We start from the raw sequence: 68,214 nt of genomic DNA, 5'->3' as shown, positions 1-68,214 counted from the left end.
GGCAAAGGCACTAAAGAGCAGAAAAACTCGAGTTCAAACATAGCAACCTAGGGGAAGAATTCCACGGTGAAAGAAAAGGAGAAGAAAGAATCCAATCGCATTCTCGGAGAGCCCTGACCTGAATCAACTCATCCGAGGGAGCAGCACAAGCCGGTAATTGCTCGACGGGCAAAACCCTAATTTTGGCGCCAGTCTCCTTCCTGATCCTTGCAACGACCTTTCCGCCCTTGCCCATGACCCCGCCAACCTGGCCCGTAGACGCGAGCAGTCGGCAGGTCACCGTCGACCCGGTCCCGCCGGCAGCCGGTTTCTCATCTTCGACCTTCAAAACCCTATCGAAAACCCTGACGAGGGCATCCTGAGCAACGGAGACTTCCCCCTCTCCCTCGGCGGCATTGCTCTCCTTCTTCTTCGTGGCAGCGACGACGAGGATGACGCGCTCGTCACAGCCGGGGACCGCCTCCTCGACGCGGATAAGGGCGCCGGTCTCCTGGCGGAAGAGCTGGATAACACTGCCGGACTTGCCGATAACGCCACCGACGAGGGCGGAAGGGCAGAGAAGCCGGAAGGCGGTTTGCCCGGGGAGCATGACGACGGGGGGAGGCGGGGGGCGGTGGCGCTTGGCGGAGGGAGCGGACTGGCCGTTGGATTGGAGGAGGAAGGCGGAGTTGGTGGCGGCGAGGGAAGTAGAGGAGATGAGGAGTGAGGATCGCTTGCTTCCTATTGTCGCGGGAAACGAAGCTTCCATAGCTCGGCGGGAAGCCGAGAGAACGGAAAGAAGGGAAGAGATGAGAGGGAAAGTCCCTGTCACCACACCCCGCCTGTTCCCGCTCTCGCTCTCCTTCGCCGGCCCTTCTTTGCGAGTGGAGGTCACCTGCCCCAACGTGCCGATCGGTGGTGGCGAACTAAAGTATGCAACCGTCAAGCCCATTAGAATCTTCAAAAGCCCTCCATTTAATTGATTTCCACTTTGGTGGACCCCGACACGTGGCTGCCGTCCCTTCCTTCTCACTGTTCGGTCAATTTTTTAAAATTTAATAATAATTTAAATAGTGTAAATTAATTTTGAAAATAAAGATCTCAAAAGTAAAAAATATTGCTCATATTGTTTTATGAGGAGGAAGGAGAAAGAAAATGAAAGAAAACTGTAGGATCTGTCGTCGAAACTGAAGAATCTTGTTCGCCGTAGTTCTTACTCGAGTTACAATTTCTTCCTTGGGGAGAACCATCTAAGCAGGTCGAACAGGTTCCCCTTGGCTTCATTCAAGCTCGGATCAATGTTGCAGAACTTGAATTTGGATGGTTTCCGTCTCTTTCTTAACATGTCATATTAGAGGTACATCAGATCCATGAATTTCAAATGCTGAGTAATCAAACGCACCTTTGGGTTATCAATATTTAAGTTTGGTGAAATAGATAAAATAACTAAAACATCTTTAGTATAAAAAATTTTTGTGTTGATAGTTTGTACTAACCTCTTTAATATTGATGCAAAATAAATATTATTTATTTACGTTAAAAAAGACCAATTAACTAAAATTGAGAATATAAGAATGAATATGCACATGCATTTTTAAAACAGTAATATTTTATTACCTTACAAATTGACGTGACAAAAATAAAACTCATGCACGGATGTTTTTAGTTAACCACAAAAAGCTTAGTATATCATCAGCAATACAAATGAACGTCCTCTATTATTTAATTCTGTTTCAAAAAGTTTTCATAAAAGCAAAAGGGTACCACTGACGACAAATTTAAGTTCAACGGCTGATATTAAGCATCCCAATTGTTTGATTGGTCAAATTGGATATCTAGATATAAGTGTGAATATTCGGGCATTGCTTACTTAGATATTAGTATGAATGTAAGTTGTATATAAAACAGATCCGCATGTAATGCTGGTTATATGCACAAGTCTATGTACCTTTGCATTGTGCATAGGTTCTTGTTTTGTACATGTCATTGTGCACAGGTTCTTGTACATAACACGTATGTGTCAAAACCCAATAAAAGTAGTCAAAAAGAAGGTATCACAGGTTGTGCGTCAACTCCAGACCTATTATTGTCTTTCAGCTAAAATTTTCTGGCTCTATCACTATTGTGCGCGTTGAAATGACCCCTACATGTTTCTCACCTAGTTTTCCCTCAAGGGTTCCTCCTTGAACAAAATCAAGTTGGCTTCAATAGTTTCGTATAACATAACATATTCGACACTTGCTTAACTACGACTGCATGAACGAGAGTCCGTGAAAGAGGTTTTTGAGAATTGTTTCCAACCCTTGATCACCTTAGATGTAAATTTTAAAAGTTTGAGCTCATTGTTTAAATGCACGCCAACTTTTTGCAATTTTGTGTTATATATGTTGAGTGTAGCCTCAACTTGTTATATTATTGAAAGACAGCACTACGTGGCATGCAGATTGTTGATTGTTGGCTAGCTTTACTTTATTGATACTAAAAGAAGTTAAGAAGGTTTCAAAATCATGCGTGAGCATTTGACGATAATAAAAGTTGTTTTGTTGTTTGTAGCGCACCAATTGCTTATTATCAATTGTGGGCGACTCACATGATCCACGGCTTGGGGATTGAACGTCGTTCAATGACAGTGCACCAATTGCTAATTATCAATTGTGGGCGGCCGCCATTTTTTTTTGTAAGCTGTATTTGATGAACTCGAAAGCTTCGCTTGTTCAACTGCATACCCTCCCATGTCCCAACCACTCAACGCCGGCGCCGCCATGGAGGAGAGCAGAGGATGCCATGTCGTTGTTCTCCCATGGCTGGCCTTCGGTCACTTGCTCCCTTTCCTCGAGCTCTCCAAGTCCTTGGCAGCCAGAGGGATCAAAGTCTCCTTTATCTCCACGCCAAGGAACTTACAGAGACTACCAGTGATACCCCCACACCTGGCCTCCCAGATCGATCTCGTCAACTTCCCGCTCCCCTTCGTTGATGGTCTGCCGGAGAACGCCGAGGCCACCGTCGACCTCGAGCTGGGGGACGTTCAGTACTTGAAGAAGGCCTACGATGGGCTCGAGGCGCCTTTCAGTGGGTTCGTAGCAGCAACTTCGCCGGACTGGATCATTTACGACTGCGTCACTTTTTGGGCGCCTCGAGTGGCGATGAGGTTCGGCGTCCCAAGTGCGTTCTTCAGCGTATACAGTGCCGCAACGGCATCATTCATGGGCCCACCCAGGTCATTAGCCGGCGACCGTGGCCGGTCAAAGCCCGAGGACTTCACGGTGGTGCCCAAATGGATCGACTTCCCGTCCACCGTCAAATTCCGTCACTATGAAGCTGTCTCCTGGTCCAGCGACCTCGGGGAAAACGTTTCCGGCGTGCCGGATCCTGTACGGTTTGTCACTGTCATTGAAGGTTGCCAGACAGTACTGATAAGAAGCTGCATGGAGTACGAGGGAGCCTATCTCAACGTGGTGAAGGAGATGAACGGAAAGCCAGTCAAACCGGTGGGCCTGCTCCCCCCAGCTCAAGACCTTTGGGACTCAACCCCGGTAGGCTCAGAGTGGGGTAGCCGGTTCCGGTGGCTAGATGAGCAAGCCCCCAGATCTGTTGCGCTTGTGGGGTTCGGAAGTGAGTTCAAGCTGAGCGTAGAGCAAATGCATGAGCTAGCCTTCGGGCTGGAGACCTCAAACCTGCCCTTCATATGGCTGCTAAGGAACCCACTCGGCGTGCCGGAAGAAGTGGACGTGCTGCCGGAGGGCTTTCGAGCCCGAGTGGCTCCACGGGGGCTCGTCTGCGTGGGGTGGGCTCCCCAGATCAAGATCATGGCTCACCCATCCATTGGAGGGTACTTGTTCCACTCAGGGTGGGGCTCTATAGTAGAGGCCCTCCAGTTTGGGCTCCCACTCATCCTTGCACCAATGATACTCGACCAAGGTTTGAATGCAAGGCTAGCAGCGGAGAAGAAGATTGGAATAGAGATAGAGAGGGATGAGAAGGATGGAAGGTTCACAAGGGTGGAAGTTGCCAAGGCACTCAGACTAGTGATGGTTGAAGCTGAAGGGGAGCCACTTAGGGCCAAGGCGAGGGAGATGATGCCAATTTTCGCTAACAAGAGTCTCCATGAAACCTATATGGATGAGGTGGCTGAATATTTAGTTGGGTACCAAAAGCAGAGGTGCATGAGTTAACATATGTTACTTTTGGTGAGAGAAAGTTGTGTTGCAATTTGGAGTGTAAACAAACGAGCCAAGTTTGGCTCGAGCCACATATTGCTCGGCTGGAGCTCGAGTCAAGCTTTATGAGGTGAGCTCAAGCTCCCCTTGGTAAATTGAGTCGAGCTTTACTCATTTAAACTCGTATCACTTGATATCTGTTTTTGTTCTTAGCTGTTGTTTCACCCATCGTTGGTAGGTTTTGTTGATATTCTTTCCTTTCCATCGGTTTGTTGTCAGTCTTCATCAGCTGGCAAGCACAAGTATTTATAGGGAAACAACAAAATAAATGGAATACACGATCACCTAAGCAACTTGTTTATGTCAATAACTGTACTAAATATTGAAGTAGGGTCATGTAACAATAGCTATAGTGCCAAATAAACCTGTCCCAATATTTATTGTATAGTCATGGGGCACTCACAAGGTATCTTTGCTGCCAGACCACCTCATAAATGCATTTTCCTCTTGTATGAATGACTAATTTCTTGTGAAAGATGACAACAATTTAGCATTGCCAATTGATCACGAAGCGATTAAGACTTTTTTATGTGTGAAGGTTGAGCAATTTTTCGTCCTAATTTATCAGGATTCATTAATATTGGCCAAGAAATTGCCGAGGACAAGTTTAGCTACCAATAATATTGGCATTACCCTAACAAGGAAGGAATGAAAAAAACCTATGATGACCTAGCTATCTAGGACATGCGCATATGGAATCAAAATTTTCCTTTAATTGGGCAGCAGTCACTGGGTGGAGCAAGTGATTATGCAGACACTTAAGTTTAAGAGTAGATAACGGACCTCCCTCCAAACCAGGATTGGAGCACAGTTTACATGCATAAATATTTCGGGCAAGCAACAAGTTCATCCCTACTATAGGCCCCTCATTTTCCCTGCTTATGGGGTTCTGAGCTGTATTCGGTTGGATGTAGTATGATTTCAAAAACTAAATTTTTGTATGTGCTTTTATTTCAAATGCCAGCATGTTCATAACCTTACACATACATTTGTAAATCAGTTTTCATTGAGATATATAAACTGAACAAGTTGTAAAGTTTTAGTAAGTTTAGATCATTGGTCTCACAATATCTCGTTTATGCATTTAAATTAACAGATCCAAATGTGGGTTTCGAAGTTTGGGTTTTCATTTCAAGGAAAACAAACTCAAAAACTAAATCGATAGTGAATTTCCAACTACTTTTGAACTAAAGAAATCACACACCCTTTGGTTACGTTTCTGGAAGAAGGAAACTTGAAAGTTTAAAGATCACGTTGCAGCGGGTCCCTTCTTCCTTCCAAAATGCTCGGTCATGGGAAGATGGCCTGTCATTAGACTTGCACGTTATGGCAACGGATTGAAACGTAAGTCACCTTGCAATTCTCATGTGAAATTATATAAATTCTTATGCCTATAGAAAAGCGAGTACAACATCTACATCCATGGCCAGCGTACTTCATATAGTGCTTCTACCATGGTCAGCCTTCGGCCACTTGCTTCCGTTTTTCGAGCTCTCCAAATGCTTAGCTCTCAAGGGCCTAAAAGTATCATATGTTTCCACCCCCGGAAACCTGAAAAGGCTGCCGCCAGTTCCTTCAAACTTAGAAAAACTGATAAATCTTGTGCAACTTCCTTTACTCTCAGAAGGGAAACTTCCCGAGAATGCAGAGGCCACCATTGACATGCCATTGGAGAAAGTCCAATATCTGAAGAAAGCATATGATGGCCTTAAGGACCTCTTCGAGAAAGTCGTCGTTCATGGCTCCCCAGATTGGATAGTCCACGATTTCGTTCCCTCTTGGGTACTAGAAATTGCAGACAAATACAGAGTGCCAACTGTGTTCTTTAGTGTGTTTTCTGCTGCCACTCTTGCCTTTCTAGGTCCTCCTGAGCATCTGCAGTCCAGAACATCCCCAAAAGACTTTGCATACGCCCCCCAATGGTTTACCTTCCCCACATCCATCAAGTACACCAACCATGAAGCAGTTTCCTTATGCAGTTCTCTCAATCAGATTGATGCTTCTGGTAGGAGTAGCGCAGAGCGCCTTCAGGCGGCAATCAGAGGTTGCAAGTTTGTTGCCATAAGAACTTGCAGAGAGTTTGAATGTAGATATGTAGATCTCCTTAACCAACTCTACAAGAAACCAGTAGTCCCGGTTGGCATACTTCCAACATTGGTAGAAAGAAGAACTAATAGTAGTACTGAAGACACTCTGGTGAATAGAACTTTTAGGTGGTTGGACAAGCAAAGACCAGGAACAGTTCTGTTTGTTGGATTTGGAAGTGAATATAGAATGACTAGAGAAGAGATTCAAGAGTTAGCTTACGGGCTAGAGCTTTCTGGGCTGCACTTCATTTGGGTTTTAAGGAAACCGCCATATGTGAACGATGAGAATGGTGTGCTGCCAAATGGGTTCGAGGAAAGGACCAGGAGCCATGGGGTAATTTGCATTAACGGCTGGGTGCCACAGGTGGAGATTCTGGCACATAAAGCCATTGGGGGGTGCCTGTTTCACTCTGGATGGGGAACCATAATAGAGTCCCTGCAGTTTGGGCATGCAATGATACTGCTGCCCATGATGGCAGATCAAGGACTGAATGCGAGATTGCTGGTTGAGAAGGGAATTGGAGTTGAAGTGGAAAGAAAGGAAGATGGGACTTTTACTAGAGAGGGAATGGCCAAAGCCGTGAGATACGTAATGGTGGAGGACGAGGGAAAAGTCTTCAGAGTTAGAGCAAGGCAGATGAAAGCAATTTTTTCCAACCAGCGGCTCCACGATGACTACCAACACAATTTCGTCTGCAACCTTTACAATTATGCGCATGATCATACCAATGTCTGAGACATACGTTCTTTCTTGACCAAAAAATGGTGGATGACATCTCAACACATCCTCCACCAGACCATGCTAAAAAAGGAGATTTTCTTGTTTCAAATATTACTGGGTGGCGTATCTGCACCACCGAGTGTAGGAGAGAGCGAGCTAGTGTAAGAATTTTATGTTTGGAGAGAGGGAGTCAGTGTACGAACTTCCTGTTTGGACGATATGTCATTTGCTTTTGCTTGAACGCTTAGCAAACTGCTTCATCACCATTTTCCTCTTGTTTGCAAACCAAACACCTCAACAATTTGCTTGAGTCTATGATATAAAACATACATAAAATGATTAATCATGACTTATCCGCTTAGGAACACGTCTGATTTCATGACTTATCCGCTGAGGAACACGTCTGATTTCAGTTCTACATTCATACGTGTCAATCACATTAAATCACTGGCCGAAAGAAGACAAAGATAGACAGTGAAGATACTGCTTGAAGCTCAATAATTAGTAATTGCTGTCACAGCCTGCATTTGTGCACAGGTATCATCTGCAACATACCGTGTCAGGCTGTCAGCCTGACTATACTACTTTTAAGCGCACAATCTGCACCACAACCGAGTCATAGGGTAGAGCACAGACCTCCTGCTAGATTAAGCCTGCAGATGGCAGAGTCCATTCAAAAAGCTGCGGAAGCGTACAACCGTTAAGTAGACAGAAGCATACTCAGAGGCATCAGTGGATTCTAATCACGACCAAATTCTTGCATTTTTGTGGAAACTCAAAATGGTATAACCAAATAATCAGAGGAACCACTAGTCCATTGGTAGAATTCTCTGGCAGAACGTTGAGATTAAAAGAGAAGCGGATGCTTGGAATGGTATAGTCCCAGCAGAAGTAGAATGGTGTTGGAATCATCTAAAAAGAGAGTATCTTGACCATGAATTACACACTTGGGGGTATGATAATACACCCGGAATCATAAACTGCGAGACACGAATTCGAGAAGGAAGAAAGCTTGGAATCAAGGTACAGATCCTCAATCAACTGCTCTGGATTACTCTTGAACAGTTCTAACTTTGCAGTCCTCAGTAGAACCAAAACAGGAAAGTGGAAACCAAAGAGAAGTTACTAGCATTTGGTTACTGAATGGTAAATTGAAAGCCGATTTTCTACTGAAAGCACACAAAATTTACACCGAAAAAGCGCAGCATGTGCGCACACTTCGCCTCAGCATTCATGAACAGATCATTTTCACAAAAAAGTAGTGATGAAACAGGACAATTTGTTTGAACTTTTGAAGCTCCATATTGTTCCTCTTGCATTAGGCGTTTTTGGGAGGCAGCAGCATGTGACTCCCTTCTTACCCACTCCATGCAACAATAAGAAAAAGTACGCAACATCAATGCTTTTGCTGACTCGGTAGCATGCTTTCTGCTTTCACATTGCAAGCTCTGAACCTGGCAAAACAAGCTTTGTCAGCAATATGGGCGGCTAAAGAAGGCCAGTTTCTAAGGCACGCATGGGCCAGAGCACCCGCCCTGCAGCGTCAATAGCAGAACCAAACCACAGACGTGAAGTAGCAATTAAATGAATGGTCTTGCCACCTTAAATATCGTCGCTCCCTTGCTTTGTTTTGCCCTTGCTAACCAGGGGTCGGAAGCACAAACAGGATGGCTCCTTTCTTCTTCTTCTTCTCCTCTGGCGACGTTTCAGCTGGTAAGGGCAGCACCTCCAGGTCTATTGGACGTGAGGATTGGCCACCGGAAGGAAAAGAGTCGGCGGGATGAAAAGGGCAGTGGAGAAGCGCCGGTGCTGGCCCAGGGTGGGAGCTCTTTGTTTCAGTCGAGCAGTGACGCCTTGCTTAGTAGTTAGTTGCTTGGCGTCCATGTTGAACGCATCGCATAGTTGCTTGGTGTCCATGAAAGTCTCTTTTCGTTGTTCTAATGGAAATATTCCATACTGGATTTTGTTTGTTTATGTGCTGCGATAGTGCGATATGCTTTCTTTTCTTTTTTTTCCTTTTCTTTTGCTTTTTTTTTTTAGTTGCCCTGCAGGGGTATGGCTACCTCAGAGGAATCAACACAAGAAACTACACCCACGGAGAGCAAGAAAATGACCCAGAAGGAAACGATCAAAGAACAACTAATGCACTTGGATCCCTGATTCAACATAACTCTCTCTCTCTCTCATACACACACACACAAACACACACACACACACGCACACACACAGACAGAGCTGTAGGTAAAGGGGATCGCTTAGACCAGTTTGATGGCATCTTGCTGCAACAGATGGTTCCGGACGCCTTTTGCCTGCTCGTGCTTAGGTTACGTATTAGTGAGTGAAAAAACAAGCATTTGTATCACGCGCAAGATCCAAACATATACCTACCTGCATAGGAGGAGGTTAGAGAGATCATTTCTGAGGGGGCGAGTTGACAACAGACTGAGTGGGAAAGGGAGGAGAACGCTGGAATTTCATGGATCTGATGAAGTCTTGCCATGCTATGCTACACAGAAACGGAATTGTTTTTTATAAGGGTCGAAAGCCAAGCACCATGCCTTCAAAACCAATCGTGGTTCTTAAGCTTCTGTTTTCGTATTTAGTTTCTTTTCAAATATTCTGATATGTCAAAAGCGTTTGGCAGATACTGTAATAAAATAGAGGATGCTTCATCACGATTTATGTATGACGAAGAGAAGCTAGATTTTAACAAAATTTGAAAAAAGTAAAGCGATTGATTGAAATGCACCCTTTTTGATATCAAAAAAAGTTTATTGAAGTGTTCATTTTTATTAACCATTCGAGAAAGAAACGTTTTTCCTATCCAAGAATTTCCAGATCAGAATCTACTTGTTCGCTTGCTTCTTGGTTCATGCTTCTTGCGCAGCTTCTCCCACACTCCGTTCCATCCTAGCAGACACCTTGTCGGTAAATATGAAATTCGTAGTTACAACTCATCAGCAGAAACAAGCCGCCCATTAAGAAAGAAAAACAAAGCTTCTGCAGTTCTAATTTCCAACTACAACATGCGAACATGTAAGTGCTACACTATAACTCGGGATGGACAAGCTCAAAAGGATCTTCTAATAAAGGAATATCTTCCCCCAAGGCTATCGCAATACATTATTTTCTCCACCACTGAAGAAAAGCTCGATTTTTTATATTTTAATACTGAAGAATAACGTAAAAATTTTCGAAATACTAATGAAAAATCTCCCACAAATGCAGCACGTTCGAAACAGTAAAAAATAATCAAAATAAGCATATTCTGATTGTATTGCAATATATAAACTTTTCTGCAACAAACCTCATTTTTCATAATTTCTTCGCTTAAAAATTTAACATAAATGTTCCAACCTCTCATAACAGTATTACTCATAAAATGCAGGACGTGCAATCGCTATCCGCATATGTCACCACATAATGTGAGGCATCACCAAGGATGTTTTACAGGGCTGCAAGAGACATCAGCCCAAAGATCTTTTACAGGTTCTGCAAGAGACATCTTGAAGGCCTCAGCATCCTAGTGCAAATGTCCTTTCTGCAAAAATACCTTACAAAAATAGCTTTCACTGTCATTTGAGGAGAAAAAGTAGAACAATCATCTTTATCAAAAGAGATTTCTTGACCACCCACTAATTTACAGCAATAATTCTACACACATGCAGTTATGCGACTAACAGACACTTAGAGAAAAGCATAAGAAGGATCTATCACATTGACTGACGGCATAAAAGTACCAAAACTATGTCCATCCAAATTTGGTTATCTACTAGTAGCTCATTCACCTAATGTTCATCTCCAATTCCATCCTAATTTTCAGAATAGTCATTCCTATGATGGTCAAGTTAACAACAGTCAACACAAATATTCGAATGAGGGTCCTGTTCTGGTGTATGATGCACCACAACTTCACAAATGCAACTTTCTGAGAAAAATATTTGATAAATGGAAAAACAACATAGACCATATAGAAACATTTACCTGCACAGTTTCCTCATAGGTAAATGATTGATTGTTCTTCATTTTTGTTTCCAGAAAGTCAACTTCTTCATTTTCTTTTCAGAAAGTCAACTGCTTCCTGCTCTTTCAACCGAGCACTTGTTGCCTGCAAATATACAAACATAAGTGAATACATGCACAAATATTCTGCACCTTTTAGGAACAAAAAGACAACAAAACAACCTGAAAAATCATGTGCACACTTGATCATTGAAAAAGAAATTAAAAAATGTAGACCACAATTTCACATTTCACATGTTGAGACAAATCCAATGTACATACTGTCTCTGAGTTAAACGAGTTCAATTTTATGTGCCTCTTGGATGTTATGGTTACTGTTCCTCCCCTTCCACCCCCCTTCACCACATAAATTATATATGAACAAAATAATAGATGAGAATAAACAGTCAAAATAATAGATGAGAATAAACAATGAAATGAAGATTCACATTTACACACTATGACCAAAATAGTGTCCAGCAGGATCACATTTGAAGAGTTGAGGCACTAATTCTTCATCAATACCCAGGACCATCAACTTCAAAAACGAATGAGAAAGAAATAAGGAATAATGAAGTGTTAAGCAAGCAGAAAGAATTTATAAGACACTTGTTGATCAATATGCAAGTCCGGTTAAAATTGATAATGTGAAAGAACCTTCTCAAAAAAATATAACCCAAAAAAAAAACACAGCTAACACCAAGCGGCCTCATATAGGCACGTTGTGTATAAACTTCTGATTTGTCAGCAATCCTGCACATATTAACGGCTTTATGATCCAAGAAACTTCAGAAGCAAAAACTCTCATATACTTCATGGCCATTCAGACTGCATTTATGAATATGAAACACAGCAGAAGCTAAAGGTTAAGTGCATAAACAGATGGGACCTTAAGACTTTCAAGGATCAGCTGACTACATATGTGACATGAAGCATTAACCAACAGAACTTCCTTCAGTGCTGGATTATTTGAAGACAAAAGGGTGGAATGGCCCTGCCCAAACTTTTAAAAAAAAATTCTCAAACAACCCTATTCCCCACTCATTAAAAAAGGTACAAAGATGACATGAATGAACATCCCTCCCCCTTCTCTCCGGCCAGAAAATATTTTCTGACTCCAGCCTGAGGGCAAGTGGGCAACGGAAGCAAGACTAAAATACCAGCTTATATTATCTAACAGGCTTAACCAGAATAAATGGGAGGCAATTAATTCAGTATAAATTATCTTAAACCCTGAAACCAACATCATCTTGAATCATAGAGTAGTCACTTTTGTGATCCTCTCTTTTAATTTCCAATGCATGCATGGCTCATCTGAAAAGGCCTTAAAGATGACCAGCTCTTTCCCTACACCTACAAAATGAAACAAAGACATCCTTGAGTTCTTAGGTGTCCAAAGAACATGTGCATATAGTTACATGGTGTAGTTAGAAAGGGCCACAAACTGATATCAGCTTGACCATGAAAGTAACAAAGGCAGATGCAAATGCTCCTTGTTAGACTAAATACATCAACAGTGCAATGAAACAATGTATTGCTTTTCATGTTATGCATCACCTGGATCATGTGATTCATTCCACATGGACAATGCTAAGATCAGGCCTGGATAAACTTAGAAAAGGCAGAAAGGCACTGGATAGTGAATCAACGACAGAACAGCTGATTGTAAAATTAAAGATGTAGCATGAAATTACCCTTTTGTTGGTGAAATTATTCTACCTTGATTAGCATACATTTTGTTCTTGTTCTTGCATAGATCGCAGTAAGCTAATAAAATTCTATTAAGCGTGATGTGAGTGCCAAAAACATTTGGTTTGCATTATCATAATCTTAGCTTAATCTAACAAAGCAACACAGTTAGCCAGAAGACTGACCAAATTAATTAAATTCAGAACATATAAAATAAATACATACTAATGCAGATATGCTCACCAAGAACAAGGAAATTGCACAATCACTTTGCACAAAGTCCACAAAAGCATGGAACACAGTGAGTAATTTAAGAAATACGCACTTCTTAACGCAGAGCTACTCAAAAAAAATGAAAGAAGAAAAGGAATGCTTGACATGTTGTTTAACCTTTGACCAAAATATGCAACCTAAAATGTAAATATAGAAACTATAGAAATAGTTATAGTTCAAGCAGCACATAAAGTACAAACACAAAATATCATACCATTTTCCAAGACATCTACTGGCATCTCATAACCTCATAGGAAACAAAATTCTGCTGCTTAATTTCTGGCTTGCTGGACCAATCATTTTGAATCAGCTGAGAACTTCTTTTCCAGAAAAGTTGTGCTCAATAAATACCAAAGATCAAGAAATTGGAAAAGAAACAGAATTCGGAAAGAAATAAGGAGTAAGGATGCACAATGTAATGCAGCAACAACCCTGATCACCGATTGACCATTTATCTTATTTTAAATATTCATGTTCTGATACAAATACATCATAAAAATTGCACACTTTGACAACTAATATAGTGAGAACATAACAATCAAATTCAGTTCCAGCATGCAGCGCAGAAAATTAGAACATTCTAAACAACTGCATATGTAAAAATAGAAAGCGAGAGCGAGCGAGCGAGCGAGAGAGAGAGAGAGAGAGAGAGATGACATTACATGCCTGTCGCCAGCAATCCAAGATACTTGCTGTTCGGGAAGAGACGAGTAATGCTCGTCAAGTCCAGAAGCTTGTCCTGCAGACGTAGTATAAAATCGTACAGACACCAATTTAAGAACACATGGTAAATAAGCACCACCCCCACCCTCCACCCAAACCCAAAAAACACACACACACACACACGCACACCTCAAATTCAATAACAGGCCACGACGACTCAGTTGAGGAACTAGAAGCCGCTAAACGGGACCTTCATCTGTGTGACCACGCAAACGGAATCGTTCCCACGAACGCTGATTGAAGTTATACTGGGAGCCTTTACTGCCTTCAACGCATACTCTGTTCAAAGAGTAGAAAAGTCTAAATTCTTGGCTGAGAAACCACCGTCGTTCCTAAACCTAACCTCAATTCTCCAGCACTTTCAGCGATCCAATCACGAACATAAACAAAAAGGCAAGAAAGCACCATTTGGTCTACTAAGCGTTACGAAAAAACCTAAATCTAAATCCGTGGAGGTCAACACTAGTGCGCGTAGACCGTAGAGTTAATGGCAGATCAGCGCGAAAAAGAAAAGTGAAGAAAGGAAGAAAGGGGTAATCGACGTACCAACTTGGTAGAGGCGATCCTCAGGGAAGAACATGGTAACGTGGCGATCTTAACCCCCTCCTGTTCCTCGACTCATCTTTCTCTCATTGGCCTTCTTCTTCGAACTCTCTCGTTCCTCTGGATTGGAGGTTCTTGGAAGAGAGGAGGCGGGAGCGACTCGGGGTTTTTGCCCAGTCCCGGGAAAGCGCCCGCCCGGCAAAACATTCTAAATTCCGCGATGGCTGTAAAAACAAAAAAGCGTTTTCTCGAATAACTGTGGGTACTATAATGGAAAACATTGTAAAATAAAGGATCAACGTTGTAAAATAACCCATAACCGACACCATTCCTGGTTGTTTGTGTTCCCTCGCCCGCTAATTCGGTTCGGATGGTTGAAGTTGAAATCGGGCGCTCCAACCCAACCCCGATAAACCCGTAAGGCAAAACCCCTCGTCCATTTCTAGGGTTTCCCCTGTCGCCTCCGTCCCTTTTCACTCGCCGAGAGGAAGCTGCAGGCCCAGCACCCAGCACAGGAAGAAGAAGAGGAGGAGGAGAAGGAAAAGCCGGTGGTGTTGCTGGTAGCGGAAGGATGCCTGCAGGTCATGGACTCCGGTCGAGGACGCGGGACCTCTTCGCCCGGCCGTTCAGGAAGAAGGGGTACATTCCCCTGACGACGTACCTCCGCACCTATCGGATGGGAGACTACGTCGACATAAAGGTGAACGGCGCGATCCACAAGGGAATGCCCCACAAGTTCTATCATGGCCGCACTGGCAAGGTCTGGGACGTCAACAAGCGAGCCATCGGTGTCGAGATCAACAAGCAGGTTCCTCCCTCCCCTACATTATTTTTATTCACGTTTTCTCGTTTACGGATTAAAAGGATACTTTGGTTCAGCAAGTTCACGTAGTTTACCTTCAAATTTCTGTCTTCATTTCCTTCGTAAGCATTAAGTCCGCAGTTGTTTGCTTTTGGGTTTCATTTAGTGGGTTGTTTAGATGCATCTACTTGTTACGAAAGCGTGGGCATAAATGGGGATGCTTCTTTTCATAACGCATGTCCTGGGTTATTCCATTTCATTGGAATAAATAGCTGCATTCTACTGCTGTTTTAATTTGGTTGGATTGAGTTCGTGATTGCCGGTATGGTTCTTGATGGCGTTGGTTTGAGAACGTCTGGGTCAACAGGAAGGAAGAGCGACTGTGATTCCGTCGCGAAGCACATGAGTGGAATGGAACAGTTTAAACAGGAGAGCTTTATAACTTATAATGATTAACAAAAAGAGAGAATCAGAGGGGTTATTAGTTTAGGGATCATCAATGATGCCTTAATTACGCAAATGTCAAATTGCAAATGGGATTTAGCGTCTCCGTCAAGTTTTTTATAACTTTTTACATCATCTGTCGAAATAGTGTGTGATTCGGTTACTGGATGCTGTCGTTTTTGGCTTCCGCCTGCGAGGGTGTGTGCATTTAGAAAATAATGACGCCTATACTGAGGGTCAGGTACAACATATGAAGATTGCAGCACATGATCTTATGGGTAAATAAGCACACAATAACATGGCAGAAATCAGAGAGCAGTTTATAGTTTATACATAAGATGACATTCTGATGCCTACACTAGAATGCATTATATGACATTAGGTCATCCTTGTTTTGGCCCATAAACAAGAGGGCCTTCTTGATTACATGACGCAGTTGAGAATATCGAATTGCTGAGTGTAAAATAAGCTAGTTCTTGGAGTTACATATTGTTTCATCGTTACCAAGTGATTGCGCAGGTTGTTATGTGCGTGATCCTTTTGACCAGTGATATATTGATCGGGAAGACAGATGCGGTACAGCTGAAGATAAATGGATAATTTCATCTTATCTATGAACTATGCCTTTTATTTTGCAATATTTTATTACTTGATGGATCTTGAATGAGCTCAGTTGAGCAAATTCAGTTTCTAGTCAGTATATTCTTTGTAGGACAGGGAGGCATGGAAGACATGAAACCTGCTACTATGCATCATTTAGGCACACAATATTCTATATAAACCTTGTTCATGAGACGTGAAGATGTGAAATGTTGCTCTTGTAGTTATCACTTTCAGACATATGCCAAGTTGGATCTTGGACTATAAAGTGTGGTGTTGTTCTGTTCCTTTTCAAACCGTGCCAAGGTTGGCCATATTTGATTCTGAATTTGTGTCTCTGCATACCTACCTACTTCTCTCTCCCTATATATATGCACAAAACTGCATAGTCACAAAAAATGCGTTATTTTCCAAACAAACACGAGAAAATGAAATGCCGTTTTAAACTTAAAAAACACATTTAAAAAAAAAACCTTAAAAACAAAAAAAATGAACACGTTTTTTTTTTCATTTTTTTAATGCCAAACAATTTTTTTCATTTTCTATTTTTTATTTGTTGTAAATCTACTTATTTTTTTATGTTTATGTTATTATTTTTTCACTTATTTTATTTTCTGCTAATTTTTAGTTTTTTTTTTTATTTTTTTTTACAAAGATCGTTTTTTCCCTTTTTTTTCATATTTTTCAAGCCCGTAGTATTATACCCAAGAAAGACCTTGTCATTTAAAACTCCCGAAAAGTTATTTGTGATTATGATACGCACACATAGACATAGATGCTTTCATTGTTCGGGCTTTACCTCTTCCACTATTTTCAGGTTACAAATCAACTATTCGGAGGCATGCATAATGTTGAAAAATGTAGGACTAAAAAGAAAATTAAACATGTGAGGTGTGAACCTGATTTACAAGGATTGTGAATTCAATTCTCTTCGATTTGTTGGCTTATAAAACTGATCTAGTCGTCAAAAAGCACAAAATTTGTTTGTTCCCACTGTTTTGGACATTCTGCATCCATCTACATGGTTAATTTTCTGAAGAAAAGCTTAAAATCACCAGGCCACATGATACTAGATAATGATATGCATCAAACTGAAGCACAAGACTGGTCTTTTCCCATTTGGTTTCTGAAACTCATTTAACGAGTTTGAGTTTAGCACCATCTTGCTTACTTACATAATCTGCCTACTACGTTTCTTATGGGCACCTAATACTATTTTATGTTGTCATTTTTGTGCATTTGATGCCGTTATCATATCGATATTTGGGAAATTTGTAGCATACAGATATTGATTGCTAATTGGTATCTGTTTGTGTAATTCTAGGTTGGGAACAGGATCATAAGAAAGAGAATCCATGTAAGGGTGGAGCATGTTCAGCCATCACGATGCAGAGAAGAATTTGAGCTGAGGAAGATTAGAAACGATAAGCTGAAAGCAGAGGCCAAAGCCCGGGGAGAGAAGATCAGCACTAAGAGGCAGCCTGTGGGTCCCAAACCCGGGTTTATGGTGGAAGGCGCAACACTAGAGACGGTGACCCCAATCCCGTACGATGTTGTGAACGATCTCAAGGGTGGATATTGATCCACTTCGTGAGGTCTCTATTTCCTCCTTCAACATCTTGGTCGTTGGAGTCTCAATTTTGATTATGTGTCATTTCATCGTGCAAAACTTAGATTCTTTTTCGCTGCATAGGATACATTTCTACTGGAGTTGAGCTATTCGATTAACTTTTGGTCTACAAATGATAGTTGGATATTTTTTATCGCCTCAAAGATAAGGTTTTGCGTGAGCAATGTTATGCATTTTTCTTCAGATTTTTTTGTTTTTGTAGCATGTTTTTCCTTGGTGAGCTTGAATATTAGGCCCAATCCTGAGTTCTGATTGCCCATGTCAGTGGTTCAGATTATGGTCTAATATTGGATTTGGAACTCAATAAAAAAATTCACATCTAAAATGAATGTCTAAAACTCGATTGGTTCCATGTAGAAAATTAGCATAGGGGTTTGTATCTTTTATTTTTCTCTCAATTGGATTTCAATTCTAGTTAATCGATGTTCAAGTAGTCGGATATGGTTGTAGTTATGTCTGGTTTGAATGCGAACGTTCCATATCCCTGGTTCCCATTGGGCCCCTTTCTACTTCCTATTTGGCGTCTTATATAAAGAGCGGGTGGGCTTGAACCGCATTGTCTTGGGCTTTTCCAGATTATAATTTGGGGAAATTTCATTTTTTGTGAGGACCTTTTTCTTATAAGTAGAAAGAAGGGATCGTCCTTTGCATTTTTTCCAATAAGGGCTGCCTTTTGCATAAGGACTGTTAGATATTTCTTAAAGCAATGTTCTACCAACTTCAAGAAGCATAAACACGCTAGCTAGCTGAAATAATAAGAATATAATGCTGGGTAATGTCGAAGAAGAAATTGCAGCTAAGGCTTTGGCAACTTTCATGAAAAGTAAAGACTTTACTACGAAAGTTTCACAAGAAATGGTTTCTTTTTCTAAAATTACGAGCGAAAGATAGACACTAAACTGTAAATTGCCTGTCTCAAAGCTGCATCATTTAAGTTAGACTCTGCATATAAAATGAGCTGCAATCCTCCGGCCATTCATCCATCCGGCTTCACGTCGGGCTATGCGTGTAAGAGACTGAAGGCATCCAGGAAGGCGGGAGACATCCAGCGTTTTGTGCAGATCATGTGTTGCTTAATATAATTTTTATAGTTGCTTCTCTTTTTAAATGACAATTTTGTTTTGGATGCTTAAAATCTTATAAGCATGTAGGATTCTGGTAGATCCAACGATATGGTCGATATTTGAGCACATTGTTTGCCAGGACCATAAGACTAAGCTAGAAACAGCGATTGTTCTATCCATAATCCGTTGGGAATTCTACAAGATCTAGTCCTTCCCATCTTTTCTGAAGCCACATTATGGATGTAAAACTTAAGATCGAGGAGATGGAGTAGCTCTACAACTGCTCTAAGAAGCGGTCTAGACTCCACAGCTTTTCCATTTAAGATCAGGTCTGGACCTGGGCGTTCTCCGACGACTTCAAGAACAAATATTCAATAGTTCGATTTTCTTCAGGACATTATTGAATAACAATATATTCAAACTTCTATCGAGATTTTTCTGAACGAAAAAAGACCCGCGGGATTATCTCTTGCAGTAGAAAAAATCCGGAGGTGGATATTAATGACTGCGGAAGAATGATCACAGGAGTTGCATCTTTGGTAGTTCTACTTTCCGTCCTCGTGTTGTCGATTTCTAAACAAGAGCAATTTTTTGACCAACTTGCCTGTTTACATCTGCATGCCGAGCTGTCTCATCGTGTCAACGCTTCACCTTCACTATCACAGTTTGGTTGAAAGGCGCGCCATGTTGTGACCCAAGTTGAGGAAAGGCAAAAGTGAACCTAAAAAATTAATTAAACTGAGCATCACATGTGTCTAGAGCGACCATAACTATTTGTTTCTTTATTTCCAACAGTCTAATAATACAAATTTGCCTAACATGGGCCACTTTAGAAGGCCAAACCATTTACTTATGCTAAATAATATTTCAGCATAGCTTTTTCAAAAGATTGGTAAATGAATTGACTTTAATTTTTCATAACCAAAACTTCATAATCTCTTAAAAAAAAAAACAATAATCCGGTAGGTGGTTCTCCATACCTGTCTTAGCCTCCATTCCTGCAGATTGCTTGAAGTACATGTGAAAGAGAGAGAGAGAAAGAAACAGACTGTTGGCAGACAAAGTTGACGAAAGAGGGTTCAGTGAATGGCAAACAAAGGACAGAGGAAGAACAACAGTTTGTCAACATGCCATAGAAGAAATGCAAGCCATGCCGCTTTGACAAAACTGACTCTTCTTGCTGATGCTTGTTCTTCTTAGTTGGTTAGACTGATCTCCTACATCACAAAAGATGACGATCCTTACCTGAACCGCTTCAGTTGCTGCACCTAACTTCTTGTGCGGTTGGCCATCTTGGCCCTCCTGATCGGGGCCGCAATCACATCGTGAGAGAACAGTAAGCATCTTCGCTCTACTTTTTGATAACCCAAAGCCAAATGCATGAGGGATCAGTTCCAAATCAAATCTAATGCAGCAGAAAACGACCAAGTAACATCTAACCAGCTTCTCACGAGAATACTCTCAAGTAGATTTCTCCTCTTATAAATCACAACCGTGTGTTTCAGAACAGGTGGGTCCCACAGAATCTCAGTCCTCAAAACACATGGTCCTACTATATATATATATATATATATATATATATATAACCTTATATTTACCACTACATTTTGGAGAAAAAAATGTATGGATATAAAATTGCTCGTGTAGTTATTCCTCATTCAACTCTTAAAAGAAGGTGACACTGGGGCGAAGCTAGAAAATTTTGAATAAAAAACACTAGTTACATCATTTAAAATTTTTAAGGAGCACCAGTATGTAAAAAAGAAAAAAAGAAAAACTGTCATAAAGTTTTAATATGAAAATTAACACTTTTTTGCAAGCTTGGGCAATTACCCGCGCCTGCCTCCACCGCTCACTGACAACATTGGAGCATAGACAATTTTTGAGATCTTTTGAATTCTTTGCATGAAGGAAGCAATCTATCGGCAAGCCGTCGTTGGATTACAAACCCACTGCTACAAGCTAAAAATAGAAGTCATGTCAATTGCCCTAGGAAGTTTGGCCGCGTAGCTGATCAAAATGGCAACTGGTCCATGGGCGTTAAGAATGGAGTCAAAAAATATTCATAAGAAGGGCCGAATTAAAGTTTTTAAATTTTGATTAGAGTCGAAATATGATTTTCAAAATTTTTATATAAAACAAGTAAAATTTTTTAAAATTTACATGTAAATTTAAAAAAAAAAAAAGTTAAAAAGAGGCTAGGGTCAATTCGAAGCCATGGAATTTTGAGCATCATCATTCTTAGGCCAACATTAATATTTGGATCACCAATTCTCTCTCACTCACGGGAAGGCCAGATCTGAGATCAAGAACCATGGGAACGTGGTAGCCGGAGCCAAATCCAACTGGGCTTGCAAGAACGAGCCAAGAAGATCAAGCCAAATGACCTCCTGGGCAGCTGACGCCTGGCTTGGTTGGTTCAATCTGAAGTCGACCCTTCCGGAAAAGGGGATCTCAGAGGCTAACCACACTTATTATCTGTTCACATGTGAATTGCTTAAGTTGGACTTCTGATCATCATATTTCATGCACCCATCTGATCATCATATTTCATGCACCCATCTCCATCATTAAGCTTCGCCCACTTTTCCCTTTGATTTTTTCCTTTGGTCGGGCCTTTCTTTGTCACTATTTTGCAAGTGAATCGTTCTAGAATTGCATTTGATTAGCCTCTCCACTATTTCAAACACATCGCTTCCTGCAATCTCGTCAACTAGGTTAACGTTGATGCCAATAGTTTTGCATACATTTGCTTCATCATTCCACTTCCGGGATCAGTCATTTCCATTTGGTTCACCGTCATAAATGTTGGTGATCACGTGAAGATATCATAATATCTTTGAATCAACATAAGTTTGACAAGATCTTGACAAACTTAGATTTTCTTTTTTCAAATCTTCTAACCTTACATCTTCTTTGAAGTTAACCTTGTTCCAATAAATTTTGTTGGTTCCTTATTTTGTCTAGGTTCCTGCTTCATGTTCCCCAAATGAAAATTTCTTCAGTTCATTAGCAGATCTTTGCAGGAGAGCCATGAAGTACATATTAAAGCACTCACATTGCGACGAACAGGGTAACTTGTCATCTTGAGCAAAGCATAAAACCACCTCCAAGATTGAAGGTGATGTTGATTAGTGCAAACCAAAATCAAAGATTTGCTAAACACTTCCAAGTTATCATGCAACAAGTGAATCGAATCCGCTAACCGGAGATACATGGGAGCTGATGTAGGCCACCACCCACAACTGCCCATCAAAAATTGTTATTGGAAAATTAAAATTGACATTATAATGATTTAAAAATTGTATGGAGCCCCACATCAGACTTGTGCTACGGTAACTCAATGTGCGGTGGAGCCAGAATTTTTTTGCTAAGAGGCACTTGAGTTGGCGACACAAGTTTGGTGCGGTAATAATATGCAATTTTTGAATCATGACAATGTGATCATGATATGCTATAATAAGATTTTTATAAGGCTGATGTGGGCAATTGCCCACACCAGCCAACAAATAGATCCGCCACTGCGGAAAATACCCTGGACTCTGGCACTTGACTTCCATATCATCAAGAAAAGTGAGTGCAGAATTACCAACTAGATATAAAACCTAATCAATTGGCAAATGTTTGTCAAAGTGAGATATGTTAATGGCTAGCTAGGTAGGCCTGAAGCTGCTTCTAAAAAGAATTATGGTGGGCTTTATTTCCAAAGTGGATGAGATGTGAACCAAAGCAAATGAATATGTGGGTTAAGTACTCCCCACATCCTTCACACTCTTTGACCTGAGGTTTTGGTTCACCAACTTCCCCCAACCCCATTCTCCATTGCCTTTCTTTATTTCCAAACTAAACAAGGGAAAGCGAACAAGGACAAAGACAAGCTCCACCTACATGCTAACTTGAAATATTTGCGTTTATATTTTTGTGACGATGAATCCCAACCATGAAGCAGACCACTTAATGGGGCCATGCCATAAGCTATTATCAAATTATACCTAAAATGTCAAGTGGTCAATATTGTTTTTGAAATGTTAGCTATTTAGGACATTATTCCCTGCAATATGACCTTTTAAATGAGCTGAGTGCTAATATGGAATTGGTTCAATGGTCCTATTTTTTAAAATAAATATGCAAGATGATGCATCGCACGTTAAAATTTTTGAAGTTTTTTTTTTCTAAAATCAAAATTTTATACTCCTTAATTGGTTGCTTAAAAGCCTAGAAGCACAACTTTTTTATTTTTCACGAGATTTGGGGTGATTTTTGTTGCTTTAAACTTTTGCAAAAAATGTGGCCCTCTCTCTCTCACGTGGAGGGATCATGTTTTTTTTTTTATTTTGTTGGCATGATCTAGTACGTGGAATTTGGAGATAATGAATCGTAATTAGTAAAAATTCTACACGAATCTTCCCCACAATTTCCGAAAGTATTTTCCCTGCAATGTCCATTTTTAACTAGATTCGCCGACCCCATTTTGGTGCCATTGCTTGCCTAATAAATAAACCAACTCTCCTTCCCCCTCCTACCTTTCTTCCTTCCGCTTTCTCTTTCGGTTTCTCCATTGCCTGACTGTGAAACAGTTGGGAAGCAGACAAGCTTGATGCATAAGCTGCATATATGTGGGTTTCAGATCCATTGAGTGTTTGGAAAGAAGGAAGTCGGTCTTAGAAGAACTCATCCGGTTCTGAGGTAAATCTTTTTCTATTCACTCCCTTTCTTCCTTTTTAACGCATTCGTGTTCATTTCTCTGCTCTGCGCTCCTCTCATACTTCGCCACTCTTCGTCTGCAGTTGGTAGTTAAGACCAAGTAAAGCTCTGCCAATCAACACGTAATGGAAGAAATTGCAGGTAAACCATGCTTTGATGCATGACAATTCTCCGTCAGTTTGTTTCTCGTTCCTTTAGATGATCTCAATCAATGGTATCCGTATTTCGAGCAACAAATTTCCCTCTCTGTGCCTCCATTGCTGAGCAGCCTTAATTTCTTCTGTTTTTTCTTCATTTTTCCTTTTTTTGGTTGCTCTGAGCAACAGGGTTTCGCGAAACAAATATGGAAAAGGAAGAATTTTTTATGAAGTACTTCAATTCTGATAGCGGCACTAATGAGCACGGCTCCCCCAGGACGGTTGTAGGAGGCTCTGCCTTGGTGCTTTACTCAGACGACAGCAGAAGTACCAGTAGCAGTAGCAGCAGAGGAAGCGCCGCCTCTGTAGAGAAGCCTACCAGCTCAGAGCGATCACAATGGAGGACTCTGTTCCATATGTGGAAAACCAAGTCCATGAGAAGGCTCGCGACATTCCCGCCGGTGGGATACCCTCCCTTCAGAAGGAAGAACCCTCGCCGGATTGTGGCTCGCCGGTGCCCATCGGAGGAAGATGATGCAGGCGCTCTTGGAGCGTTCTCCATCTCGAAGCCATCATGGAGGAGCTTTGACTATGACGAACTTGCTTCTGCTACCGATAACTTCAGCACTGGTAAAGCTTGGCAGCTATTAATCCCCTTCCAATTTACTGTTCACCTTGGCTAGAGTGCTGCCATGGTCGTTCATGGCTTCTCGGGTATCTCGTGTAAGGATCTGCATGTGGGCACCCATCGCCATGTTGCTCATGAAGCTAGGGAGCATCGTCAAAGTAACTTTCTTCTCATGGACGGCTAGGAGGATGTCTTAGCACCCAAATGGTGTCGTAGGTCGCATCACTTTACTTGCGTTATGCGGGAGCTAAGAATTTTTAATAGCAAGGATCTATATTTCAAAATTTTAACAGAAACTGAAATATGATTTTTTAAACTTTTTATATAAGTTAAAATACATTTTTTAAAATTCATATGTAAAATTTCTTTGTTTGTTTTTTTTAATCAGAGAGGGCGAAGGGAAGGAGGAGAGACGCTTAGCCTCCCGTTGAGACGATAAGAAAACCATTCTGCTCACCGACAAGCTAGGTATCAATCTACAGAATCATTCTGTAGCCATTTGAGGGATCGGGAAGGGCTACAAAGCTGTTCAGTTTATTTTCAACTCTCTTTTTTTCTAAAATATGACATATTCTAAAGCAGGAGAAGAAAATACTACGTTGATCTTGTTCATGAACTGCGGTTCAATGCAGTTTTTTGAAACCCAATTTAATATGTCCGAGCTGTTAAAGGATACACCTTTCAAGGCGTAGATCATGTTTCTTTTTGAAACAAAATGACATTTCCTTCGAACTTCTTGACATCCATTTCAATTTCTTCATACCCACCAAATTAACAGGATCTCAGACACGGTTCACGTTTTTAGCCACGGGCTGTCGAATCTGCTTCATATCTGTTTCTGCCATTACTGCTCATATTTTGATCAGAAATTTGATGGGTGAGGGATAAAAATACCGAAAAATATCAAATTAATTGAGGCACACCATTCAAAGTATTATTTGTTTTGTTATTTTTTGGTTTTTGTACTGTTGCAAGCAGTCTGTATAGTATTTATTTCATTAAATTCTACTGTCCTGATGCAGCGGACCACAAGTCAACTACGATTGTGTGCTTATCATTCTTCCGCTCTTTCTTGTGCTGATTTGTCTTTGCCGACTCCCCTCTTAATTGTTTCCTGACCTCTTGTTGAATCCGAGGTCCCTAGGAATCATAGCTCTGTTTGTTGGAATCTCACTTTCCCTGTGAAATCTTGGCCTAAGAAGATTACTGACCGCAGCAACCTGCCAACTGCGACTCTCCCTGCCTTGATTTGAGAGAAAACTTAGCCATTGCGAAGGTGAAAGAAAGATAGAAAACAACCTATTTTATGCTTCAACCATGTCAGAAACCTTGTTCCACATCAAAATTAGTTTGAAGACACTTCTTTTTCGTAATGCCAGAATGGGTTTTCTAACAGGGATTTAGTCTTACCAAGAACTGAAGACTGTTTATGAATCTACTCAATTTTTTGGGGTTCATTCATGGAACAGTAACATATCAATAACAATATATTTCTGTTGCCAAACAGCCCCTTAGTGTTCAACTTTCACTCCTAAGGCTAAAACTTGTGAGCTTATCTGACAGAGAGGCTGCTCGGAAAGGGCGGACATGCAGAGGTGTACAGGGGATGCCTGGCTGATGGGCAGCTTGTGGCGATCAAGAGATTGACAAAGGGGAGCTCAGAGGAGGAGAGAGTTGGGGATTTCTTATCTGAACTAGGGATCATTGCACATATAGACCACCCAAATGCTGCTCGCTTAATTGGGTTTGGAATTGAAGGAGGTCTTCATCTGGTTCTGCAGTTCTCCCCTCATGGCAGCTTAGCATCCATGCTTCAAGGTATGACTGATCCACTAACTACCATCTTCTCATGTCAGTCTCATATGCTTACATGAGCACTGGTACATGATGTGGCATACATATATATGAAATTCAATGCAATCAAACATGCTATTTTCTCTTTCGTATCATATAATCTGTCATACTGAGACCAAGCTTTTTCTTTCTTCTTTGTTGCAGGATCAAAGCGAAAAATGGAGTGGGGAATCAGGTACAAGATTGCGTTGGGGATTGCAGAAGGACTGACATACCTGCATGAGGGATGCCAACGGCGTATAATCCACAGGGACATCAAAGCATCTAATATCTTGCTAACAGAGGATTACCAGCCCCAGGTATCTCTTCTTCATGTATAAATTCTTCACTCTCGACTGCTCCATGGAACTTTTCTTTTTGCTATTGTCTTCACCAGTTTGTGCCTTTTGCAAGGGTATATTCAACATTGGTAGGAGAGGTTTTGGGACCAACTATACATATTTCAGATAATGGGGATAGGCTGATTAAATTAACTTTGTCAGGACATGCTTTCGGAATTGGACAGTCATCCAATTTGAATTGCAGGACAGTGGTTCCCCAATATGGGTTTGTTGTGGCTAGAAAGCTTACATAAAAGGTGGTGTACAAACTTTAGGACCTTGGACTTGAAAAAGATAGTCAGTGCCAATTAGACGCATTTGTTAAGAATAATCTCTCAAGTGTCAAAGCATTTAAAATTTAATAAATGAATGTATATGTATGTATGCATGTATCACGTAGATTTGACAAGAAAATGTTTGAATTAGTGGGAAGATTTTATAGTGATTCAAAACTCGGTAGTTATAATATGGTCAAAGTTTGGTCACTTAAAAAGATTTTTTTTTTTTCATTAGAAATCACTTTCACGAGTCGAATCTTGTCAAATCATTCACGTAGATCTCATCTAGACAGTTAGGTTTGCCTGAAATTTGAAACAGCCTGACAAAAACATCGAAAATCTAAAGGGTATCCTGAATACAGTTCTCTAGTTTAATTTCTTTCTCACTCTATCTTTCATGACTTTAACTATGATGAGTTGACGCAGATATCAGATTTCGGGCTAGCAAAATGGCTACCGGAGAACTGGACACACCACGTGGTGTCGCCCATCGAGGGCACCTTTGGGTTTGTATTCTTCCCGGTTCCTTTCCTGTACTTATTTAAAGATTTAGGTTTCCGAGTGCCGGCGATATCTCTCGGTCGTCCAAAAACCAGAAAGCTAATAAAGCAGTTAATTTATTCCAATATTAGTGTCTGGTAGCATACTAAGGGTTAAAGTCACCCCTTCTCCTTACTATAAAAAAGCTGTTCCGAGATTGAGGTAGACTACTTATTATACATCCTATAATTTGAGCATCACATGTGTTAATATTTGCAGTCCATAAAAATAATACTCATAAGAATCAAACTGATGACATATTGTTTGTATGTTCTTCGTCCTAACAAACTATGCTGCGCCCATTGAGGTGAGGAGCCAGTTGAGAGCGTATTGGCAAATACTATATGGTTTAGATATTATACGAGTTAGTTTAGTGGTAGTAAAAACCTGTTACTATTCTACAAACTTATCTCAAAAATTGGGTACAATAACATATTATTATTATTATTACTACCAATACCAAACGACCCTTATAAAACATACATATTTTTTTTTTCAAATTTACTATTTCATCAAATTTTAATGTTTAAATACTATTTTAAAATTTCAAACAGTGAAAGGAATTCAAGCCGATAAGAAGAGTAGGTGCTAATACGGCAGTGTGAGGATCTTTAGACCTACCGTCGACGAATATGAGAGGATCCGTTCCGGGATTAGCAAACACGCGCCCAACTGATGTTCCTTTTCTGAATCTCAGGTACATGTCACCCGAGTACTTCATGCACGGGATTGTGGATGAGAAGATTGATGTGTTTGCCTTTGGGGTCTTGCTTTTGGAGCTCATCACCGGGAGACGTGCTGTAGATTCATGCAGGCAGAGCCTTCTCATGTGGGTACGCAATATTTCTTTCTTTAAAGAGTTTTAAGGAACTAATTCCAAAACCAAGCCACAGATTTGCATAAATTTCTTAACACGGGCTGCCAGTTTTGTGAAAGCGGTGAAACAATGGCCTATTCCTTTCATACATCATTTACATTAACTTGTATCATCGTTTACTAAAACTTCTCTACTAGGTGACTGGGTCTGACCCATTTGGTGATTAGTAGAAATTGAACAGTGAATGAACTTGCTAATTCTTCTTCTTTTTGTAGGCCAAACCTCTGCTTGGTAGCAAGAATGTGAGAGAATTGGCGGACCCGAGCCTCGGGACCGACTATGATCGGCAGGAAATGGAGTGGGCTGTGTCGACCGCGTCTATGTGCGTTCACTACTTGGCCGCGTCAAGGCCACGAATGAGTCAGGTTTGGTCTCTTAATTTGATCTTGGCGTTAGAAAAATCATCCATAGACCGACTATTCCATGCAAACGCTGGTCGAGAATACAAATGAATCGAACCACACCGTCCACTTCGGGGCCAACTCTCATATTTCTACTGTTTCTTCTTTATAAAGAAACTACATTGTTGTCCAGGTGATATTTTTTGGCGAAGTTGTTCTTTGGAAAATCTAGATAACTTTTAAAAATTTGGAAAAAAAATCATAAAAAACTTTACAATTCTAAAAACTAAAAAATAGGCCCGAAAATAATATGTTCCAAAAACTAATAAACGACAATGAGCCCTCCCCTACTACAGTTGATCGTAGCCAAAAACGCCGATCACGTACTAAGAAAACGTTGTTTTCGAAGTTCCTGTTCTTTTCGATGTGTCATATTCTGCGTTTCGCCAAGTCAAGCACCGATCAAGGAATTGAAAATTCATGAAATCGATCGACATCCAAACGGGGCCCTCCTCCACCGTCGGAGGGCGACGCATTGGGTGCACATGGTCAAGTTGCAGGCGGCATTTAATGGGATTGCCTCCTCCGTCTTCTTCCTTTTTGTGATGGTGAAGGTCGCGAGTCTGCTGAGAGGGGAGAGAAGCGGCGCGAGCGCGGAGCCGATGGGGAAAGGAGCGCAGCGCAAGCCAAGCAGCGGCCGGACGCTCTTGCTGAACGCCTCGGACGTGGACGAATACTCTTCCTCGAGATACCTCAATGATCTCAATCGCTACGAGCAACTCGCTTTGGAATTCTAGGGTTTTCACATCTTCTCTTTTCTTCATTTTTCCTTTTTTCTTTCTTGTATTGAGAATTGTGGTTTCCTGAAAGTCCACGGTTTATAAATGTAAAGGAAAAGTAAGGTGCCTCAGAATTCTTGAAAAGGCATTTGAGGGTTTTACTTTTGTGTTGAGTTCTTGATCTTTGCTGTTCGAACCAGCCGCCAGTAATGGCGCTTGAATGCATACATGCACGCCGGAAAAAGGTGGAAGAAGCTTAAATTTGAAAGTCAGTCAGGTCAATGCAAGAACCAGAAAATTTTGGCTGAGATCCATGTGGGCAATTGCCCGCACACACACCCGCTCGTAATCATCCTTCTCATCCAGTTGGAAGACAACCCAATCAATCACAATATTTAGGTGTTTTATACTTCATTTCACGTCCACTCATTTACGTGCTCATGTACAAACGTCATGCCTTTTCAGGTTCTATGGTTGTGGTGAAGTGGACGGTCGTATGGAGAGACGACTGAGCAAGAATAGCCCCTTCCTTCCCTCTCATTAACTGCCTGCTGCTTCCATTCTGACGCTGGCTACTTTTAAAAAGATCTCATTCTTGCTTGCAGCTTAAACATCAGGTGATCATCTAAAAAGAGAAGCCAAAAAGGCCTACAGTTTGGGACACTTTTTCTCCCAACTCCGTGAAAGTTACCCGGTTGAGAAGACCCAACACACAATTGATGGGACAAAAGAAGCTTTAGCCAGGGTTACCCAATAACGCAAAAGCCAGACATCCCGTGTTTGAGAAAAACAAGGCCCCCGCCATGCCAACCCTCTGACTTGGCCCCTGGTGTTTGAGGAGGATCAGAATAATATATTTAAATTCGAGGGCACCAATATACAACAAACCAACTTATATGAAGAAGAAGTTGTTAGGTTGAGCTTATGTGGTCTGTGGGCAATTGCCCACACAAGGCCACACTTATTAGAAAACTTAGCCTAAAACCTTTTTCAAATTTGTTCTCATCCTGAGATTTTTCAGAGGACAAGAAGCACGCGACTCCCGTATGAAGAAATCCAAGACAGTTTGAGTCGCCAACTATCCCCAACTCAAGTTCTTGAATTGAATGCATGTACTTCGAAAAATATCTTGAACTTTTGATTCCCTTGATGAATAACGCCGAAGCAAAAATCGTTCTCCTCACATAAATCGCGCCAATGGCGTCTGGTTGGACGCACATGCTCACCCGAAAAACGTGGGCCCCCCCAAAAAAACTGGTTTGTTACTGGTAGAAGCCATAAACGTGTATCACTTGGATGTTATTGGATGAAGCTCAAGATGGCTATATATATATATATATATATATATATATGCACCATTAACAAACCTTGCCACTATAATGAGTATAAGGTTTTAGCTTTAATGCCATGCCAAAATAAAGCTTGCCATTCCTTTTCTTGAATGATAGCTTATTATAGTGTATATCAATGTCATGGGTACATTGGATATTCATCCGCCCTATAAATAATTCTAGATGTACCTAACCCTTAGGTGCAAAATAGTAACGAATCATTTTGACTATTGATCTTTTTGACATGGAAGGTTGAAAAAAAATAGCTAGAGTATTTCAGTCATCTACATTAATAACAACTTTTTCTTCTTCATTTTCTCTAAAGCTTTCATATTGAAAAGATCAACAACCAAGATGAGGCACTTAAGGGTCACAAATGTAGCAATTTATCATAGAGAGAGAGAGAGAACCATAGTCTTTGTCAGCTACTAAACTGGAATAGTTAGAAAGGTAATTAAATTACGTTTTTGAAAAATTCAAAAAGCTTAAAGTCTTTAATAAGACGATGACAATCACACGAGGTGTTCATAAGCAAAAATCGTGTTCTTTGATGATGTATATAGATCATTAAAAAATATTACAAGCAACATTCTGTCCGGGCTAGAACCCATCCTTATCATCGACGGCGCCCACCGAGCCTTCTTCAGTAAAAAAAAAAATTTGTAACAAGAAAGAGGGGAGCAGACATGTAGATGAACGTCGGTCTCAGAGGAGAGGGGCCCCTTGGGCCTACGCGTCGCCGTTCGCACAGGTTGCAAAAAGGCGAAAGGGCCTTTCCCCGTTTCCTTTCTCTCACAAAACTTTTTGTGGCTTTCTCGCGGCCGGCGACGGAGTCCGTCGCCGAGCCACACTAAACTGACCATCTTACCCTCATGCGGTACCCCAAGAAAACGATGTTTCCCGCGAGTCTGCGCCTATGATTAGTGACCCGGAGAGGGTATTTTCGTCACTTACTTGCTGACGTGCGGCCCACCCCCATGCGCATAGGGAACAGGAGAAGGCTGACGATCAGCCTAACCGCGCGAACTCCTCCGGATTTTATCTCTTCCTCTAGCCGGAGCCGCGTCTGAAAGACCGAAAGCCGGATTCCGGGTGTGTTTTCGGCGGCTTTGTGTCTATGTTGGCGGAAGTGGAGGTTGTTGTGCACGTGCCGTTGCGTCCCGGTGACGCAGGAGGGGTGAGAGAGAGGGAGAGAGCCAGAGGAAGAGGGGGAGTTGGGGTTAGGGTTTAGATAAATGCGGGTAGGGACGAGAAGGAGAACCCGTGAGGCTCGTGAGGGCGATGCCGACGTCCAATCCTCCAGTGGAAGCTGCGGAACCCATGGACAGGCGCCCTCTATGGCACGCAACCAACGGCGGAGTTGATGGCGACGGCGGGCACCGGTGGAGGAGGACTGAGATAGCGACTGGCCCCGGGGTCGCGAGGGGACCCAGAGGTGCTTATAATTACGGGGCGGGGCGCGGGGTCGGGGTAGGCGGTGCGGGCAAGATGATCGGAGGGGCGAGGCTCAGGGTGCCCGGGATGAGGGAACTGGGATTCAAGGCGGTGAGGACGTCGTCGAGTGGGGAGAGCGCGGGTTCCGGCGGGGATACTTCGTCGGCGGCGTCGTTGACGGCGGCGATCGGGAGGGAGATCGGGCTGGTAAGCGAGGCATCGGGCGAGTTCTGGAAGGGCGAGAGCTGGGCGAGGCGGGCGAGAGAAAGCTACTACCTTCAGCTGACGCTCGCACTGCGGCTCACGACGCACGCGTTCTTGGCGGAGGAGGCGGAGCTCCTCCGCGGCGGCGAGCCGGCCTCCAAGGAGGGCTCCTCCGCCGCGATGGCCTACCGCTTCTGGGTACGCTGTTCCCGTCTTGTGTGCACAGCGAGGTTGCGCATGCATGTCTTTGTGGCTTCTCGATTACGCGATGAATGGTGTATTTAAGTTGTGATTGGTTGCCCTGAGGTCGTATAGTCAGATAATAAGGGGCTAAAACAATTGATTGTGATTAATCTGTTCAAGCTTGTCGGGACGATGTGGGGAACTCCGTTAACGGAAGAGGCCTTCCCCTTCCCGTAAGTGCGTGACGCGGTTCCTGGTTATTTGGGTTGGGAAATGGGAATGCTGTGGCGTCGTTGGAAAATGGAGATCTTCTTGGTTCTTCTCGACCGGTAGTTTTCTTTGTCTCGTTAACGATTGGATTAATTAATCTCGATATTGGGATTGGCGACAAGCATCTGTCGGAGATTGATGCATGGAGTCCAGAAAAGCCTGCGACGTGGCCTTCCAATGGGATTCTGGTTTTCCGTGATTTTCAACTACTCCGTAACTCGTGCAGGAGTGGGACGAGTCGGAAGTGGGTAGACCTTGGTGTTCGGGCGTCTCAGCCGGTAATGCGGATTGAGTGCCCATATCTTGTCCATCTCCATCGACTGTCTGGACTTGGATTCGAGGATTGGTCACGAGTTTCCGAGTCGTCGAGGCTTGTACGACCGCTAAACCGAATCGGCTCTTCGTATCGGCCAACCTAGCATAACGCCTTCTGATAACCCTTCTCCTTATCGTCTGGTCTGTCCGGATTGTGTCCTGCCATTTACGCCCTCCGTTCTAAGAATCTTTGGATTAGTTTATCATGATCTTTTTTATTGATTGTTGGTAAGCAAATTTCCCCTTGTGTATGTTTATGTTTATGTTTTCTTTTTATTTTTTGTTTTATTATTTTCATTTATGTTGCATGGTTACCTGTAGTTTGTTCGCTTTTCTCCTGTAAGAACTAGTGATCGAGGACCTTTTGAGAGAAATGAATTTATTTTCACTAAGAGGTGGGTCGTGCTTGATCGATGATTCTTGCTCGATATTTTGTTTTTCTATTTTAATTTGTTTCTCATTACAGGTTACAGGTTGCTTGTCGTATTCTGATAAGATATCTGATGGGTTCTATCTTGTTATGGGAATGAATCCATACCTGTGGGTCATGTGTAATGGCGCAGAAGAAGCGAGACGCATGCCCTCGCTATCATCTCTTCGAGCGGTAAGTCCCGCTGATTCGTCTATGGAGGCGGTTCTTGTTAACAGAGCGGGGGATCCACAGCTTAGGGAGCTTGAGGAAAGGGCACTGTTCTTTTATCATGCTTCAGGCAGCACGGTGGAGTTGGTGGACAAACTTGGGAAGCTTGTCTGCATGGTTTTGGGGTGAGTTGTTGGTTTCATGTGCAGAAACTTTTATGTTTCGCTTGAAGGTTATGAATACCAATTCCTGCCTTTTTTGGGTATTGAAGTGGCTCGTTCCAAACAGAGCATGGCGAGCTCTATAGGCAATGGCAAGCATCTAGTGAGATGTTGAGAGAATGCCATGGTTCTGTGGTGCTTTCAATTGGCAGCCTTACCAAGGGGCTTTGCAGACATCGTGCTGTGCTGTTTAAGGTGAATTCTGAACTTGATGGATTCATGCTCATTTGCCCATGAATCATTAGGTTTCTATGAGAAGTAACTGCCACGTATTCTTGATTTTATCATTCTTTTCTCTCTCCATCCACATTGGCTGCGGTTAACTGTGTGCCTATATGCTCATCATGTTCTTAAAATCTCTCCTAATATTTATGGTTGCTGTTAGTCGGTTTTCATTTTGAATATACATGGCAAATGGACATTTTTTTTCATCTGTAATATGTGCTTTTTGGTAATATATTGTCTTGTGCTCTTTTCTCTGTTTTGGAAGGGGATGAGCCTTTGTAGCTAGACTTGGGTGTTTCTTTTGGCTTGGTGAATTGCGCCTTGTCTGGTTAAGTTGTTATATCTGCTTCAAATATAATTAGAAGCTTTGATGAGAACATGTTTACTTTGTAGGTCAACATTGTTTGATGAATTCCAGAGTACAAGTGCCTGCTGTGGCCCATTTAGTCTCTTTCAGATGATTTTGTGAAATTGAAATCATGTAAAAAGTTGGCAGTCATTCACTTAGTCTTGTGTGCCAAGGGATGCATAAAAAAGTTTCTTCATTAATCCCGTGGGCTGTTTCTGTTACAGAAATAGTGACTGTTGTGGATGTTCAGAGCAAGTTCCACCAAACTTGCTTCTAACTGGTGGGAAAGTAGGGCTTGGGTGGCTTCAGCTTAGTTTGGCATCTTCTTTTAGGAAAAGATCCATATTTAGTGGATCTAAACTGGCAACAGCAACAGCTTCTTATAGGCTGTTGTTTACTTCTCTCTTGTAATTCATTCACTAATTTACAGCTATGTCACATGGGTACCGGTGCGGGCCAAAATTCAAAATCATGGGTATGGGTGTGTATATATATGTGTGTGTGTGTGTGTCTATATATATATATATACACACACACACACACAGGAAAAAGTGAACAGCAGTTGTTGGCCCAATGAAGCTGAAAAAGAAAAACGATGAAACAAACATAATAGGAAAAAACGGAACAGCAGACTCCTAAGTTCTGGATGGAACAAGATGCATAAATCTGAGTATGGGTGCTGGAAGGAGCAGGTGGATGGCCAGAGGGTGGAGAACTGCTGCCAGAAAGGGAAGAACAGAGCAGCAACGACAGAGAGAGTGCAGTTTGGGTTTGGGAACTGTAGACTAGATGTAAGGTAAAAGGCGGGAAAAAAAACCCTAAAAATGTGGACGGAAAAGGTCTTGGTCAGTGCTGACCGGGTCCAAAATTGGTCGGACGCGTACTCAGGTATGTTGACCATATCCGACACCACATGAGCTGCGTGTCCGTACCGGAATGCGTGTCTAGCCGAGTCGACACCAACATATCAGATGCCCGCAACCATGTTTCATAGATTTACAGTCACATTTAAAGAAAACTATCAACTATGTAGTGAGTTAAAGTTTGTTGGTTAGGATTTCTAGATTATGGTCATTTCCAATCTATGATATTGTTAAGGCAACAGCTGCTGGAGATGTAGAGGATTCTATTGCTTTTATCATTTGCGAGCGAGTGATTGAAGCTCCTGACACTGCTTTTGACTATTTGTTTGTCTGACTATGCAGATATTTATATTCTATTACTTTCTGATATATAGCATGTAGTTTCATTGCGATGTCTCCTTGGGTGTGGAATGTGCTATTGCTTTAGGTGTTCTGTATATGTACATGTCCTTGATGTCATGTCCTAAAATATATTTCGTAATGCAGGTGTTGGCTGATGCTATTAAATTACCATGTCGGATTGCTCGAGGTTGTAGATATTGTGCATCAGAATGTAGCACTTGTTGTCTCATCAAATTGACAGATGATAAAGGGATATGGAGGTTTGCCTTTTTCCTTCTATTCCTTTCCTGTTTTTGTTCAACCACTTTCTGTTTTATTTCATGGTTGTGTCCATTGCATCATGGTTGTTAACCCTTTCTCTTTGGCATGGCATGCTTAATACAATAGTTGTTGATTGCCCCTTAATTTTCCTAAGTTCTGTAATGCTGTCGAACATGTGACCACACAATGTTGAGGATCTTTGAAAGTGGTTTGGTTCATGTCAGAATCTCTCTCTCTCTCTCTCTCTCACACACACACACAGATGCAAACCTGCAGGGGAGAGACTCCCCAAGCCTTTTATTGCAAACATAATAACATATGTATAAAAAGAAAAGGAGAAATAAATGAAAAGGAAGAAGACGATTGTGCAGTAGATCAGTCAGCCATTAGCCTATTCATGTAAATCCATGTCTTCACATGGTTGGTCTGAACCGATACTAAAAACAGTTCATGCATGTACAATGGGGTCTCTCTCTCTCTCTCTCTCTCGCACACGCACACACACACAGAGGTATGATGCTGTAGAGAGAGAAGGTGTTGCGTGGGCTGCCCTTCTCTGCTTCGTCTGTGATTACCATTGAAAATAATAGGCCCTCCCTCTTTCTCTCTCTCTCACACAGGCACACACCCACACAAGCATTTTCGACAGAAGACCCCTCTTGTCACGTTGGAAACTGTGTGGGGTAAGCCTATACATTGCATGTATCCCATGTATTACATTTTCTTTTTGACAACTCAGGAGCATAGAAGATGAACAAGATGGAAACCTCACAGCCAAGTAAACCTCCTTATAGGATCATCGATTATCCTTTCATATACTCTGATCTGTCAGTCTGGCCTTACTAGGATTTTGTTTGTTATTTTCTTGGATCATCAGCCTGGAAGATGTGAATGTTGATTTTAGTTGTGTTCCTTGACTAATTTCTGAAACGATGGTTCATATTTTGTAAATGAGTGAATCTTTATGAGTTTCAAAATGATATTCTGTCTAATACTTTTTTGCCATTTTATACGATTTTTTTTTTAATTTTTTAATGTACTGTACTCATCACTGATCATTTATAATGTGCTTTAACAACTCTTTTGTGGTCTGTGAGTATTATTGGTGATAGATTTCTGATACATATAATGGCCAAATTCCCCCAAAGCTGTGGTGGTGTTGGTATAAACTCTATGATAGTACTAGTTCATTTGCATGCAATATCATGAATTGCTGCCTAACTTTTGTTCATTTCCTTTATTCAATTGGCTAGTTTCATCGACATATCTACTAAGAACTTTCACACACCTTAGCATGCCTCTCTGAGTCCAACTAAATCTGGAGGCATGAGGGTTCAAATGGATCTTACTTGGTATATCCCAGACTTGTATTTGGCAGAGAGCTCATTGGTCTAACTTATTGAACTATAGTTGAGTGTTACTGGAGTTGACCAGCTTGTACAAATCCATCCTGTCTTCCTGTGCATTTTTTGACTCCAGATGGACTTGTATATACGTCTCTCAATCAACTTCCTGATCCACCTTTTCAGATAGGATTATTCTTGCTTTTTGAGGTCATTTCTCATGTTTGCCAGTGCATAAGGCAGTTGGAATGATAGCCTAGGCATGTGAGGAATCGGATTTCAAAGGGAAAGTTTTGCAAGTATTTTGAAATATAACTTTGAATGTGCGTGTAGTAAAAAACATGCTCATGTTAATTTTGACCAGTGCAGAAGGGATCGGGCGTGGATAAGTTGCAATGAAGTAGGCTGTAACCCAGGACAGGGCTGCTTTATTTTCGAGATGACTTAGTTTTGTGCTTGGCCACGCCTAGCATTGTTCTAGACCAGCATGACTTAATTGAAAGCTAGTTCACTTAAACAAATAACTAGAGAAGAAGGAGCTTTATGATGAAAATCATGAGGTATAGCATGATATCACATTCTTAGAGAGTAAAAAACATGGTGCAACCATGCACTTTGAATGTAAAATAGCAAATCTCAACTTTGATAGAAATATTTGCAGCTTTTACACATAAATGATTTTCATTTCCTATCTTGAACTTGAAAATTGAGATCTGTGCTCCTGGAATAGTGGGTTGTTGCTCAATGTCTGTATGTTTCATGCATTTTCCCCCTTTGATACTTAATTTCATGGCAGGGAGTGTGTAGTTGATTTAATTGGAGAGCCAGGAACTCTTCATGAGCCTGATTCCTCCATAAATGGGCCTTCTGTTTTAGCAATGCCATCACCTTTCCGAATTTCAAGTGCGTTCTGTTATCCATACATCATAAACAAGGAAGACCCTCTTCACAGGATCCCCCAACAAACAGGTATAGTCTACTCTTGAGAGCGTGCAGTTTTGGTCTTTCTTTGATTACCTACTATATCTTCCTTGTAATGTTCTTGCTAGCTTATTATGTGATGAATTTACTGTTTTCTGTGTATATCTGTTGCACTTTTGTTATGAAGTCAAATTGAAGGTAGGTTCATAAGGTCTTGAGGAATTACATATAGCACCTGAATCCTCTTCCTCTCTCTCTCTCTCTCTCACACACACACACACATATATATATATCAGTAGAACATATGACTATTGTCGATCATCCATCACATGAGATCTGCTGGAGGAGATCTCTGGAGTGGGCGATGAAAAAGGTAGATTTTCGAATTTGTAGCATGCCCAAACTTTTCCTCATCACAGGAGTGGGAGATGGAAAAAGCTACAAATTCAAATTCCATACTCTTTTCTCATGTTCCCACTTCTAAAATTTCATCTGTCAATCTCATGGAAGGTATGACAGATACTGGTCTATATGGTCCATACCATTCCTTAGCGTGTGTATGTAATATCTTGAGCAAATTGCCAATAGCACAAACTGCTAAATCACATAATGAAGGAGATTAACAGTCTTTTTTTCATGGACTTGACCTTTTTAGGCATTAGTTACTAAATTTTGGTGAACACCATCTGAAATGGAATTATTGATTACCCCCTGACATTCTTTTCCTTTTGAGCACATCTTTTGCATACTTTGATGTTTGCTTTTGTTTCATCCCAGAATCTTTTTGTTGCTTATGCTTGAATTTTGTTTTCTATCTAACTGTTGGCCACCCTTTCAGTCTTTCTTCAGGAGGAAACTTCAATTTTATGTTTGACTTCTTGTTCTTCTCTTTGTGTATTGCTGAAAGAAGTGTGGTCAGATTTGCAATAAAATGTTCTTCACATATCATCTTTGAATTCACTGACAGCGAAATATTTTTTTCTCATGGCATAGGGAGACAAGGTTCCATTGATCTAATTGACACGACAAGTCCTCAGGAAACAAATAATCATTACCGAGTTGAGGTAGGCAGTGGGAAAACCACTCTTCCCATGTTGGAACTTAAATTATGTGATAATTCAAAAGCATGCATGCCATTTCAAACTGAGGAAGGACACACCACCAATATACCGCTGCTTATGGAGTTTAAAGAGTATGCTGAGGGGCTCCCCCATGATAAGAGGCCGGCTAGTCAAGATTGCATGCCCGAAATTCATCAAGGTGCTAGTGAAAAGGCTCCAGTTCATCATGTTGATCAGTCTATGGCTTTTGTTGAGAAGCCTGTTACGGAAGCTAGTTTTCCCTGCCATATTCCAATGGATTGTAATAAGCTTGAAAAGTCAAAATTAGAGTCTTCTGTTCAGCCGACAGCAACTGAAAACAAAAGGGTTTTGCCTAGTTCTAGTGCTGCTAGACCAGGTTATGTGAACCTTGAACCATCTCTTGCAATGGATTGGCTCGAAATCCCATGGGATGACCTGCACATAAAAGAGCGTGTTGGTGCTGGTATGTTCTGCATCGACAGATTATTTCGTGTGTTTATTTTCCCATGTTTCTTTTCTTTCTTTTGGATGTTGTATTATTTTGGTTAACTATTCAAGAGAATGTCCACTGCAGGTTCATTTGGAACTGTTCATCGTGCTGAATGGCATGGATCGGTTAGTTCTGACAATATTGTCACTTGACGTTTGATATTTCACTTTTCCTTTACACATGTATCCCCATTGATATTTCACTTTTCCTTTACACATATATCCCCAAAATATCGTTGGTGAAATTGAAATGGACATTTGATGCTCCAGTGTTATCATTTATATAATGCTCAAAGAATCTGATTGACATGCTGAAGCAGAGTGCGCAATATTTTCATTTTACATTTGATATTTCACTTTTCCTTTTCACACATATCAAAAAAATATTGAGGGTGACACTGAGAAGGACAATTGATTCTCCACTACTGTCATTTGTATAAAGATCAGATCAATCTGATTGAGATGCTGAAACAGCTGGTTGATTAAACCAAGACAATAAAACCTGGTTTCAATATATGAATTCCTGTTGTAGACAAATGATAGCCTTTTTTTTTTATTGGTTGTTGGGGTAGGGGGGGGGGTGCACGGTGGGGAACTCTCTTTCACTAGGATGTCTGACCTTATGCAGCCTCTGGTTTGCTCAACACAATTAGGCATGCAAGGCAGCAAATCTAACAGCAGAAATTGTGGAAAAGTACAAAATCAGCACATACATGCATGCTTCATTCATCTATGTTCTGCTCATGTACATTGTTTGGAAAATGCTCTCAATCTTCCAAGTTATTCAATTTGCATCTTTTCATCCCTAAATTTTTGAGATTGTTTCAATAGTGACCTGTAGGTTTCTGCTCGTACTTTAATTTTTCAGTCCTGTTCTGATAAGCTTTTGTGTTCTTGGTGTTTTGACTTTTAGGATGTTGCTGTTAAGGTGCTTAGTGAACAAGATTTTAGTGAGGATCAGCTAAGGGAATTTCTAAGAGAGGTATCTAGCGAATTAAATTGTTTTATTCTCAACATGCATGTGCTCGGCATGGGATGCACAATGCTTCAGTCCAGGCATTAGAGTAATTGACTTCTATGTCTTCAGTTGCTCTACTTCCTGGTTTGACTTGCATATCTCTCTTCAAAGTATGAGCTTATCGAGTGTGCATCATATCTAGTGTGCTTTTACCCGGAGATGGTTGGCGGTTCTGGCTAAATGTGTATTGTTTGTTATCATTCTGATCCTCTTTTTATTGTCTTTAGGTTGCTATCATGAAGCGTGTCCGTCATCCCAATGTCGTTCTCTTCATGGGTGCAGTTACTAAACGTCCACATTTGTCAATAGTGACTGAATACTTACCAAGGTCAGCTGCTTGGGAAAAAAAATTATTAGCTTTGACATTTTAGTTATTCTGGTGGTGAATGTTTGCTAAAATTTGACTTTTCTGGGACAGGGGTAGTCTGTATCGTCTAATTCATAGAGCAGCTGGTGGTGAGATATTGGATAAGAGGAGGCGTTTGCGCATGGCATTGGATGTGGTCAGGACAAGTGTTTACATTTAATTATACCCTGAAATTGTCAAGAATTATTTGTATCTAACAGTTTATACCTGTGCTTTATTTGCAGGCCAAAGGCATTAACTATCTTCATTGTCTTAGTCCTCCTATAGTTCATTGGGATCTTAAGACTCCAAATTTGTTGGTAGATAAAAACTGGGCAGTTAAGGTATTGCATTGAATTCATGTGAAGATCTGGGTTCTTTTATGGCTACTATATGGAATCTTAATGTTTATGCATTCAGGTGTGTGATTTTGGGTTGTCTAGATTCAAGGCCAACACTTTTATTTCCTCCAAATCCGTTGCTGGGACGGTAAGAATTTTTGCGACTTCAAATGAAAGTTTATTGTTTTCTTTGAGCTATACTTCTTTTTTATCACTAAGATGAGCATGAAAAAAGCATCCTAAAGGATGCACGTTAGGCCGAGGGGAGTAGTGGATGGGAATGTTTCCTCTCCCCTCCATTCCTGGTTCTTGTTTGTGAGACTATGCAGCCTTCCAGGTCTGGGAGGTAAAGCTTCTGTTTCTTTTATTTTGTAATTTTTTTGGTTGTGTGTGTTTATATATGATGGTGAGGGGTGGGTTGCCAACAACGTTTCTGATGTCAGTACCACAAGTATGTGTGCATGGAAGAGCGTACCACTAGGCAAGGACCGAGCCAGGATTTTTGTCTTGGGGGGTTGACCGACTGTCACAGGGGCCACCATATTTTTCAAACTTCTTACAAGGTGAAAAGTAATTTTTTCAAAAAACATTAACAGGTACATGTTTATTTTTCAAAATGTCAGAGAGAAAAGAGGGTGGGGGGGAGGGGAGGGGAAGGGAAGGGAGGATGGCCCCTGCCAGTACCCCTGGCTCTACACCTGCTTTCAGGTCTCTGGCCTGAGGCCTGAGGGATGATCCTTCTGGGCATACAGCAGGCACATGCTATAGTAGGGGAACACAAATTATGATGTGTGGCGGTTAGTTTTGATATCCTATTATGCTCATAAAATTCATTGCGCTATATTAATATACAAGGGTTGCATGATGGATAAGAGAGAAGCGGATTGCACAAAGTGCTGATACATTAGCATCTGTAGATCTTCAATCATTATACCATTTTTTTGTAGTTTTTTATGCAGATGCTAAATAACTCCAGTATGTAACATACGTGCAAATGCACTTCCATGCAAGTTATAAGCATACATAGTATTTGAAAGTGATAACGATGAGCTCGTGCAGTTTTCATGTAATGATTCCTTCTTGTTGGTTTTGTTGTTTGATGTTTTTTGTTGACTTTTTGTCCTAAAAGAAACATTTGTATATCCATGTGACAAACCAATGCGTGGTACACTTGTTTGTACTCTGAATGTGATGCTTGATGAAGTACTGTTGATTGTAATATGTAAGTTGAAAGTTATGAATATGCCCTCATAGTTTGGAGCAAAAGCTTACATGTTTTGTCAGTTTAATTGTGAGAGAGCCTCCTAGTGATCATATGTTCATACTGTCCCTGCAGCCTGAGTGGATGGCTCCTGAGTTCCTCCGTGGAGAGCCTTCGAATGAAAAATCTGATGTATACAGTTTTGGTGTAATATTGTGGGAGCTTGTAACGATGCAACAACCATGGGTTGAGCTTAGCCCTGCACAGGTCAGTTTTCCCTGATTAAGACCTGCATTTTTTCTATCTGTACTCTAAAATCTTGACCATTCCCTTTCCCATAGAGTCTCCATAGGTCACTTTTGATTATGCTAACCAGAAGAAGTAAAATCAGGTAGTAGGAGCTGTTGCTTTCCAGAACAGAAGGCTTGCCATCCCACCAAATACAAACCCCACCTTAGCTGCTCTCATGGAGGCTTGCTGGGCCAGGTAAGAGTTGCTTCTGGACTTCTTTGGTTAGGTTACATCACATCTGTTTTTGTTATTGAATTGCTTCTATTGAATTCTTTTCTTCTTTCTTGGGTTTCTCTATTTTTTGGAAAAAATTACAAAATCACGCTCAAATGAGATCATATCAAATAGGCGCCCCTCTTTTAAAAGACATCAAATAGGTTCTCAAACAACCGCTCGATAATGATAAACGTTAAAATGAATGAAGCAATCACAAAATTGCCCTCTTTATTAAAAAAAAACAAAAAAAAAAAAAAGCTTTAACTGGTGCGCTCCTTGCTGGACAGCAATGAGGGCCAATGGTTTAAGACAATCAACCCTCACCGGTCACTTTTGTCCTCGCGGGCTGCGAGGGTTGCCATCAGGCGAGGAACAATGGCATTGCTGTTAACCCTCTGTTTCCACCAAGGGTCAACACGAGGGCACACTGCAGAGGTTGATAGCCAGCCCTTGACCCTTGTTGGACTGAGGGTGAGCTTCAAGCCAACCCTTGCTGTGCAGTGAGGATCAGCGAAGGTCGATGTCGTCCCTTGCCATTTTTGTTAAAAACATTTGCTCTTTCATTCACTGTTGACCTTTGTCTTGCCATCTCCATCGACCCGCACTGAACGGCAATGAGAGGCGACGACGACCAGACTGTTTCCTCTTTAAAAAGAAGTTATTTTCCAGCGATGGTTTTTAATTATTATTTTTTGTTTTTTCTAGTAAATTAACGTTTGCCGTTGAGAGGTGATGGTTTGAGAATTCTCTAGAAAACTTAGAAGGTGTTTTGCAAACAGAAACTTCACATTCTCTGGAATGCAGTGTTCCATAAATGTGTCCATTTTATGTTCTGGAACAGATTCATGGAACTCTGCATTCCAAAGAACACAGAGTTGCTCAGTTGCTGTTATCAAACGCCCTCTTAGAAACCTGTCTAATGTCCTGTAAAAGATGGGTGGTGCATATTGGTTTTGTAATCTTTTCTTGTTTTTGAAAGATCAATTGCTGGATGCGGATAAGTTGCATGTTAAGCAGCTGTTAAGATAAGGTCGGATTGCAGTCATATAGGAAACCAGCGTGTGGACGAGAATAGCATGGAGTCCCTTGGGTCAAGCCTCCGTAGTTCTCCCATAACGAACGTGGCTTTTGAATGGGGCTTTGTTCTGCTGCTGCATCACTTTGCTTCTCTTTCTCTGTCTTTTTATGTCCTTGAAATACTCTTTTTTTTGTCATTTTCTGCAGTGACCCAAAGCAGCGGCCATCTTTTGCTAATATTGTGGACACACTGAAGAAATTATTGAAATCTCCTTCACAGTCTGTGCATATGGGGGATGCCTGATAATTCTCGAGGCAGTTTCTGTTGATTTTTTATCTTGTCTCGGCCAATAAAACAAGATAAAATGATGACTGACGAAACGGTGGAGTTGAAGAGTAAATCTGGCGCTTGTTGGCAAGCACTTGCCTTGAGGTTGTTGGGTCTCTAATGCCTGCCCATCTTTGCGAATAGGGTGTGTTGTCTTCGACGCTAAGAGTTGCTTTCTGCAGCTTGTGAGATGAATGCCAGGCAGATTGAATTATTTTTTACACGAGGACCCTTACATATTTTTCTTGTAAATATTAACCAGCGTATAGTTCTTTTTCAACCTTGTATAAGTGCGTTGACTATCCACAATGTCACAAAGAAAGTAATCGAGTCGTATCCTTTGATGCTAGCAATGTCTTTACTGTTACTGGTTCCAATTTCGTTGGATGCCTCCGAGGAGACCCAAAAAAAAAAAAGATTTACTGTTACTTGAGTGGCCAAAATGCAAGTGCCTTTAATGTCTGCTATTGTTGAAGCGTTTCATATTGAAAGTATGTTGATCTTTTTTTCTTCTGAAACACTTTCCTAGTTGCCGGTCGTTCTTGAATTTATTACCACATTGCGACTCAGGATCTGGGGTATGCCTCGACGGTTAAAACCCTTAGCTTCTCTTATTTTGGGGTAGTTGCTTGTCAAGCTGTCGTCTCCCTTCTGTTGGTGGAGTCCGTTTCGTCTTACTAAAGAGCGAAAATTAAACCAGGAAGCTCCGAATTGATGCTGTGGTTATTATCATGGAAATTATGCACAACATGGTTCGCTTGAGATTTGATGCACTTTCATTAGGGAGGGAGTGCATTTTCTTATAGGATTAAGGATAAGGATCTGATTCCCATGTTTCAACTTTCAAGGTTGTCCACAAGAAAAGGAAAAAAAAAATCATACAGTTCTGATCCATGGAAATGATTCTATAACCCAACAAGGTTCACTTCTTCTTCCTAGGTTCGCGCGTAAATGTTGCGACAATCTTAATTTGTTAGTTTCTTTTCTTTATTAAATATGATTTAATGTGGAACAATGACGAGATGAAATAGACTAGGAAATGAGCTGTTAGATTCGTAAGAAACCATCTTAAGCCTCTGTTTTTTTTAGATTGGTGGTTAGACCAAAATAAAAATAAAAATAAAATGGACGTCTATTATTACCAGTTCACAACTCTCTCTTTTTTCCCTCAACTATCAATGGGAAAAATCAAAGGCTAAAATAATTCTTATGAGCCTAGCATTTAAGGGTTCGACACAAATATATATGTATTTATATACTGGTAGCCCTTTTAGAGAGAGAGAGAGAGAGAGAGAGATATTGTAATATTGAGTTTCAATGTTTGCTCTTATTTTATTGCGTGTGTATTTTATGGACACATGTGTAGACACATATACGAGTCCGAGTTCCGACCGGTGCATGTGCCAGCTTGAGCTGGAGTTCCTAGATCATTGCGGCTTGTTTTTGACCCAGCAGGATACAGTTTGGTACGTCTCCCATGAAACCATCAGCACGAGCACATATTAAGTGGAAGAACACGTTAGAGATTGTGGAAGGTAGCTCAATCACTTCGCTGCCATAATTAGTTCGTAAGATTACTTACTATACGTACTGCAACTCAAACATGGGGATAGCGAAAGTCTCTTTCTCTGTCGAAGCCCAGATCTGAATTCTCTTGAAAGTTGAAAGCAGCGGCTTCGGTTTCCTCTGAGAGCTTTTCCCATGAGAACGGAACCAGTGCCATAGTCATTAGAATTGATTTTCTACCACTGTTCCGGGGATTACTGGCCCGTATTTAGTCTTTTGGTGCTGGCTCCGTTTCGAGTTTGAACCGCGTGTGGCTTGACCCGTCAAAAGGCCAGATTGCGTGGTGTATCATGGGGCGCCGCTAGCTTCCATTTTCTGGAATCGAGCAAGTGTCCTTCTCCAGAGCTGGTCGGTCAACTCCATAACATGCTCAAGCTCACGGCATGCACCAAATGGCGCACGAACCAGAACCACTTAAATTTGAATGTCTTTAGTACTGTGGAGCTGACTGTGTACCAGATGCAACGTTGGTTGTCAGTTGCGACGTGATATTTAGGCATCCATGAGAAGAACAGTTGTCTATGTATTAAGAGGCCCAAGTTTCATCCAGCAAAGACACATTCGGCTGGTGAACAGGAGGAAATCGTGACGGCTGAAATCTTTTCCATTCTTCCTATCCTCTAGGATTCAGAGCTGCTTTCAGTGACGAATTCTCAATGCTTACACCCTTGTTAACCCAAACAAAGCAACCCCCATAAGACAGCAACAACAGCAAAATGTGTTCATGGACTTCCCAACCCTTTTTTCTTGGTTTTTGTTAGTGCAAGATTTAAGGGATGCTTGATGAGGCCAAAATTACAAAATTTTGAAATTAAGATTCTCATTTTTATGAAATAAGATTTACATTATCAGACAAAGACTTTTGATTCCAAAATAGGCTCGTTCTTAAATTAAAATTTCAGAATTGTGATTCTACCCTAGGGAATAGAATTATGATTTCAAAATTTTAGATTTTTTTCTCTCTCTAGAACACATATCATCATGGTTTTAATTCATCAAACTTCTAATTCATGTTTTATCAAACACATCATTTTCAAATCTAGAATCAAAAGTGATAGTAATGGAAAAACTTGAACTGAAATTTTCATTATAATTTTAGTTTGCGATGAGATTTTGCGTATCAAAATTCCATTCCATCAAACGCCCCTTTTAGAACAAGGTGGATAGGACGACAAAGATGGGACTCCTATATGCGAATCCGCTTTTTTGTTTTTGAGGGTAGTTCGAAGTTCGATTGTGAAAACGAGTTTCCTACGAACTTTTTTGCGTTAAGAGTTGTAAGTTTTACCAACGAAAAATGAAATGTAGAGTAACAGCCTAATGAGGCAAGATTCATGCCGGCGCATCATCCATTGACACGCTGAACCGAAAATGACACACCTCCAGTGTGGACAGTTCCCACTTCCCAAAGGTGATGGGTTCCACCAGCCCCTTTGTGTTTCATGAGAAGGAGCAAGTTCCCTGCAACTCACCCACCTGAGCTTCTACCAGACTGCATGTCTCAACAGTCTGATACCCAAAAGAGTTAACAGATCTGTCCTCCTTTTTCCCTGCCAAGGACGGCCACAAGTCGTCTTTAAAGTGTCCGAGTGTTTGAAGCTTATTCAAGATATCTAGCAAGCCGTCAGTTTCTTTGCACGTTTACCAGAAGTGATATTGCTCTTCTTCTTAAGCCGCCGATTTTGTGTTGAATATTTTGGCTTGCTAAATATCTATAACCCTAGCGGAGAGGAAAGATCTCGGATCATTGGGTTCATGCCATCCCATCCTCGTTCCGTTATCCACCTATCACAAAGCAACCAAGATGGTGGTGGCGTACACTGGCTTGTCTTCCATTCTCATGCCCCTTCACCTACAACAGGCTGGCGGCTTCCGGCGCAGGATTTGGTCGTCTACCAATTAAAGAAAGCCAAATCTGTGAATGATTTCACCTGCCCGTCAAGCACTCAGAGGCTGCAGCGGAGAATATGGGCCCGAGTTCAGCGCAGGTTCTCCTGGTTTAGGCATGATCTGCCAAGCTCTTTCGCCACCATGTCAGGTCCTGATACCCTCACCGTTCATCCCCGTACTCATCTCCCAGATATTATTGCCTTTTAAATCAATAATGCAACTCGAAAGCGGGTTATCATCGTACCTAACGCAAACACCAAGGCTAATTTATAGCCATTCGCAACAGTTTGCTTTTGAAAGGTGGACTAGAGACGCGGAAAAACGCACTTGATCAGCAGCCATTTCTATTATCGAAAGTTGGACGTATGTCTACTTGTGCAGAGCCGATCGTTCCTCCGCTGGCATTTTTCTTTACAAAAAAACAACTCCAAATTATCACTAACTCCGCAGATTTTCTTCTTTGCATTCCATAAAATCCGAATATACATAACGCGTTAGGCTGTTTAAGAAACTTGAGCAAAAAGGCTTCCTCTCTCTCCTAATAAAATTGGTTCTGATGATATACAAGGAACTTCATTCTACTTCACGGGAAGTACCAATGCTATTGAGAAAGGCGGACTTGGTATCGGTCATTTCTGTGTCATCGCGTTAGTGTATTGCCGTTGCCAGGAGAGTAGCAAAAAGGAAGAAGGTATCTCGACGAAGCCATCCGGAAAAGGGTCAGAGAGTCGGCGTGCTGGCAGTCATCCACGAGGCATTGTTATCCAGGCCAGAGATCTGCCGGAAAATAGGATTCTGGTGATAGCTGGCGATATAGTAGCTCCGGCCACACAGATCGGGAGCTGGAAGAGGGGAATCGTGAACGATGGTGGCAGCAGCAACGGCAGAGGCATCGTCAGTGGCAGAAGGAAAGATGGGGTTGAACAGCTGGTTATGGTGAGCTGGTTGGAATGGAGAGAAGTTGTCTATGAGAGAGGCTGTGGTGGTAGTGGTGGCAGGACCAGCAGCATAGGGGCTGCAGAGGAGGGAATGGGGGACAGCGACGACATCAGTGCTGTGGAAGGCGTCCGTCCCGAGCGTGAGGGTGTTGGAGGAGGAGATCTTGGGCCTCTTGTTGCCGGAGGAAGAAGACGAGGTGGCGCCGCCGGTGGTGGAAGCGGCCGCAAGGGGGAGGGCACTGTTCATGATAGCGTTGACGTCGTACCTACTCATCTCAAAGTTGGTAATGGCGTTGGCGCCTCTGAACTTGATGGCCGCTATGTCATAGGCTTCTGCTGCCTCCTCTTCAGTACCTGCAGTAGACCCCTTTCATCTTTAACTAAAATCGCCCAAACAATTACCGAGAGGATTTTATTGTTGCCCCCACAACCATTTTAGTAACTTTATTGCTTGGACATAAATTTATTCATAGATAAAGAATCACAAAGTCCAGTACTATCATATCAATAAACTTTCAATTTCATTCAGAAATATCTCATGCAAGGAGAACCATCTACTTTCGTTGATTTTTCTCAAACAAAAAAAAACATGCAATGGGTCTAATAAAGTTCATGCCAGCTCTTTTGTGTGTGTGTGTGTGTGTGAGAGAGAGAGAGAGAGAGAGAGAGATGGCTTACTGAAGGTGCCCAAGTAAAGGTCCTTATTGCCGGCTACACGGCCTATCCTTGCCTGCCATCGGCCTTGTTGGTGGTGCCTGCAGTACAAACGCAATGAAAACACTTTTCAGAGTGAGGACTTGAGAGCATCTGAAAGAAATGGACAGCGTCCTTCTGAGGATATGACTGGGAGACTGTTCATGACGACAGGCCGTGCTCTTCGAAATACCCATTAGAAATTCACTGTTGCACGTCTAGCCCCAATCTCAAGACACAGAAATTAACTGCACCTCATTAAACTCGTTACCAAGATGTGTGTGACGCAGTTTAACACGTAAAGTGAAGAATTTTTGAACGATGGTCATCAAAGAAGTAGTCCACTCATTGGACTTCTACGGTTCTACCGACTTAAAATCAACACACAGAGTACAGGAACTGATGGGGGATAAGCATAGCAAATCTCACCAAACAGATTTCTTTCCATCATAACAGGTCAAAGTTTAAGTTGAAAGAAAAGTTGTGCAGGATGATCAACCAGAGTCATCCAGACCCGTCAAGATCAACAGCAGATGACCTAACATGGTGCTTACGGATAGCACCTTGACTTCGTGATCAGATCACAACTTGATACTTTGGTATACAATGTCTATAAACCTTATCTGCAAGATCATTATAAGCGGCTCACCTGGTGACCCCTCTGTAAATGGAAGCTCCCCGAGAGAATCCACTGCTTTTTCTGCAAAATTTCATCGCTCAAACTTAAGACCAACTTCAAATACTAATTTTTCCTTCAATACTGAAGTCAAGGAAACAAAAAATGAAAAAGAAAATATGCTGCCTCTCTCTCTCTCTCGCTCATATATTTTTTTTAAAAGAAAACAAGCAGAATAATTGGCGGTACCTTCTCAAAGCAGCAATGAACTCTTGTCTTGTCATATCCTTCATCTCCTCAAGTTCTTTCGAGTAACACGACACCTACAAGTACAAGTGATGGTTTCAATTCAATCGCTTCTTCGACGCAGACAAGGTACTATAGCAAATGAGCATTACGTGGAGACTCCTCGCATTGAGATGGCCTATCTCAGGGCTAGAAAACAATGTCTCTTATAGTTGGTAGGTACGGGTGAGACTTACAGGGAAATTGGTAGTGGCCGTTGGACCCCAGTACTTGAGAGCAGCAAGATCGTAGGCCCTAGCTGCCTTTTCTTCTTTGTCGTAACCACCTATGACCATCAAATTGCCAAGCTTAACACGGTTCTCTTCTTTACCGTCTAAACACAACTGAAAAGATCACAGCGTCAAAAGTCACATACCTAGATAAACTGAAGCCGTCCAGATCCAGTTCCAGCATCACGTTCAAATAAAAAAGAAGTGAAAGTTTTCATCAGTATGGTCAAACCAAAAACACACACACACACACACAGTCTGGTCCTCCTCTGCAGTAGTAGTGGTGCAATTCTTCCAGAGTCTAAAGCAACTACAACAAATCATGAGCAAGTGCAAAAGCACCGAAAGATAAGCAGATAGAACAACTCTCACCTTGTCTACCCTTTCTTGCTTGGCCCTCTCTCTTGCAGCTGTTGTCCCATAGATGAGCCTCATATCTTCCCGTCCACCTATGCCTGTAAACGGAAGCAGCAGACCCAGAATATACCATTTATCCAAATCAAGAAACCATGGTCATAAAGGAGAATGAAAAAGAGAGAAGGCAGAGAATGAGCCTTACTTTGTAACCCCTCTGTAAATCGACGTCCTTTGCCCAAACGTGTCGATCGTCTTCTTGGAAGCAGCGGACTCGATGGTCACCACCGACTTCTCCACGCCATCGGACGCGACGCTCTCCGTCTGGCTCAGTAACCCACGAGCCTGGCCGACACCAAGGAAGCAGCTGGAGTAAAAGTCACTGCCTGAGTCGGGAGAGCACCCGTTGAAGTTGCCGCCGCGGGTCTTAGCCCTCACACAGGAAACCGAGTCGATCTCAGACATGGATCCCATCGGCAGCGCCTGCATCCCCGAAGCAGCGATCATCTTGAGCTCCGGCTCGCCGAAGGAGAAGCTCGCCCCTCTTTCATACATCGCGTTGAGCTCAGGCCCCCGGCCGCCTGTCTGGCTGAGCGAAGGCGTCGGCCCACAGCCCAAGAAGTCGGCCAGCTTCGGCATCTCCTGCTCGCGTTGAGATCCACCGGCGGAGATAAACCGCGGCGCACCGAACTCTTCCGGCTCAGTCTTCCCGACGGTGGCAGGCTCGCCGTTGAGCGCGTCGACGCCGTGCCACCCTGCGGAAGCAAACACTACTCAGTTTAAGGTTTCTGCTCTTTCTGTACCCAAAGGGGAAGGCCCACCAAATTCTCCCTGTTTTCATTCAATGGCGATAAGCTTCTCTTCTTGCATAGGCAACCCTGTATCTTGTAATATTCAACTATTCTAGAGAAGTTACCGAAATCAAGATCTACCTCTTCCTTCATATACCAGGGACTCCATTAATGAGTTGCACCACAGTTTTGCATCCCATGGGGAATTAGCAATCTGTGGGACCTCAAAGAAAACTAAGGCTGCATGATGATGAGGATCATGCATCCACCAAAGCATCTGGGAAGTGGAAACGCCGGTTCCGGTAATAATTAAAAAAAAAAAGGGATAAAACCAGCTTTCATACGTGCGGCTAAAAAGTCGCAAAGTAATATCGGGAAAAAACAAATGATAAACAACGTGGTTGATCAAGGCCATGGAGACGACGACTGTTGTTTTGTCGACTTGCTACCTATTTTAACACAGTCCGTTTTCGAATTTGCAACAACTTAACGACAAAGAGAAGGGGCTTTTTTAACGTTATTATATCGGGTATGGAGAATATCGTAACGGCGTTCTATGACGACCCCAGACTCGGCGGGAACTTCGACGGGATGGCTCGTGCAGTCCAGTCGCCTGCATCGCAGCACCGCCGCCGGACTGCCATCTGCATGGTGCAGGCGAAAGCGGTGGGAACGCCCACTGGCGCACCACCGCTGCATGCAGCTGACGAGCATCCACGCGGCAGAGGAATGGTTCCCTTAAGACCCAACGCAAGTCTAATCACCGAACGCCCTGCAGCGGCGAGGACTCGTCTGCACCGTGCGCCGTCGACACGAAAGCGGAAGCCGGAGAATTCTTTCCTTGTCCAGCAATCCAAGTGAAATGAAATCCGGGTGAAGATCGACAGAGACGAAAACGAAAACGAAGATGTTCAGTGTCTCACCTTGTCGGTTGAATGCGTCAAAGAGACAGAGGGGCGAGTTATCGGAGGCGGTGGCGCTGTCGGTCGCGAGCTTCCTCTGCAGGGGTTGATGGGCAGGCGCGGAGCTTCCGTAGCAGGCGAAGCTCTGCAGGTTCGATACGGTTGGAGTGCTGTTCTGAGTGGAGCATGGTTCGAACATCTCCAGAGGCGAGAGAGTGAAAGATAGCATAGGGTTCAACGATCCCATCTCCTTCTTGCTTCCTTCCTTCCTTTGTTGCAGATCTTTCTTGATCAGATGGGAGATAGATACCAAGAACGTTCTTTGGAGGCAGAATGTGACTGAGGTTAGAACGGTAGAACAGGCAACAGCGATGGATATTTTCCTGATCTTGGTTCCTGAAAGATCCAGACCCTATCGATCCTTCCGCTCCTTGAACTCCACTTTAGGCAACAGAGAGAGTTCGGTCGATCCTTCAAGACTTCATTAACCACTAAGGGAGAAGGATATCCCAACTCACCTATCTAGTGATCAGCAACGTATGTCCTTCTCAAAGATCGAAGGAAGGAGGAAGAACAGGCCAGATGGTTCTCGATAAAAAATGGTTTTAAATCAAACGAGATAGAAGGGGGGACAAGACAAACGCTATATGAATCGATTCACCGACTTCATTTTCTTTTCAATCTTTCGACATTTTGGCCGCCGTATTTAAGAGCTCCGAACAGTACTTATCTGGGTCTGTCCTTCTCCGGAGCCTTAGAAGCGAGTAAAGGGGGAGAGAGAGAGATAAGCTCCAACGAGTTGATGGGCACCTCCCTTAGCTTCTCTTCCCCAGAGCTTTAGGGTTTAACCGAGAGAGGGAGAGAGTTTTTCACTAAGAAGAAGAGAAAGAAGTTTTACTCGAGGAAGAAAAAGAGGAGGAGGAGAAGAAGAAGAAGGGGAAGGGGGACAGATTGAGTGGACCTCGGCGCCACAAAATCATTCCCTTTTTCCCACTCACACAAGTGTTGGACTACGTAGCTCGATTCTTTTCCCCGGAACTCTCGGTGGCGAAAAACTAGGGTTTCTCTTTCTCTCTCCCTCGGTTTTAAAAAATTTTCTGAGTGGTGTATGTGAATGTGTGTCTCTCCTTCCGGGGAGGAGGAATCGGCGCCTCTGGTCGCCACCACCACCACCACCCACCTCGCGGTCAAAGTCAAATCACCGCCGCGGTGAAAAAGTTAAAAAAAAAGAAAACAGAGAGAAAAAGAAAGAGTATCGTTCGTGCCGCGCTCTTCTTCCAAACAAAGAAGACGTATTTAAAAACTCCCCATTGAAGTGCATTCTTTTGTTTGTCCCCCTCTTCCCTGATAATAATGCCTTAAAAGCGAAGCGACTCCCCGTTCTCAGAGATTGCAAGATATGATTCAGGTTCAGGACTTCTGCTTTAGAATTATGAATTATTCTCTTCAATTACTATGTATATATCACAGGTTCAATGCCTTTCTTTTGCTATCAAAATTTTCTCAACTACGATTTGTCATGGATTCCATGGTAAGTGACTAGTGAGAAGTGCACATCAAAGAAGAAACGAGTAGTAAACGAACGAACTTGCATCAAAGAATTGGATGAGTAGTACTCGGAATTATGCTTTTTTTTTTTTGAATTTTCTTTTTAAAGAAGGGGGGGGCATGGGAGTGTGTGTCAAGTGAGGGTCACGTGGCGCTGTTTTTCGGCTCTTGTGCGTTCGAGAGGTGACGTGGCGCGCTGCCGACTCTCCGTCGCCTCCGGGGCTGCCATGTGGCAACAAGTTGCTGCTACGGGACACGTGGGATCCCCGGCAGCGGAGTCGGTCCCTGGATCGGGGCTGGATCTCGGCACCAGATCCGGTTGCTGGACTGAGGGCTCGCACGTGCCCGGGGGGGGGGGGAGGGACACGTCATCATTCCCAGCCTGGGGACTCGCTGTTTTGACCGTTCCAATCGAGGACAGGCACGAGCGAGTCGCACGTGCGCACCTGCTTTTGACCGTCAAACACCGACATGCCGGAACGGACCGCACGTGCGCTTCGCTTGCCCCGCTCGCCAGGCGCGGATCGACCCGATGCGGACGTCTCTCACGGTGGAAATCGACGCACGCATCTCTGACCGTCCGATCCTCGAGATGAAAGGTCCCAATGAACGGCCGTTTTGGGCGGGTGGGTGCGGTTCTCGCAGAGTGGGTTCTGTTGGAGTGAAAATGATTTTTTTTTTTTGTCGAAAATTCTTTGTTTTTTATTTTTTGGCGTATCGGGCGGCTAAAGCATCCGATTTCACGACGGTAAATGTGGGGATTAAAAAAGAAGCAAGTGGGGGCGGAGGAGGCCGTAAAATAATGGGAGGCGGCACGGTTCCTGTTGCGTTGCCCCCTCTCCGGCGGCCCCCGCCCGGTCCTCCTATTATTTTATGGCGTCAGTCGGCCGGAAAGGGGCGCAGTGGCGTAGCTAAGCCCCCACCTTTTTCCCTCTAAGGGATCGGGGCGCTGGTCCCGACTCTAGCGGGGGAGCCATGTGAGTTGAGGTTGCGGTTTCTGCTCTCTTCAGGATACCTTTACACACTTGACACGATCCCTCTCTCCCAAGCACCTGAAACTAGTTCTAAAATGATATTACATATCCCTTTTCATCTCCATCATCCACCAATTCTAAAGTGAATACGGTGGTTTTGGAAAAGAGAATTTTTAAAATAAATACACAAAACAGAAAATGCGCGAGTCATGGAAAAAGCAGTGGTTGAAACCTTATGTATATATGTTATGTGGTCTTTCTCTTTCTCTCATTTCCCTATCCTCTTTTTCACTTACTCATTCCATTTTCATTCCTAGGAATGAATGAAGACGAAAGACTAAAGAGGAGGGAATTGGGAATGAAGATGGAATGAGTAAGGGGAGAGAAATGACAATGAAGATGGAATGACCAATTGAGAGGAGAGAGAAATTGGTAGTTGGTAGGTTCTTTCATGTTAGAGAGATAAGAAATGAGCTTAGCTTTTGATATTTTCTAAATCAATGGTTAAGAAAAAAAAAGGAAAAAAAAGTGATGAACATTTTAATCTAATATTAATTCACGTCTTTTTCCTTTTGTTTTCTTCAGACTATCCATTACAACGGATCAAACAACCTTAATGAGCCAAGGTCACCATTCAGCCGCTCTATACACTCTATGTATTCAACAATTCAACAAAATGTGTTATTTTTCTAAAATTTTCAACATTAAAAATGTAAGTTTAAGTATAACAAATTGCGAACCACCAACCAAAGTTCAACTGATTGGATATAATCAACATAATTTTCATATTTATTTCATCTAAAGAGAAAGATGTTGATATATATATATATATATATATATATATATATATATATATATATATATATATATATATATATAATATCCAATGGTACACCATTTATTTTGTTCCCATCAACCAAATGGTGGATTGAAACCGACATATTTACCATATAATTAGAGTTAATCACTTAAAATGCATGCTCCTAAATATACATAAACATGGACTAGTGTAAATAACACGAGGAGTTCAACATCGGATTTTCTATGGCCAACATACGTATGGTTAGCAAAGGCTTTTGTGCCAAGAGACTGCCATGGATATCGAGTTCTCGTGACCTCCTCCATTTAAAAACCCTCCTCTGTCAGGTTCTCCATTAAAGCAAGCTTCTGCCGATCTCACACTCAATTTTAGCACATAAGCTAATAAATAATTCATGATAAGCATAACTGTGTTACGGCATGTACCACGCCAATCTTCTCCTTCTCTCTAAGTTCATGAATGATACTCTTAAGTCATTGAACTTTAAATTTTAGGTCCACAAAACTAAACCGGGCAAGATCGACGATCGACCGGGTCTGGCCGATCCCACCAAAAGCAGGCAGCACTACAGTCCGGCAGACCTTTGCCGCGCCCTGCTCGACCAATCTGGAAATGCCGGCAGATAGGGATGCACCCATTACCTGCTCCACTGCTTTCTGGCCAAATCAATAAGTTCTTTTTCTCCTATGTTATCTTCTTCGTTTCATGAAAGGCTTGATGTACTACAGGCCGTCGATTCTTGATGCTGAAGTGAGCAGACAGAAGATGGCACCAAGCCAGAAAACCTTTGGTTTTTGCAGTCAGACGCTTCGAAGCTTTTTATAAGCCGAGGAATAGGGACCCTGTCCTCAGGTGGGCAGTTCTGAGACTTTACGCACAGTGGCGGATTAGCTTATCAGAGCAGGATGGGAGAAAACCAGCAGCCATGAATCCTCACGTCCATGTCCCCTCGTAAGCTGACAACAAGCAAGCATGAAGAGAGTGCCAGTGCCGCTCCCCAAGTATCTTTACCCAGAATTTGCTACAGTGGTAGCCCACTTGGTCTCCCCCATCTTGATTTGGAAGCCAAACTTCCCAGTCATTCTGCAACTTCGTAAAACATAAACAAAATCATAGTGGAGATATTTTGATCTGCAATATCTATATATAAAGTAACAGTATGGAAGTATTTTCCTAGTTTAAAAAATGAAGAATTTCCTCTTGTTACCAACCGGTAGAAGTTTAAGGTGCAGAAGTATTAAAAAAAAAAATATTGAGACAACTGATACAGAGAATCCAGTATAATACAATCATGTGCACGATAAAATGGAAAAGATGAATGACATTCCCCAAAGTAAAGCAAAATAGATGATTAAATATATAAGACCATGATAATCCACATAGCATGATGGAAGGACAATCCTTTCTAGCTGAAGAAGCAATCACCATTAACGCTCAGGCTCTCAATGTCCAGTTGTGTCGAAGATCATTCATATCTACATGGCTCCCAAAGTCGTCTTAATTTGCCAACTCTTCTGTGTTTGATTAACTTCGGCATCCATTGGGCACAGGATTAACGTACACAAGCAGAGGGAGCTAGAAAAATAACAGCATTTTTTCAAATTTTGATAGGAGCCGGACAATATCTTAAAATTTTTGCTTAGCCCAAGTTTTCAAAATTTAAAGCCAACCTGATTCCTGAATTATGACTAACGTTTTCAAGTCTCCACGGTTCAAAAGCATTGAAGCTTTTGAACTTGTTGAAACGTTATCAGCAGAGGCGGAGTCAAAGATTTTTTTCACTTGGGAGTATTTTTTAAAAATTTTTAACAGGGAACAATATTTAGTAGTAAAAAATTAATTTTCAAAAACTTAAAGGAGCCATGGCCCTGCCGGCCCCCGGCTCTGCCCCTGCTTGATTGAGGACACAAATCAGCGAGGTTGCTGATTTGGGACTATATATACCGATTCACTGATTCGGCTGAGTCGGTGAGAACTTGACAGAAAACAAGTGAAACCATTTCTTGAAAGAAGAAGAGAAACAGTTAAAGACAATAAAATAAGAAGGTTCTTAAAATATGACAAATACTTAAAAAAACCAACATATGTTACTTTTGGATCGGTCTGCCGTGGACCAACTTTATTTGAATCAGCCAATTCAGACGATTTAGTAACACTGCATTTCACAACCGAGACTCGAAAGCATGTACGAAGGTCCAAAGGCACCAACAAAAGACACAAAAAGATTAAGTGAACCTCTGACCCAAACTTTGAGATACGGGGGGGCCGATTATGTATAAGGGAAGAAAATGCATCTGATTCGCTGGACTGTATTAACCACTTGATGGTGTCTACCCTAAGCCATTCCATCTTTTATTTTTTAAGGATTATTTTACTTGTGATCAATTCTAAATTGTTTGACCATGCTAATGAAATGTTCTGATTAATGCATCATGTACAATGCACACATTTAAAAGCGTATATGAGGTCCTTAAATTGTAATAATTATTTAATTGTGTCAATTGGCTCTCAACTATTTGAATGGCAGAAATGTGTAGTTGACATGCTATATATAATCAGTTATTTAATTATGTCTCTCAACTATTGAATGCCAGAAATGTGTAGTTGACGACATATGCTTTCAAAGAAAAAGGGTTTCCTTTATTTTTCGAAGCATTTCAGTATACAAAACTAACATCCAAAAGTAAAATTCGTCATTAAGTTCAGTTGAACATGAGTTACTTACGGATTGATGTGTTAAAAAATTGACCCCGCATGTTTACTGTCCATTTGTAAACCATTCCCGTGTTCATGAATTCTGAGAGTTCGACTAAGTTCCTAAGCATTGCAAAATAAACCACTGTTGGCACTCCTCTTAATTCCCGTTCCAAGAGATCATCACCATACATTGGCTAAAAGGAGCAGCTCGGCCCATTTGCCCCTTTATCGACCGACGGCTACACCCACCCTTGACCTTACGCCCCGCCCTGGCTTTCAAACTTATGAAGCCAATCTCGTGACAATAACGGACGCATTGTGGCCGTCAAACAATTCCAATTCTATGGTTTAATTCTTCAACCCATATTCGTGAAATACCATATTCAGCACTCTTCTTCGGAATTCAGTCTTCTTAAAAAATGTCGTCTACTTGGGAACAGGTTGGTGGTTCCAAAATTATGACAAACAGTATAAAAAATATCAAACAAGCAGTTTTGTGGACTTTTCTTAGCAAAAAAAAAAAAAAAAAGATTTTACTATACACCCAAATATATGGGAAAGGAGTAAATCCAGTTCCATTTTGGAGCTGGTTCTAAATCCCTCCCCCAGGATCCACCAACAAGTTGGGAACGATAGTTGTATTTGTATAGCAGAAAAAGGTAAAAAAAAAAAGATAGGAAATCTAGGTGAAGAATGATATGTTAGCTTCAAAATGCCAATACTGCAATATGAATACAAAGTATCAAAGATATTGGACGGTGGTTAAAAGATATGAAGGGGCTAAATAAATCATTCTCAAACCATAAAGCAAGAATCTAACATTTGCTGGTTAAATCAGTGGCAAACAAGCGTGTAGACAGACAAACATTACCATGGTCCAGACAGATTCTCCTTCTCTGTCTCCGTCTAACTTCTCTGAAATGCAATATTTTTACTGGAGATCAGCACATAGACATGAATAACAAAATGGCCTACCAACACTAAAAATCAACATAAATGGAAAAATCAATTACGAAGTGTCGCTTACTAACTTCCAGAAGAAATTTCAAGAAGCAAATAAGTACTAACTACGATCTGTTGACCTTCAAAATTTTGGACCTCATTGTAACTAAGATTTAGCATTTGAATCCACAATCAATGCTCAATGACCCATATTGTAAGGGAGCTATTTGCTCAGACATGGACAAATATTCAGGCGAAGATTGAGCAAGAAAAACTTTCCGAAGATGCTTCATCAAGGTCCCGGCTGATGTCACGTGCCGCATGAAACCATATGATCAGGACATTTTGCAGTACAGTGCGAAACAGGCTCACAGAACAAACAAAAAAAAGCCAGATATCTGTCTCACCATCAGAGAATGATTGATAATAAGATAATAAAACAGAACAAATTCATCTGTAAGGACTGCCTCACAATTATAAGCCACCTGTTTAACTATTATATTTAAGCAATAAATTAGCTTGCTAATATGGACAGATCTTCGTTGATGTGCACTAAATCATAGGTAGCCCAATAATTTACTGTTCGATAAGGGCATCAATCGAGGTGCATATGAAGATAATTCACCTGATCTTTGTTAATATAGTGTCTGTGATTTACCTGATTGCTGCAAATCGCCCAAGGTTCTAAACTTAATCGTAATGGTTTGGATTAAATCCCTTAGTAAAATTTCCTACAAGCCACAAAAATGTGAACAGTAAGCTTTGGGTAGAGATGAGTGATAAAGCAATACTCATATGGAAATTATATGGTAAGAGATTGCAGAAGAGTACAGTTTATTTTCTAAGGAGCCTAATTGCCACTGAAGCAGGGCGACAGATCTTATATGATCAGAACGGAAGGGAAAAAAAAAAATCATCACGACTTCAGTTCCTATAAATTTTTATCCGTTTTCCAGTTCACCACCAATGTCTGTTCTTCCCCTTTTGGTGACATTGGAAAGAATAAGTTGAAAATTACATAAACTCAAACCGAGCAGGAGAGCTATAATATGATCTATCTACAAGATAGCAGACCAAGAAGAGGGGAAGTTCCACTATTTGGACTGTGCTTCGGAAAAGGCAATTTTATGGGAAAGAGTCCACAGAGACCTAAGTTTCCATTAGCAGCCAACCTTAGATTTGAACCATGAGGTGGCCTTGAAGCTGTTAGAGCAGAAGCGCTAATTCAGTTGTTTCATGCAGGAGTTGAAAGTAGAGAGTCACCCACTTTGATCCTCTGGGTCAGAGACAAGCCCATGCCCTCCGGCTCGGACCTTCTCCTTGGAAAAGTATCCTTCAACATTTTGCTTTGGCACTTGGACAGAGTTACACTGCAAAGTTAAGTTCAGAATCCAAAAAATGACGAAGGTATTCGACATCAAAAGAAAGGTGAAGAAAAAGATAAAAAGCAAAATTTGAAGGCCTGAACGCTAAGTCTAAATAGCTCCGAGGCTTTCCAATTTACTGATGAAGTGCTGTCTAAAGAAAGACATGCTACCGTCGTTCAACCAATAACTTCCGAGAGCAAGCTGTGATCACTGTTGATAGAAGGATATGGCAGTAAACCCTGTTGAACGTGCATAATCTTGGATGTAGCAATTCATAAGTGCATTCTATGTAATGAAGTCATAACAAGTTTGTTGAACATTCATGGATATTGAAAACAACCATACGGGATTCCTTGGATTCGTGAAATGTAAAATTGACAACAGAACAATTGGGTTCTAAAAGTTCAAAAGAAAACAAGCACTTTAAAACAGGGGCAGAGGCAGATGAGGGAACTGCGTGGGAATTGTTTATTTTTATATGGATGCTCAGTAATTTTTCTCGTTTACATACTGGTGTCATTTAAAAGTTTAAAACTTTCTTTTAAGACATTAAATAGCATATATGAACAAAGTTGAAGAAAAGCGAAAAAGTTTTCATTTTGTAAGAAAACTCCCATCTCAGATACCTATAAGTCTAATGCACCCGACTGCTAGAAGTTTCTTACTTACAAGGCTCTCACACTCTAAAACCAGTATTTTTCTCTCCTCTCTCCCTCTCTGTCTCTCCCTTCATCCCAATAAAAAATTGAAATTGTAAACGATATTATTTATATTAATATAATAACCTGTTCTGAAAGAGTCGAGTGCCTCGTGAGCCCATGTCCCGTAGCCAGCTTCAATCGGTATTCGGCAGTTCGATCTGTGATTTATCGTTCATGGACGAAGAAAGACTTTGCGCTAGAGCACTTGGTAGTGTGAGATTGAAGTATACAAGGCCACTTAAAATTTACAGCGTATACAATAGAAGACTATTCCTAAGCCACCATCACAATTTAACTTTCAAACTAGGAACTGCACCGTTCATGTTAGACTTTACGTTCGAGCTTAGAACTTGACCACCTAGTCATCAAGATCCTGCCTAGTCGGCTGACTGGTTAGCTGATTAGGTTTATCTACCAACTTATGTGATCAAACCATGTTTGGTTGGTTGTAGTCAACCAGCCTATATTTATTTATTTCTAGTCAATTGTCTCGGATCAAGTCGGACCGACTAGTCCGATTAGTCTAGGGTCGTATCCAACTTCGGATTTTAATAACTTAGCCTGACTCGGTTATCAATTATAACAATTTGGACCAAAACAGCTAGCCTCAAGCGACTGGTGTGGTTGATTATATTCTTCTCTTAATTAGCTTCATTTTTAAGCTGAAAAAGTTAAAACATAGGAGTTGATTCCATGAGACTTCGTACCACGAAATTCGGTACAACTCAAATGCAGATAGATAAAGAATCTTTTAGATAGAAAACTGCTACAACATTTTTCAAGAAATACTCATCTTGTTCTAACAACAATTTTCCTTATTTTAGTATGTAATTGAGACTTGGGTTTTCCCCTTCTCTATCCAAACAGTCATGTGTTCGTGAAAAGCATGTACACAGGCAGTTAACTAGCTCTTACCATTGTGCGTGAGGTGCATCCATTCACATTACCTTTGTGTCAATAGTTTCTTCTATTTCATCAAAGGAAATATATCATAGAGTGCAGGAATAGCTTGTGGCTTTGTGCCATTTCAAATTGTGTGCTTGCTTCCGCATGTGTGCGAGGTTAGATATCCTGATGTATACACAAAGGCACCAATTGTTTGACGCTTTGAGTTCATCACCATTTGGAAATTAAGACAGAGATTACGTTAAGATGTATGAAAACATTGCCTATCTTCACCCATGAAACGCAAAGAAGTGACAACAATTGGTAACTAGCGTGTAGAAGCAAGAAAGTGGAACAACTGGTTGATTAAACAACTACTACTGGATATGCAAATGGACCTAATGGCGAAATTGCAAGAAGGGGCATGCTTAGAAAAACATTCGACGGCAAAGATTGAGAAGCGCGCCCAGAAAATGTATATGGTGACGCCACGAATTAATAGTTGCCCAAATTTGTGTTCGTGTGGGTTTTCTTGCTTGATATACAGTCGCTCCTTCTCAATCTCTAGCATTCTTCAAGGCCATAGATCTATTTAAGCAGAATTGAATAAACGAATGCCCTTTTAGATGGGGATCACGAATTTTATCAAACAATGAAACGAAGAGGGGAAAGAGCAAAGAAGACGACGACAATTTGGACGTACCACCGTCAGTTCTTCGTCCACGATCAATTGCGATTCCAACAAGCAACCCGCAGCGATCTTCCGACTCTCTGTGACTGCTTCTCGCTCTGCTTCACTTCCTCTGCGAATTTTTAATCCCTTCCTGGAAGCGACCCCGCGTAATCCACACCTGTAGTTAGGACCCGAGAACCGATCTGGACCCGACTTCACGTTTTTTCTGGTTCTTATCTTATTGGGCCGAAATGTAGCTCGAGCTGCTGGAGAAGTGGATATGTTTCGGGGCCAGCCTTGGCTTAAGCTCAGTTTATTTTTAATAAAAAAATTTAAATATTATATATATATGTATAGACAAGAACATACAAATATAATTAAAATTAACTTTAAATTATGAGTGACAGGTTTTATGGATGTTGTCAATTAGGCACCTTAGTCAAATTATATCAACATCATGACAAGAAAAATCTTTCTTCAGTTTCTTATGTTATCCAATGAAAAAGAAGGTGGTTGCCAATATTGTTGACATTTCTAAGAAAAGTAAGGCATTATTTCCACTTGATCCAGTTTGCAAAGACTTTAACTTCAGATGGCCGAATGGTGAGAATCCAAGGGTTCTGCCTCCAGAAATCCTGAGGCCTAAGTTTGAAAATTGAGAAACCTGAGGCCCATTGTTTTGACTCCGAATGCAGTTTGCCGTGAAAATTACCGACACTGCTCAGCTGATTCATGTCCCAGTGTCCTTGGATGTTATTACTTTAGGGTGAAACGCATCCAGCAAGAAATATACGCATGACTTTCTTCAAAGTAGTCGAATCTGAAGCCATAGAGTGCACGGTTGCAAATTGCCCAATTTTGGTACTGATGGTTTTATCATTCTTTGGTTGTATAACGCCGGCCGGACATTATTCCGGCCAGCTGCCGCCTAATGTATTTCTGTTCGGAATCCGATCCATTAGCTTAGGAGAGACTGGTCCTGGACCTGGATATCGATCATGTTAGATCGTTCGAGAGAAGAATTATTATACCCAGGTTGATTAACAGAACACAGACCAGAACAAAACTAATCAGTGCTTCCAAAGCATAGCCAGATGTTTTCATCAAATGATCAGCCCTGCAAGTCATATCAATTTCTTAATCAGCTTTCTTGTCCCAACAAATTGAGTAAATTGGGACCATCTTCTCATATTCACATCTACATAATAAAGGAACAAAAATACCTAGAGCATGTTTGGCCGGGTTTGTCAACAGATCGGTTGTTCGATTTGGATCTTTACTTTTATCATATCCACTTTTTCTGAGATATATATATATATATAAGTTTGGGCTCGAATTTATATTTGAATTCAGAGGAAGAAAATTGTATACCACATCCAAATCCAGAATCCGAATCCAATCTTTAAATTAACATCCAAATCTGAATCTGATATTTTAAACCGAATCCAAACCATATTATAGACATTGAGTGTAGGATATTTACTTAAAACTGAAACTGTAGCCGATCCAAATCCGAATCTCGTCGACATTTAGTTAGTTTGGAATCCGATCAGGTGTGGTTTCTTATATCCAAATCTGATTTGAATTCTTAATATCACAATTTTTTCCATATCCTTTTTTTTTTTATGGTTCGGTCGAATATATGATCTAAATTGGATTTATTGGCATTGGATGACACTCTTAAATGCCATTTTGGATGCAAATTGTTGTTTTCCTTGCGAAACCATGTTTAAAACATATTTGTGTGAATGTTGGCACCGAATTCGAGAAAAAAAAAAAAACTCAGTTTCGATCTTTTCTTTCGTCATCCCAAAAATCAGGTTTCAGAAGCAAGTTAGAAAAGACGACTATCATAAAATCTGATTAATATTATTTTAAGGTGTCATCCAAATATACTTTTTCCACCTCCAGTACTTCTATGCTCATGACTTCAATTTGTGCAAAGAGAAATAAGAAATCAAAAGTGTAGCCACTCATATAACAGCCAGATCGCAGCTTACTATCTTAGCTCTCCCCATTAAATTTGCTAACACTTTGGCAGTGCATGAGATGTATTTTTCACAACTTTATTAAATGGCCTGTACGTTACCGACACTCGATAAAATCAAACACATGCATATGCTCCCTCGTCCCATGATACTTTTCGGCCATGTCCTCACACTCTCTGTTTCTTCTCATGATGTTGAAACATGCGAGGGATCATCATGGTCAATTGGCAATGCAGCCACGGGGTCTCAATTATCCAGAGAATGGATGTTGAAGGTGGCGGGAGCATGATGTGACATGACACTCGTGATCATCATCCTCATCATATGCATTGACAGACATGCCTTGTCCACCTCTGGGTTGTATCTTATGAAGGCCTTTAAATGCGCTTAGGCACATTTTTTAACATGCTTGCTCATTGCTGGGCCACATCAACCAGGCGATGAATCCGCAACCACAAGCTCATGTGGACCACGGTCAGTGGCAGATGATGATGATGATGGTTCATCATATGTAGACAAATAAACAGGAATTCGCGGATGAAGAGTGACAGCGAGATGCCGTTTGGGTTTATATGGTCTATTTGCATTCTTACAGTCTTTACTTTTGAGTTTTGGTGCTTTCTGATAAGAAATATTGGAGAATCGGAGTTTAGTTCCTTTCTGTATTTTAGTATCTATCTTTAGGCTTCACATTCATAGAAGTTCGAACAGCAGGAGTGAAACTCTTTGCATCGATTTTTTCTGCCCACCGAAAGATAATGCAACATCTGTAAGTTTGTAATGTATTTAGTGGCACAAGCAAATATTAGTTTTATGTTGGAATTTGTTTAGAAAAGAGCTACCCGAATGATTCAAATCCTCACATGCATCAGACCTTCGAAGTATGATTTTTAGCAGCAGTTCATAGCAGAAACATGTTTTGTATGTTAATGGATCAAATATTGCACTCGTGCAAGTAATCTGCACCTCCAAGATGAAGTTGGTCATCTCAGATTAGATGTACTCGGATCTATCAAATTTGACGCGTAGGGAGGGGTCACTCTGTATGGGGATTAGGCAACCATCCACCTCTTTGGGCAGACAATGAATCTGATGCATGAACAACGAAGAACCCGTAATTATAAAGTCATTGTATACGTGATAACTACATCCTTCTTAATGATGATCTTAGATTTCACCTCTTAATAATGTCAACCAGGTGCATCTGTTCTCTACACTGCTCATAATAAAGAAAAGAGAAAGATGCATTATTCTAACCTAAGGATAAAGAGTGATTTATGAATCTTAATCATTAAACCGTCCAGTTTAGCTAAAAGGGACATCTCATAGAACCTTCCCCCTCCCGTGAAATCTTTTCAAAAAGATTTGCTCCTTTTTATCTCTTTTCTTTTTTCTTGGTGGTGATGAACTGTTTAAGGATCCGATAACTTGGTGGGTCTGTTCTTTGAGATCGGTAAAACCTGGAGTGAGCTCCGACCATCATGCCTCGAAAGAACGAGACTGAGGTTTCTATTACCTACTCGTCAAATATTCTAATGGCCATAGCTAACGTTCTCATTATTGACCGTCTTCATACTCGGCCTGCTCGCTAATGATTTCCAAGCCTCTACAAATCTGGCCATGATCCTCCATATAAACGTGACTTGTAGGCTTGCAGCAATCGGGGAACAACCAATGCTTCAGGTCGAGGATATCTTAGATAGAATTAATGGCGTTCAATGGAATAATTTCTGCAACTATCACACGTCAAAATATAACTTCAAGACCAAAAGAGGTTATCTGAGGCAGTTAGTGAGCCCTTTAACTTGAGATATATATCATGAATTTGTGCCAGTAAACTACATTATCATGTGCATGCACGTGGAGAGAGATATATAATTAAAGGTTTTTTTTTTCTTTCTAACAACTGGAAGTTGGGCAGATCTCCAAAGAGAGAGAGAGAGAGAGAGAGAAGAGTCTATTTTCAACAAACCCGAGACTTTGAGCTGTACAAAACAACAGGTGAAGAGGGTTCAAACGCAGCATCTCTTTGTGTAGATGTACAAAACTTGAAGCTTTAGATAAATTTTTGGACCATGTTATGCCCAACATGTTACAGATCAATACGTACGGCCCAAAGACATATTTCCTTCTGCACCAGACACAGGTTTAAAAGATGAAACATTTCACTTTCTGAAGTCAAATAAATTCTTATAAACTCGATCTCGTTTTTACAAGGTCCCTCCTACAACTTCAAAATGTACATGTGACCTTCCATGAGCAGTAAAAAGAAGAGAAACTTTGATAAAAAAAAGACTAACTCTTTCTCGATCTCTCGGCCTCCCTGTAAAAGTTTCTCCCTATTAGAGAAAATAAAAGGAAAACTTTAAGCCCTTCTACGTTCACGCCTGCGACGCGAGGCTAACCAGGAATACAACTTCTTCCAGGACCAACCGCCCCTGACAATCCCCTTCCTTCCCTTTCTTACCACGATCACATGCCTCCTCCTTCGGCCATTGCCGTCAAACCTCGGCGGGGAACACGAACGTATCAACGGCCACTGGATCTTATCGAAGAAAGTGTGGTTTTTTACTTCGGCAGCACCCTTACAGCACCCTAGTCTCTTTCTGGGGTCCTTTACCAGCAGCCTCCGTATGAGGTCGTTCGCCGCCGTAAGATCCGGCCGGTCGGAGGAGCCGGCGGGGAATTTTAGCGGCTTGGACATGATATTCCTCAACGTCTCCTCCTTGCTTCCGCCCTTGAAGGGCGTGCACCCATACAGCATTTCATACAAGAACACCCCAAAGGCCCACCAGTCGACGCCGCTGCCGTGGCCCTTGCCGGAGATTATCTCCGGCGCAAGATACTCGTGGGTCCCGACGCACGCTCTCGACGAGGAGCTGGGCTCGGCGACGAATTCCGGCATTCCCCCGGGCTTAGGCCTTTGCCAGTGACTGAAACAGCCAGTGCTG

The 68,214-nt window shown here is 41.6% G+C and overlaps 9 protein-coding genes and 1 long non-coding RNA gene across 25 annotated transcripts in view; 5 read left to right on the top strand and 5 right to left on the bottom strand.

Annotated features, from left to right (window-relative positions):
- Nucleotides 1-915, bottom strand: part of LOC116250603 (KH domain-containing protein HEN4-like) — an 8,256-nt gene extending 7,341 nt beyond the window's left edge. The window contains exon 1 of the mRNA XM_031624356.2: nt 119-915. Within this exon, the coding sequence (XP_031480216.1) occupies nt 119-748 (630 nt within the window). The 5' untranslated portion in view covers nt 749-915. The remainder of the gene's footprint in view (nt 1-118) is intronic.
- Nucleotides 916-2,694: 1,779 nt separating this feature from the next.
- LOC116251193 (UDP-glycosyltransferase 91C1-like) lies at nt 2,695-4,468 on the top strand. Its single transcript, XM_031625307.1, has one exon. The coding sequence runs from the start codon at nt 2,712-2,714 to the stop codon at nt 4,149-4,151; it is 1,440 nt and encodes a 479-aa protein (XP_031481167.1). The 5' UTR covers nt 2,695-2,711; the 3' UTR covers nt 4,152-4,468.
- Nucleotides 4,469-5,618: 1,150 nt separating this feature from the next.
- Nucleotides 5,619-7,019, top strand: LOC116250392 (putative UDP-rhamnose:rhamnosyltransferase 1). The gene has a single exon (XM_031624021.1). The coding sequence runs from the start codon at nt 5,619-5,621 to the stop codon at nt 7,017-7,019; it is 1,401 nt and encodes a 466-aa protein (XP_031479881.1).
- Nucleotides 7,020-10,341: 3,322 nt separating this feature from the next.
- LOC116250862 (proteasome subunit alpha type-6-like) lies at nt 10,342-14,442 on the bottom strand. 12 transcript variants are annotated; one of them, XM_031624831.2, is made up of 8 exons: nt 14,238-14,442; nt 13,882-13,970; nt 13,635-13,707; nt 12,277-12,359; nt 11,466-11,544; nt 11,289-11,363; nt 10,989-11,112; nt 10,342-10,557 (listed from the first exon to the last, which is right to left on the bottom strand). In XM_031624831.2, exons 1-6 carry the CDS (start codon nt 14,269-14,271, stop codon nt 11,299-11,301), a joined length of 423 nt encoding a protein of 140 aa, XP_031480691.1. In that variant the 5' UTR covers nt 14,272-14,442; the 3' UTR covers nt 10,342-10,557; nt 10,989-11,112; nt 11,289-11,298. The 12 variants fall into 12 exon arrangements, 5 of the variants coding, with proteins under 5 accessions (XP_031480691.1, XP_031480692.1, XP_031480693.1 ...); XR_004171536.2 differs by lacking the exons at nt 11,289-11,363; nt 11,466-11,544 and having other exon boundaries at nt 12,251-12,359; nt 13,631-13,707; nt 13,821-13,970; XR_004171537.2 differs by lacking the exons at nt 11,289-11,363; nt 11,466-11,544 and having other exon boundaries at nt 13,631-13,707; nt 13,821-13,970.
- Nucleotides 14,443-14,666: 224 nt separating this feature from the next.
- LOC116250861 (60S ribosomal protein L21-2) lies at nt 14,667-17,893 on the top strand. Its single transcript, XM_031624830.2, has 2 exons — nt 14,667-15,042; nt 17,405-17,893. Exons 1-2 carry the CDS (start codon nt 14,806-14,808, stop codon nt 17,660-17,662), a joined length of 495 nt encoding a protein of 164 aa, XP_031480690.1. The 5' UTR covers nt 14,667-14,805; the 3' UTR covers nt 17,663-17,893.
- A 5,396-nt stretch (nt 17,894-23,289) lies between these two features.
- Nucleotides 23,290-29,391, top strand: LOC116250846 (receptor-like cytosolic serine/threonine-protein kinase RBK1). Its single transcript, XM_031624798.2, has 9 exons — nt 23,290-23,460; nt 23,562-23,619; nt 23,805-24,245; nt 25,807-26,061; nt 26,242-26,396; nt 27,122-27,201; nt 27,933-28,068; nt 28,328-28,477; nt 29,068-29,391. The coding sequence occupies exons 2-9, from the start codon at nt 23,604-23,606 to the stop codon at nt 29,248-29,250; spliced, it is 1,416 nt and encodes a 471-aa protein (XP_031480658.1). The 5' UTR covers nt 23,290-23,460; nt 23,562-23,603; the 3' UTR covers nt 29,251-29,391.
- Nucleotides 29,392-31,268: 1,877 nt separating this feature from the next.
- Nucleotides 31,269-44,752, top strand: LOC116250031 (serine/threonine-protein kinase CTR1). Of its 3 annotated transcripts, none has more exons than XM_031623359.2 (15): nt 31,269-32,399; nt 33,436-33,734; nt 33,821-33,965; nt 35,694-35,809; nt 37,950-38,122; nt 39,068-39,619; nt 39,731-39,771; nt 40,559-40,627; nt 40,891-40,991; nt 41,082-41,166; nt 41,255-41,353; nt 41,430-41,498; nt 42,687-42,818; nt 42,943-43,037; nt 44,283-44,752. In XM_031623359.2, exons 1-15 carry the CDS (start codon nt 31,845-31,847, stop codon nt 44,377-44,379), a joined length of 2,628 nt encoding a protein of 875 aa, XP_031479219.1. In that variant the 5' UTR covers nt 31,269-31,844; the 3' UTR covers nt 44,380-44,752. The 3 variants fall into 3 exon arrangements, with proteins under 3 accessions (XP_031479219.1, XP_049932611.1, XP_049932610.1); XM_050076654.1 differs by lacking the exon at nt 31,269-32,399 and adding an exon at nt 32,423-33,197; XM_050076653.1 differs by lacking the exon at nt 31,269-32,399 and adding an exon at nt 33,240-33,364.
- A 3,549-nt stretch (nt 44,753-48,301) lies between these two features.
- LOC116249790 (AP2-like ethylene-responsive transcription factor AIL6) lies at nt 48,302-53,665 on the bottom strand. The gene is made up of 9 exons (XM_031623055.2): nt 52,690-53,665; nt 51,181-51,730; nt 50,994-51,076; nt 50,768-50,776; nt 50,589-50,677; nt 50,356-50,429; nt 50,140-50,190; nt 49,476-49,552; nt 48,302-49,151 (listed from the first exon to the last, which is right to left on the bottom strand). The coding sequence occupies exons 1-9, from the start codon at nt 52,913-52,915 to the stop codon at nt 48,580-48,582; spliced, it is 1,731 nt and encodes a 576-aa protein (XP_031478915.1). The 5' UTR covers nt 52,916-53,665; the 3' UTR covers nt 48,302-48,579.
- Nucleotides 53,666-56,116: 2,451 nt separating this feature from the next.
- Nucleotides 56,117-63,462, bottom strand: LOC116251189 (uncharacterized). Of its 3 annotated transcripts, none has more exons than XR_007572940.1 (4): nt 63,306-63,462; nt 60,822-61,019; nt 60,308-60,380; nt 56,117-60,047 (listed from the first exon to the last, which is right to left on the bottom strand). It is a non-coding gene; the product is annotated as an uncharacterized LOC116251189 (long non-coding RNA). The 3 variants fall into 3 exon arrangements; XR_004171615.2 differs by having other exon boundaries at nt 56,117-59,622; XR_004171614.2 differs by having other exon boundaries at nt 56,117-60,380.
- A 3,805-nt stretch (nt 63,463-67,267) lies between these two features.
- LOC116250904 (serine/threonine-protein kinase WAG2-like) overlaps nt 67,268-68,214 on the bottom strand; it is a 1,734-nt gene continuing 787 nt past the window's right edge. The window contains exon 1 of the mRNA XM_031624889.2: nt 67,268-68,214. This exon is cut by the window's right edge and continues 787 nt beyond it. Coding sequence (XP_031480749.1) covers nt 67,629-68,214 — 586 coding nt within the window. The 3' untranslated portion in view covers nt 67,268-67,628.

This window comes from Nymphaea colorata, chromosome 3 (assembly GCF_008831285.2).
Source record: "Nymphaea colorata isolate Beijing-Zhang1983 chromosome 3, ASM883128v2, whole genome shotgun sequence".
Classification (NCBI taxonomy): Eukaryota; Viridiplantae; Streptophyta; class Magnoliopsida; order Nymphaeales; family Nymphaeaceae; genus Nymphaea; species Nymphaea colorata.
This window is presented reverse-complemented; position numbering and strand designations above follow the sequence as displayed.

What these genes read in the sequence shown, in the direction of transcription:
- LOC116251193 (XM_031625307.1), top strand. Translation starts at nt 2,712, where the DNA reads ATGTCCCAACCACTCAACGCCGGCGCCGCCATGGAGGAGAGCAGAGGA.
- LOC116250392 (XM_031624021.1), top strand. Translation starts at nt 5,619, where the DNA reads ATGGCCAGCGTACTTCATATAGTGCTTCTACCATGGTCAGCCTTCGGC.
- LOC116250862 (XM_031624831.2), bottom strand. Translation starts at nt 14,271, where the DNA reads ATGTTCTTCCCTGAGGATCGCCTCTACCAAGTTG. An exon ending in GCGTGGTCACACAGATGAAG is followed by an intron (nt 13,708 to 13,881) that starts GTCCCGTTTAGC and finishes CTACGTCTGCAG; the next exon opens with GACAAGCTTCTGGACTTGAC. An exon ending in TGGACACTATTTTGGTCATA is followed by an intron (nt 11,364 to 11,465) that starts GTGTGTAAATGT and finishes TATGTGGTGAAG; the next exon opens with GGGGGTGGAAGGGGAGGAAC.
- LOC116250861 (XM_031624830.2), top strand. Translation starts at nt 14,806, where the DNA reads ATGCCTGCAGGTCATGGACTCCGGTCGAGGACGCGGGACCTCTTCGCC. An exon ending in GTGTCGAGATCAACAAGCAG is followed by an intron (nt 15,043 to 17,404) that starts GTTCCTCCCTCC and finishes GTGTAATTCTAG; the next exon opens with GTTGGGAACAGGATCATAAG.
- LOC116250846 (XM_031624798.2), top strand. An exon ending in TACCGATAACTTCAGCACTG is followed by an intron (nt 24,246 to 25,806) that starts GTAAAGCTTGGC and finishes CTTATCTGACAG; the next exon opens with AGAGGCTGCTCGGAAAGGGC. An exon ending in GGCAGAGCCTTCTCATGTGG is followed by an intron (nt 28,069 to 28,327) that starts GTACGCAATATT and finishes TTCTTTTTGTAG; the next exon opens with GCCAAACCTCTGCTTGGTAG.
- LOC116250031 (XM_031623359.2), top strand. Translation starts at nt 31,845, where the DNA reads ATGCCGACGTCCAATCCTCCAGTGGAAGCTGCGGAACCCATGGACAGG. An exon ending in CAGGATCCCCCAACAAACAG is followed by an intron (nt 38,123 to 39,067) that starts GTATAGTCTACT and finishes CTCATGGCATAG; the next exon opens with GGAGACAAGGTTCCATTGAT. An exon ending in GTGACTGAATACTTACCAAG is followed by an intron (nt 40,992 to 41,081) that starts GTCAGCTGCTTG and finishes TTTCTGGGACAG; the next exon opens with GGGTAGTCTGTATCGTCTAA.
- LOC116249790 (XM_031623055.2), bottom strand. Translation starts at nt 52,915, where the DNA reads ATGGGATCGTTGAACCCTATGCTATCTTTCACTCTCTCGCCTCTGGAG. An exon ending in ATTTACAGAGGGGTTACAAA is followed by an intron (nt 51,077 to 51,180) that starts GTAAGGCTCATT and finishes TTCCGTTTACAG; the next exon opens with GCATAGGTGGACGGGAAGAT. An exon ending in CCTTTACTTGGGCACCTTCA is followed by an intron (nt 49,152 to 49,475) that starts GTAAGCCATCTC and finishes GGTCTACTGCAG; the next exon opens with GTACTGAAGAGGAGGCAGCA.